Here is a 72,089-nt window from a genome sequence, read left to right on the forward strand (position 1 = left end):
AGTGTAGGCAAGAATGGAAAGATTTAAGACCACTTTGAAGAAAGGAAATCTGACTCCAGAAGATTTAGCAAAGGCAGAATGTGTCAACATTGATTTTACTCCATAGCCATCAAAAGTTGGGACATGCAGGAAGAGCGCACATGCTGTCGAAACTAAGACAAAAATACTGGATAGTAAATGCAAATTCTGCTGCCAGGAAAATCATCTCTCGTTGTATCATGTGTAGATGCAACAGAGGAAAGTTTGTTGAACAAAAGATGGCAGATCTGCCGAAGAGAGAGTCGTGCCAAACACAGCTCCATTCACAAATGTTGGAGTGGACTATTTTAGACCTATAAGTGTTAAAAGAGGACAAAGTCTCCTTAAAAGGGATTTTCTTTTTACTTGTTTGACCAATCGTGCAGTACATCTGGAGATTGCACATACACTTAATACAGACTCCTGTATTAATGCTGTGCGGAGGTTCATCTGTAGACGAGGCCCAGTTGGTGCAAATCAAGAGTTTGACTGAGCTGAGCCATGCTAAAATTCAAAATGCTTTTGTTCAGGATGGTGTCAAATGGAACTTTAACGTCCCAGCAGCCTCTCACCAAGGTGGTGTGTGGGAGCGTCTCATTCGTTACATAAAGAGTATTTTAGCCTCAGTTCTCAAAGAACAAGTTTTGGATGATGAAGGACTCCAAATAGTCTTCTGTGAAGTTGAAGCTCTATTGAACGACAGACCCATTACCAGTTTCAGATGACTCAAATGATCTTGAAGCACTGAAAGAATAACAGGAACAAACACCAAAAGTCATAGCACCCAAAAAATCCCACAAAGAATTCAGAATAATAAAGAGGAATTGAGCAACAGCAGCATTCACACAATAATAATAGAATGAACTGAACACAAAAATATATTGATGAACAGACGTTTGTTAGAAAAAAACCAAAAAAAATAAACTTTGTAATTTTTTGTTGCACATCTTTAGTCCTTTATTTATCCAGGTAAAAATCTCATTTCCAAGAGAGACCTGGCATCATGGCAACAAAAGTCACATCTCCTTCTTACCTTCAGAAGACTTTCATTAGCTGCACAGATCAAATTTGAAAATTACAATTTCCAGCTCTGGGTGAATATTCATGAAAGATATGAACCCTTTGCAAATGCTGCTTTAATATACCTGTTCCATGTAGTACGCTGCGCACACACGCAGTGAGACAGCGTGAAGGTGAGACCCGCCCCCCGGGAGTGAGGTGGCTTACGTGTAATGTCTGCTCAGTTACACAGTAAAACAAAGCTTGCTAGTGATCACGAATCCAGAGTCATTACTGAACGTCAAACATTTTTGTTTGTTTTTTTTCATGGAGAAATCAAGACAATGTAGTAGTAATAATAATAATAATAGCTCATCACCCTCTTTTTAAATCATCAACGAAAAGCTTATCTTCAGTCACCTCACCAGGAATCTACTGATCTCTGCGATGTCTGATCAACATGTGATCTACATTGGTGACTTCGGAGTGCATGGACAATTTAAATATGTGCATGGATACGCGTGTCTGTGGCCAAAGTGACCATGGTTTAACCTGTAGTGTTTCAATAACTGAGATCTTGTAGTCTCTTGTGCTGCAGACTCTTTACACTTCCATATTCATGTTACTGAATGTCACAGCCCGGTGGACCAGCATGAAGATGATCAGCAGCGTCATTGTTTTTCTCTCTCTCGCTCTCTGTCTCACCAGGACGGAAGTCATGGTGGTTCCTGCCCTTGACCCACACACCTATGGAGAGTGAACACCTGTGCCTCATTATCCCTGCCACTACTTAAGTTGAGGAAAAGAAGCTACTCATCACTGGATCCTTGTATGACTCGCACCAGTGTAGCCCCGGCTCTAAGATTAGTTCATAGCTCTTGTTGATTCTGTGCTTTCGTATTAACTTGTATATAGCTGTAGTGCTACTTTTACTCGGATTACAAAGGTCTATAGGGTAGTGCTTCTCCCACTGGCAGTTCATCATGTTGGTTTCATGATGCAGCCTCCTGCAGCGGTGGTGAACAACTTCCCCGCAGCTCTCCTCCCAGCTGGCCAGCTACCTGACACTGGTCAGCAGCCGTCGGCTAACTAGGGTTTTTCAAACTTTGGCTTGCCTAAAAGCGAGTCCTATTCAAGGCAGAAACTGTCTCACGACCAGAGGAGGGCAGTAACGGATTACAAGTAACGTGTGAAATCTTATGTCAGTCTGATCAGAATAAATGCATTTTTCAGAGATAAAACTTTGAAATTAGTCAGTCTGAGTGGAACACAACATGAGGGTTAAAAAGAGAGTGGGCAGCAGTTTTCTGGGTGAACAATACCTTGTTGATGTCAGAGGTCAGAGGAGAATGGCCGGAATACTTCGAGCTGATAAGGCAACAACAGTAACTCAGTAAACCAATCATTACAAATAACGTATGCAGCAGTTCATCTCTGCAAACAAAACACATCTGAGCTTGAAGCTGATTGGCTACAGCAGCAGAAAACCACACTGGTTGCCGCTAATGTCAGCTAAGCAGAGTAGCATGGAAATCAAATGGGGTGGCAAAATCAAAGCCATTATTTTACACATATGTAGGTGTTACATTCTGTAATATGCATTATATATTTATATATATTTACATATATATATATAAACTGCAACTTTCTTATTTTCTTTAACCCACATACTTAAACATCTATGTTACATAAAACATGTGAATTTTGATTTTATCTACTGTATAGCCTATATAATAAGTATTTAGTCCAATAAGTATAAAATCCAGAAAGCTACAAAACATGATTTGGTTCATTTACAAACACAATTCTAACCTCAGTTTCACACTCTGTTTTTATTAGAAATAATGCAATTCTTACGTGCTTAAATTTATACAAAATGCCAGAAATCTGCACTGTCATGAACACTTTTTTCACTAATATCTAAAAAACTATTAAAGATAAAAGGTGAGTGGATGGAATGACCGCTATATTAAATAGTTTAAAGGTAATGTTCAAAAAGTGCATGTCAGCTGAGAGTGTAATGAAAGAAACAAAACCTTAAATAAACACTGCATTCTTGATGGATGACTGACTTAGTACGAGCAATCATTGCCAGTACGATTGCTTATTAATGTTAATGTGTTGTATCATCTGTTAAAAGTTTCCTATTCATTTTCAGTTATAGGGTTATACAATTATAGGGTCTCGTCTCGACTTTGTCTCTCTTTGCAAATAAACAAGTTTACCTCAAGGTGAAGTGGAGAAAGTGAAACTTTTAATACTAATAGTAATCATCATCAGTCTTAGGACCATTATTATTACTATTATTGTTGTTGTAGTTACCATTTGATCATTGATTACATTTCCAAAACACCATGTGCCAAACGATTCTTAGAATTACAATTAAATTTTAAAAAGTTCTGGAAATGGCCTTAAGGCTCTTGTGTTTCCTGGGTGGCACACGTCTGCAACATTGTGTTGAAGTCTTGTGGTGTAACACGGGACCAGCACTTTATCCTCTGAAGAACAGTGTTCACAAGTTTGCCCAACTGGTCGATATGTGTGTGGCTTTTTTGGAATTGAAGACGGCATTTAACCCCATCTCTTGGGGTTGTTTTGTAGTATGAGGCATCATGTCTGTTGTTACAAACTGGGCATTAGTACAGTTGCAGTGACAGCTTGGTTCACATTGTTGGAATGATTCTGTTCATAGTTGTTGAACAGAACTTCTACGTACATACAGTGGTGTGAAAAAGTGTTTCAGATCATTAAACAAATTTAAATATTAGACAAAGATAACAAAAAGTAAACAAAAAATGCAGTTTCTCAATCAAAGTGTTTATTATTTATGTTAAGGTGCTTGGTGAGAACGGGGCCCAAATGCAGGACATTCCCATCCTGCAGGACTGTGCTCGTGGTCCAGGTGTGACAGGCAAACAACTCCAACACTCGACATTTACAAATACTTTGCTCCATGACACACTCCTCTCCAAGTTCCTAACAAGACAAGGTACAGAGATCAGATTGGTGAACTCAGAAACACACGCACAGACTATTTCCACTTAGAGACTTCACTTACTCGGTAACTCAACGATCCAGTGTTGACTGAAGCTCAGTTATGTAGTGGCCAATCTAGACGGAAGACAGGTGTGGCGGCTTCAACACGGGAAACACCTTCCGGCCTGATGACACCCATAAACTGGCACGCTGGAATACACACACACATACACACACACACACACTTAAAGGAGGAAGCAGGGGACTGGGAGGGGAGCCAAAACAAAACACACAGAAAAACATACATACAGGCAGGTCGACTGATGGAGACTGCCAGACCATCACAATTTAGCAGGGAAAATCCAAACCTACATCATATATAGAGAAAATACGGTAAAATTAGAGAGAGGGACTGAGAGAGAGAGAGAGAGAGAGAGAGTGAGAGAGAGAGAGAGAGAGAGAGAGAGAGAGAGAGAGAAATAAACCCCTTTTGCAGCACTTATGTCACAGTAAGACAGATATAAAAGCTACTAGACCAGTTCTAGGTTTGCAGCTAAGAAGGTCACACTTAACCTTCCTTAGTTCAAGATAGTTTTAGTTAACACAACTTTGTTCCAAATTACAAACCTAGGTTATTCTTTAAGCTTTACTTCTTGATTTAGGAATCAGATTTAATCTAAAACCTTCAGTTTCAGATTCTACTTATTTAAGAGAATCTAAAAGTCTAAGACCGATCTGTTCTGTGCAGGGCTGATAAAGCCAACGTAGTGATATGAGCTCTTTAAATTGTGCCCACTAATAATCCCTCTGAGAAGTTTGTGTCTTTCCTTGCATGAGAAATGAACGCTTATCAAAACATAATTTGGTGCATTGACCCTTTAACACAGAGTTCCTATAGAGAAATCTGGTTTGGCTCAAAACAAGAAAATAACATCAGCATATAACATAACTCAATAGTCAGGGAGGATAAATCACAGGTTCTGACTCCAGCTTGTCGGTCAGGTGAACAACCTGTTACCTGACTCGGCTCTCCTCCACACAGTCCTCGTTCATAAATATAAAAATTCCATTTCTCCTCGTTATGGTTGTTTCTGCTTTCAGATCGAAAATACAGATGAAGAGAAATGATGGAACTATCTGATCCAGTTGTGGCCCGTGGTCATTTGGGAACAATACATGTTGACAGGAAAAAAAGCAACCATAAAGTCTGTGTATTCATGACTGTAATGGCTATCAAAGAATATTTGGCATGACGTCTTCATTCAGAATTAATTCAAGTAGTATTTCCTCCCTGTCTATTAGTGCCCTCACGTTGCAGGCACTGGTGCAGCTGAAGCCAATACTCAACCAAGTACGAGAGGGACTAAAGCTCGGTTTAGATTAGGTGTGGGCACACCCTCACCAGACGTCACAACAGCTCTTACATTTGAACGATGTAAGTAAAGTTGTAAAAGAGGCTCACACTTGTTCTAAACATTTTTTTAAGTTATGGTATCTTATCTCCAAGCTCCTGGAGAGAACCCAGACAGCCACCAGGACTCTCCTGCTCTGAGGTGACTGCTGTTCACGGTGCACTGAAGACTCTCAGCTGTCTTTGGATGCTCCTGTTTCTTTCTCCGTATGCAGTTACTGCTCCTCTCTTTGCAAAGACAAAGACCAAATAACACGAGAGAAGAGTGAATCACTTTAGAACAAGACAAACACTCCTGGTTACTCTGAGGAAATGTCATTACATGATGAATATATTTACCATGTTAGTCAGGGAAACTCGTTTGTGGTGTGTCTCTTTTTGTTTCTCCTTTTCACCAGATTCTTAAAAACAAAAGGCAGAAAAGCAACAATAAAAATTAAAACCTCAAGAAGTTTTCTAACATTTTGGGACATCATTTCAGAGAAAACCTTGAACATTACTTATTACTTACCACTGTGTTGGTTCTTGCTGATGTCTGAGATGCAGCAGAGGATAATGTACACTTGGCACTGTCTGTATGGATCCTTAGTTCGTCTTGCACAGATTTACACTTGGCTCTACAATAGATGTTCCTCGTTCAACATCCAGTCCACAGCCCTGCCATATGTCCAACACAGTTCACAGAAGCAGTGCCAAAGTCTTAAAACTATTAAAGAGTCTTCAGAAAATAAGTTCTCTGAGAAAGGCTTCACAGTCTGAAGTGTTTCTTTGGTGGAGTGGGGCTCCTGCTGCTGCTCTCTTCCTCTGTAGCCTTTCTCTTCATGCTCTGTGCAAACCTCTTTAGAAACTGGCAGAGCACAGACATGATAACTCTGCCCCCTCAGCTGGAGTCCGTGATTCTCCCGCTGTTTGTCATCTCAGTGTTTTTTGTGTCATAAACAGCAGAGATGACTCTGGTGACGATGAGGATGTTGACATCCAGGGTGCAGACACAGTTCCTCTGGGCTGCCTTCAGCACATAAATATCCACCTTCTCTGGAAGTACTGGAGTCAGGATCTGAGAATGTAAGTGGGACCCTGCAGGCAGCACCATCATACCAGCTGGTGAGTCTGTAGAAGGAGATGGAGTGGTGTTCTCCCTCTGACTCTGCAGCACGGGGTTTAAAAGGTGTCGTCAGCTGCTCTGAGTGAAACTGTTCCCTGACTGCGACTGGAGGAAAATCCTTGCACCCCGTAACCAGGTCATGGTAAAGGGAGAGGAGCAGATTGTTCATAGAGTCCAAATGGCGGCTGTTTAATGGATGGTTCCTCATATTTGTTGATGACTATTTGACAAACACTGACTGGACTCACCAGCTCAGCTACGAGAAAGCAGAACGGTCATCTATGTTAATCATAACATAATCAGACAAATTATGGGCAGGCCGCGGCGTAGACAACGCACTTTGGGAGCGGGAGACCCGGGTTGAAATCTAGCCAGTGGCAGTATCTAATATCTTTCGCTATTCACTTTTTAATTACAAATTATCAATGAGCGCTTTAGCTTTTGATTTACAACTTATCCACATTTCTTTGCGGACACTCCTGCATGTCACATATAAATTCCACAAAGGTCATCTGTGGCTGTGCACCATTCGTGGTGCGTTGGCTCCCTCTACTGGTACGCACCTCATTCAAATGTCGCTGCACATTTAAAATTGCAGGGTGTCTTTACACTGTCATAGATCCTAGATAGATTTCTTCAGAGACCTGAAAGTCGCTGTGATTATTCACCATAGCCTGCTGATTCTTACAGTGAAAGAACGATGTCAACGTATAGCATCATCGGTTACTTTAATTGTGTTTGTGTTTTTTAAATGAAATCCTACAAAACAGGAGTGACACAAAACCTCTCACACACTAACACAAACTCTTTATACAGATACAGAGTTTTACATGTATAAATAAGGCAGACAAAAATGTATAAAACACAGGCTATCAACAGATTGTTGGTGGACACCATGTCACTTTATTTTGGTTTTATCTTGGGGTTTTTTGGTGTAGCCTCATTAAACAAAATGTTTATAGAAATGACCACTTGCTCAAAATCCACCGTCAGTGATAAAGAGTAGACATCAGAAGCAAAGTTCTGTCAACATCGTCACACCTGCCACCCTCAAGTGGAGGTGGCAGAGAGGAGGCACTTGGAGTTTCGGTCGAGAAAGTGTCCGTGTGACTGAGTCCTGTCCCAGCTCTGCTTCAAGGTCTGTCGGTCCAGCTTGTTGAGGGCCTGAGAGCAAAGACGGATATCCTGGACCAGCTCTGACAAACTGTCCAGGTCTTCACTCTCCCAGGGGCCAGAGACCTGACAACCTGCAGGTTAAGCAACAAAGAGACATTTTATTTCATATCCATAATTTCCATTTTCCCCCCTATAAATATTTGACATCCAAATGTAGCCTATTAGCTAGCATCCAGCAATGTTTTCTGCTCCATAAAATGGAAAATTAATTCACAACTAATCAGTTTTTTTAATCTTTAAACCACACTTCTATATTGTAATGTCTGTGTGTGTACTCATCATGTAACACCTCTGTGGATACATACTAAATGTTCAAACTTGGAAATGTGTCAAAAGGAAACAGACTCATAGCAAGAAACAAACTGTTGCCAAGTACAACTTTACACAGGTGATAAAAACATCAAAGAAATTCAAAATGTGATTTAGTGTGAAACAGTGACTCTAAGAATAGCTTTAGAAAAAAAAAAAGGAACTCCATGGAGTATCTCCAAGTTCAGACACATGCATACCTTCAAGTTTTCGAAGTGTCAGTGGTCGACGGGCCTCTCTGACAGACGCCAGGATGTTGTGAAGTCCCGCTGATGTAACAGACGGATTTCCTGACAGATTCAGACTCACCAGTGTGGGACACGACGAGAGGCACCTGTAAAATAATTATAAAAAGTCAAACATGCCAGTAAAGAGTGACAATTTAAACAAAGGCAAAGCCCTAACAACATAAGTAATAACTGAGCCGTAGAAATGACGCCCTCACACACAAACCTCGCCAAGGTAGCTACACTGCTGTCTGTCAGCCCATTTGCAGCCAGGCTCAGGTGGGTCAGAGAGCACTCGTCCTGCAAAAACACAAAAGTCTTAACCTGATCGCACAGTTATATCTTTAGACAATAAATGACATTGCATGATTTTTGCGTGCACACCTGTGACAGGACTTTGGCAAGGTGTTCCAGTGCCGGGTAATCAGCAGGCCCTCTGCAGACAACCGACAGGTCCACGTGTGTGAGGCAGTGGAGTCACCTGTGAGCGCGCTGGCTAGCAGCAGTTGATGCTGCTGAAGGAAACGAGCAGTGAGGCCGCAGGCCTGCAGAGACAGCTTGGCTAGCACAGGGCAGCAGGACAGCAGACAGGACAGAGACTCAGACACGCTGTCCCCCAGTGGGTTCATACTGAGGTCCAGCTCCTCCAGGCACTTTGAGTGGAAACGAGCAGAAAAAGCAAATGATCACGAGAGCCAATTCTCTTTGACAGATATCATTGATACGAATCGGGTTAGCTTGTTATTATGATCTAAGGGCCTTATTAAGACCAGAGGTAGTTCAATACAGGCTACAAGGTAAACCTGGAGCTGCCAATCAAGTCAAGTTCAAGTTCAAATTTTATTCGCCACATGCAGTGGCAGGTTGCCCTGCAGTGGAATGAACCCGCCCCCCAACCTTACACACACACAACACAGACATCACATGGGGATACAAGTCAGAGAACGGTTGCATTACAGAAAACCACTGAAATGTACACTACAATGGGAAAGTACAAGAGGAAAAAAAGAGACCTCCACTCATGCTGGGCTATAGGAGGACAGCATGAGAACAGGAAAGAAAAAAACTCCTCTGCACAGAAAGCACATAAATGTCCACAGTACAACATTATGGAGCACGTGACCAGCAACAGGGTTGGGTAGGGGATGAGGAGTAATCCTAGGCAACACACCCGCCTTGTGTTCCCAGGAGGAAACAAGCATCGAAGGCGTTGGAAGGGGAGGGGGGATGAGTGAGTGCTTATCAGTGTATGTGTGTGTGTCCATAGTTCAGCTGAGACAGTGTCCTTCGCCCTGCCAGGCTAAGTAAACAGTCATCCAGCCAACCCTGGTGGCCTTGCATAGAATGGGAAGAACAGTCTAAACACAGTTGTTATCAGGGTGTTGTTGTTCAGCTCCAGCCTTGAGACCGCAGCTGGCGCTGAAGGGGTATCCGCATGAAGTGATGGTGGTTTTTACTTTAGTGCGAACAACTCATATGAATTTCAAAGCTGTTCTTAACAGTCCAACACTGGTCTCTCAATCTCCCGTTGGAGAGCCGTGAGCTTCTCCATGATGTTATCAAACTTACGCTCCGTGATGTTGTCATTCTTGTGCTCAAAGAGCCGATTCTGAGAACTCACGACCGCAGTGAGCTTCTTCAAGATGTGATCCAATTTGCGCTCAGAGGTGTTATTCCAAACGATCCCCTCCAGATGTAATCAGTTTGCGCTCAGAGGTCTTATTCTGAGTATTCACGGCAGCCGTAAGCTTCTCCAAGATCTTATCCGTGCTGCGCTCAATGAGCCCATTTTGAGAAACTCACGCCTCGTCCCATCGTTTCAATCCCAGTGGGCAGCCTTGTGGGGGCTTGAACAGCCGATTCCGCTTTCTTAATTCTTCGATAAGTCAGGGCCAAGCCAGCTCCGATCAGCAAGAACCCTGTTATCATGGTTCCGAATAGGTAGATATCTTCAGCAGTCAGGCTCACCCGAGCCCAGACTTCTCGTTGAGAAAAGGGTGCCAATTGCATTCAGGGACCAGTTGATCAAATCCATAATTCCTCTTTTAGGTTTTAGAGAACAGACTGTGAGAGAGTGTTCCAGGGAAAAGTAATACAAAAAACCACGGGACTAGACAAGGACACAAGAGGCTAAGCATGGAAGCTAAGGGAGAGGAGAAAAGTGCGACCGCCTTCGTCAAGAGCAAAAGAAGCAATATTGGCGAGCTGAGGCCCTTGCTGGGAATGCAGGTGCACTCTGTCCCTTTAAAGCATTAACAGCCTTCTCCAGCCCGTCCCCTGTAATGCAGTTGGCGGAAATGTCCAGCAGCTGCAGACGAGGCATGGTGAGCGTTGTGGCAATCAGCTCAGGGAGAAGATCGTCAGACATACGGTTGCCAGAAATTCGCAGCTCGGTGAGGCTGGCCTGAAGTTTTAGGGCACGGAGAAGCGGGCCGAGGGAAGAGACGGCCAAACCCAGGCCACACACTGACACGGAGGAACCCCGGTCCTGAACCTCACATAGCCGGGAGACACGCTTGTTCTCATCTACAAGTAGGAAGAGACGGTACTTCATAACAGGATACAAAAATGCACATGTGTGCGTTTTATAATGCATTTCCTCTGTGTTGCTCACTCACTGCCAGACTTTGACAGGCCTTCTTGTATCGCTCAGGGAGAGGAGGGAGATCCCACGAGCAAACTTCAGCCAGAACCTGCAACACAAACCCATCAGTTATCCTGCACTGGTGCTGGAAAGTGACGCCAAGGATTCAATCCCAAAAACTGTGATTCCTTCAATGTCCCCTGGAAGCTGGCTCCAAAAGCAAGTCAGCATCCAGTCTGGTACAGAAATGGTTCTAATCTTTATAGTTTCTCAGATTGTTGTTTCTCAGGCAGCTTGTTAATATAGTCAGCCCTTTGCCTTCTTACCAGAATCATACAGTCTAAAACCTGCACGCCCCAAATGAAGTCATTGTGGAAGGACCTAGAACCTCCATTCCTTCTATCAGTGATTTCAAAAAGACCTCTGTGTCTATGAGAAAGTCTATTTTTTGAATTTGGGTCATACTGTGCATAAGAAAAGGAGTATGCTCACTGGCTGACATGCAAGCTGTTTCATAGTCAGAGCCTTCCTCTGGTCACTGTTTTTTTTTTTAAATCCAAGATAGCAACGGTGACAACATTTGTCTTAAAGACTCGTGATCAGACTTCATAAACCAATTATGGTAGTCTTCAGCATCTTTTAAATTGTCTGTGGTCCAAGTTTGGTCACTTCTGGCTCTCCTCAGTGTGACCTCACCTCTTCATTTGTGTGCAGGACAGCCAGCAGCTGGTCCTGCGGGGAGAGCAGGGCGCCTTCTTTCTGTTAGAGAGAGACGAGGCAGGAGGCCACATTTCTGGTAGTAACGCTGAGCTGCCTGCTCACACAGCCACGACACAGAGCAGGAGTTGGCCTCACTGGGATGCAGAGCAGTGGGAGGTGATTACACAGAAATAAAAACTGATGCCCTAAAATACCCAAAACAAAACACTATGCCAATCAGATTGAGTAGTACATGAAAATAAACCCCAAACTTAAAACTATTCACTGACCTTTGTGGATATTTAATGTTGTCACCTCTCAGTAGAAAGACAAACCAGAGTCTGTGGAGGGATCAGAAAGTCTCATTTACTTCCACATTCATCACTGTTCAAATTGAATCATAAATGAAAACACATCATCTTCAAGTTATATCCCCTAGAGACTGGGACACAATGAAGGCTGCTTCTAACAGCTTGGACGAGTTTACAGACACTGTCACCTCCTATATCCACTTCTGTGAGGACAGCATTGTGCCATCGCGCACCAGGGTGAGTTATAACAATGACAAACCCTGTTTTACTCCTAAACTCAAAAAGCTGTGGCTGGAAAAGAGAAAGGCGTTCAGAAGCGGAGACAGGGACTGCTACAGAGAGGCCAAGTACAGGTTCACTAAAGAAGTGGACATTGCTAAACATCAGCACTCTGAGAAGATGCAGCAGCAGATCTCAGAGAATGACTCCACTCCACTGATGACTTGCTCTTGGCCAACACCCTTAACGACTTTTACTGCCGTTTTGACGAGCCATCAAGCTGCCTTCACACCTCCAACGGCCCCAACAATAGAGACACTTTGGACACTCATTCCCCCACCTCTCCCCCCTCCATAGAGCCATCACCACCATCAAACACTTCACCTACAACACCTCCCTCCACACCCCACACCAAGGAGGATTTCACACCACCTTCTCCCACTACAACTCTTCATATTCATGAAGCAGATGTGAGGAAGAGTCTGAATGCTCGAAAAGCTCCTGGCCCAGACGGTGTGTCTCCTGCCACCCTCAGACACTGTGCAAATGAGCTGGCCCCAGTGTTTTCTGGCATTTTCAACTCCTCACTGCAGACTTGTCATGTGCCTGCCTGCTTCAAGTCCTCCACCATAATCCCTGTCCCCAAGAAACCAAGGATCACTGGACTAAATGACTACAGACCTGTGGCTCTGACATCTGTGGTCATGAAGTCATTTGAGCGCCTGGTTCTCTCCTACCTCAAGACCCTCACGGCCCCCCTCCTGGACCCCCTGCAGTTTGCATACAGAGCCAACACGTCTGTAGACGACGCTATCAACATGGCCTAAACTTCATCCTGCAGCATCTGGACTCCCCAGGAACCTACGCCAGGATCCTGTTTGTGGACTTCAGCTCTGCCTTCAACACCATCCTTACAGACCATCTCCAAGGCAAGCTTTCCCAGATGAATGTGCCTGATCCCATCTGCCGGTGGATCACTGACTTTCTGACGGACAGGAAGCAGCATGTGAGGCTGGGAAAGAATGTCTCGGACTCCCGGACCATCAGCACCGGCTCCCCTCAGGGCTGTGTTCTTTCTCCTCTGCTCTTCTCCCTGTACACTAACTGCTGCACCTCCACCCACCAGTCTGTCAACCTAATCAAGTTTGCAGATGACACCACCGTTATTGGACTCATCTCGGACGGGGATGAGTCTGCCTACAGGAGGGAGGTTGAACGTCTGGTGTCCTGGTGCAGCCACAACAACCTGGTGCTGAACACCCAGAAGACAGTGGAGATTATTGTGGACTTCAGGAAGCACACAGCCCCACTCCCCCCCATCATCCTGACTGACACCCTCATCACCTCTGTGGACTCATTCCACTTCCTGGGTACCACCATCACCCAGGACCTGAAGTGGGAGCCCACCATCACCTCCGTCATAAAGAAAGCCCAGCAGAGGATGTACTTCCTGAGGCAGCTGAAGAAATTCAACCTGCCAACACGGACGATGATGCAATTCTACACTGCAATCATCGAGTCCATCCTCACCTCCTCCATCACCGTGTGGTACGCTGGAGCCACTATCAGGGACAAACAGAGACTGCAGCGTGTTGTGCGCTCTGCTGAGAAGATGATTGGCTGCAGACTCCCATCTCTACAGGACCTGTACACCTCCAGGACACTGGGGCGTGCAGCTCGGATCACAGCTGACCCTTCTCACCCCGGACACAGTCTGTTTGACCTGCTCCCCTCAGGCAGGAGGCTCCGGTCCATTCGCACCAGAACCTCTCGCCATAAGAACAGTTTCTTCCCCTCTGCTGTTGGACTCATGAACAATAACCATATGACTGTTCCCACCACTAACACATGACCCTACACTGTGTTCACTGCATCATTCCATGTTTGGCACTGATCACCACCTGCACTCATGTATATATCTATCTACTTAGCACTTTTAATTCTTATTTTTATGTCTATTTAAGCGTTATATGACAGTATGTTTGCACTAAGTACCGCAGCAATTTCCTAATGTTGTAAACCTGCTCAACATTTGGCAATAACGTGTAGTGACACTGAATTATAGTTACTCTCTCACTGAGTCTGCGTTTCCCTGAATAATTAATGTTTAGTCTCACTCTGACTATCACCTTTTCACACTTGGAGTGACTTATTCACAATCACTGTGTTGTGTGTATTTCCTTAGGGTTACTCCATCCGTAACTAACAAACAGCAAAAGAGCATTCCACTTCTGGCCTGAGTGTGGATAAGGACAGGTGGGGGCACCAGCTGCCTGATAATGTTGATGACCCACTCTTTCTGTGAGCCAGCACTAAACAGCAGTGGCGTTTGCAGGGTTACTGAAGTTGGACTACCTGGTATATAATGTTGTGCTACGTGATTGCTAGCGACACAGCTATGTTAGCATAACATTAACACAGTGAAGCTGGAGGATGAACGCCAGTTTTTTTTCCACTCGATAAAAGTTAACGTGAGGGATTCTGGTGGTTAGGGACAAATGCAATCGCATAGCAGGATGCTATACACGGGGCAAACTTCAGTCAGGAGAAAAACTGAGATTATTCATCCACAATACAAGGTTAGTTATTAATATACTGCAACAACATGGGAATAGAGCAGCTGCGAGAGAATTCAACATTAATGAATCAATGTTACGGAAGTGGAGGAAGCGCAGTTTTTGGCTTTCCCCATATTTCAAAAGTGGTTCATCTCTTTGCTATGACTGTCGCCCGGCATAATTTGCAGATGATAATGGTTGTAGCCGCTGCGATGCTTTCGACCAAAACAGGCGCAGCTTGATGACATCATCAACATGCGCTATCGCGATAGAGCAGTATATATATTTTTTCCAAAACCTTTATTTAAACATCAGTACAATACAAAATGGAATTAAACAGTACCACAATAATGGTGTTGTACTTACAAAAGAATTGTATACCATAGACAAACAAATACAAGAACAGTATTCAGAACCAACAATATACATATGCTAGGGGGAAAGTAACTGATCAAGCCAAAGAATAAAGTGATTAAAAGATGTTGATTTTTTCACAAACACCAATAGTTTTTATAGCTTTTGGGTTAGTGGAGTTCTTAATTGAATTAAGATACTGTACAAGTTCAAAGGAGAATACATAAAAAGAGGGATGTCTTCCTAAATATTTGGACTTGTGAATATGAAATTTAGCCATTAAAATTAACAAGTTAATCATATATCTGTTATCAAAGTTGAATTGTCTTTGGTTTTTGTGTAGACCAAATAAAACATATTTCCAAAACAGTACAAATCCTTTAAATACATTTTCTGAGATAAAAACACATAAACTCTGCCAAAAATCTTGTACAAGGTTACAAAACCAAAAAAGATGTATAGTAGATTCCTTGGAAGTTTTACAAAAGCTTCAGCTTGTATCAATGTCTAAACTGAATTTGCTTTGAAGATAATAAATTCTGTGTATTAATTAATTTTGTTGGTAATTAAAAACTGATTAGGGAGTCTCCAAACTTCGTTCCACATAATACCATCTGACAGCCAGTTCCAGAAAAAAATTACATATGGTACTGTGGTTATACTACTCTGAAATAAAGCTCTGATCGATTTATTGTTGTTTTTAGATTGCTTGAATTAGATGGATATCCTGTGTATACGTTGCACTTCCCTTACTTGTGGTCAGGTCTCAGTCACCTTTTTTGTGTTTAGTTGTCCCTGATCTTCACATTTGCTGTTCAATTTAATAGTAATTTTGATAGGAGTAGATTATATGATTAAGGTAAAAAGAACCCATACACAAAGAACAAAAGAAGTCCAAGAAATTAAAGTCAGGCCTCTACCTTTGTGTGTTTTGCAGCATAAAAGTGGTCGTGTTGTTCATCTATTGTGTACTCCGCAAAGCCTTGACCTCAACCACTCTCACTTCCTTCTATTCAAGGTGGAGGAAGCCATGATGGTGCTGGAAGATGACCCCCCCTATGGAGGCAGCCTCCACCCCGAGCACCCCGCGAAACCTCTCAGCCTGGAACATCACAATCCCGTACATTGATTTCTACGATGACAACGTAAAGAGGGAGCGCATTCCAGTGTTTTGTATTGATGTAGAGCGCAATGACCGGAAGGCAGGTGAGGCTGTGCGGACCTTTTCCTTCAGTGTCACTTAGTGTCATCTGAGTGAAGTCACTCAACATTTCAGCTGGGATGTTTTTAGAGTCATCCGTGTCTTTTAATAGAATTGAACTCTGATTGAAAAAAGGATCTAAGGATAATTTTCTTATCAGAAAACCCCCATAAAAGCACACAATCTCAACCAACATATCTCATTAAAACATACTTGTAAATAATCTGTAATACTATTAGGTAACCAGTAACTAGTGTGACTAGCTGTTTTGGTTTGGGGTCATTAATTAAACCTTGTTGTTTTACTCTCTGCAGGCGGACATGAGACTGAGCACTGGTCTGTGTACAGGACATATCTGGAGTTCTATGTCCTCGAGTCAAAGCTCACCGAGTTTCATGGTAGGTTTTCTTCATAATGCTAATTTAGAGCACCTGTGCACTGCTCTGTTTTTCATTCAAGGCCATCAGGAAGGAATTTTCCCATGAAAATGACATCGTCGACTCCACAGAAGAATCCCAGATTATTACTTCCAAGTAAACTTATATTTTAGAAGCGAAGAACATTTAATGGCCCTGTTGCATTATTTGGGAACTTGGAAACTGCACGGCTGTTATGTTCCAGTTAAAGAGAGATACATATTTTTAACACTCGTCTCTGTGAAATCTTACACCACCTGCAGGCTCATTTCCCGATGCGCAGCTGCCCTCAAAGAGAATAATTGGTCCCAAGAATTACGAATTTCTGACATCGAAGAGGGAGGAATTTCAGGAATATCTTCAGGTAGATATCTGAGCTTCTCTTGGCCTTTTCTTCTGAATTGCACTAGGCAGGATACTCAGTCATGTGAAAAAGAAAGTTTTCAAAGGACTCCATGAAGTGCTGTGAAACATTGAGTGCAGCCTTACCGCTTCCATAGAAATGATGATAATTTCTTTATATAATCGTACTATGATGATTGTAGTGTATGTATATATTTATGTCTACATGTACCCAACCCTAATAATCATAAAGATAATATACAAAAATGTGCTTCCTATTGTTAGTTTTAATAACAAAACCTGACATTTAGCACTATTATGCATTTTCTGCAAAATATATATTGGAACCTGATGACTTTCTAGTATTAATTAAAAGAATATGCTCCTAATATAAGATGTTTGGAGTAAATATATTATAGTACAATTGATGAATAGAACCTGGGGGCATCAAGTGTAATTTTAAAATGAACCTCAAATAAAAAAAATTTAAAAAAAGTACAGAAAATGTTTACTTCAACTTATTGCTGCTAGAGGTGATTCTAAAAGTTGCTGAATCATGGTTTGTACTGTGAAAACTTCTTCAAATAACTAAATAATAAAAAGCTCTAAGACAAGTAGTCTTACGAAAATGACTTTGAGTGGAGGCGGTTGGTGAGAAGGTTACCAACAAATTAGCTTGAAATACGTACGCACACACACACACATTGTTGAAAAGTTTTTGGGTGTAGTTTTCTGTGCGTATGCGTTCATCAAGAATACTTCAAATTAGGTTTCAGAAAAAAAGAAACATTTAAAGTCGTCTTAATCAGTCTTAGTCAGTGGTTGAGTCACTTCTTGTAAAGAGAGAAAAATATCTTTGTCTTTGCTTCATTTGGTGATTCTAAGAGCAGCTTTTCAATACACAGAGGAAAAAACTGAATAAAACACAATTCAGTCTCTGCAGTTGCTGCCAAGGTCCTTAAACACTTCAAGGAATAAAATTTGAGTCTTAACTGTTGAACATTTATAGAGAAAAATGACAAAAGTCCTGGAGAGGATGGAACGGCAAGGAAAGATTTTTAAATGGTCCCCACCTGGAGGACCATCACTACAGAATCACAAAAGACAACACAAAAAGCAGTAAAAGTTTTCACTGTGATGGATTACTTACCTTGAAATAAGTCTGCAAGTTTTTTCAAGCCACACCAAGAGGCTGCTTTGAAAGCTTGGGAATTAATTTAAAAAGTTGCAATGTTCTGTGGAAAGTAGTAAGCACTAATCCAAACTTGGTTGGGAGGCTTTATAAGCAGAAAAACCCACATAAAGCCCTTGAAAATCCACAGTCTGCTTTGTTCTAAAAACGAGTAAAGCACTTGCATCTGCATACATTTGATCATACACAATAAATCTGCAGTCCTGTGACTGATTTTCAGCTACAGAACAAATGTGTGTTTTCATTATCTGTTAAATTTGCAGAAACTCCTGCAGCACCCAGAGCTGAGCAACAGCCAGCTACTGGCCGACTTCCTGTCTCCTCATAGCATGGAGTCTCAGTTCCTGGACAAGATGTTACCTGACGTGAACCTCGGTACAGTATGAGGCACATTCTCTCTGACCTCGCTGCAGAGAATGTGACAGACACTTTGTTTAAACCAATGTGCAAAATAGATGATGTTTAAACAGCAAGAGTTGCAACCAGCCTGTGGAAATGTTTGATCAGGCTGACCTCAATTCCTGTGAATCTCCCAAACCCAAACCCAGCCTACCTGAGCTCACTATCCTGAGTCCCACCTCAGAGAATGACAAAAAGGTTGGCAAGTGAGGCTTTATAGCTTTTTGAGTGTCTGCATTGTTTAAAAGAGTAGCCTGAGGAGAATCCTGAGGACTGGTAGAGTCCTCCCTAAAGCTCAGTTGCAATTAATTGTTCCTGTTACAACTGTCTGGTCAAAAGTCCACAAGCCAGCTGAGCTTTACAGATATACAGTGGGGAAATAATTAGATTATTAGAGCCTCTGCTCAATTGGTGAGTTTGCTCACTTACAAAGAAACAAATCAGTCTCTAATTATTATGGTAATTTCTTTTTAATGGAGAGAGACAGAAAATTGATCAAAAATCCAGAAAAAAACAGATTGCATAACAGTTATGAACGGATTTGCATGTCGTTGAGTGGAGAAAGTATTTGATCCCCTACAACCTAAACAGAATTTTGCCTCCCAGAGATTGGCTGCCTGCTCTTGTGGCACACAGATTAAAATCAATTGTCGAGACTTCTGATCTCAACTTATGTATATAAAGCACAAATGTCAACCGAATGGATTTCCATCACAATGGGCAAGACCAAAAAAAGGCTGTCAAAGGATGTCAAGGACAAGATTGTCAACCTGCTTAAGGCTGAAATGAGCTACAAGACCATCAGCAGGAAGCTTGGTGGAAGGAAGTGACAACTGCCGGTGTGACTGTTCAGAATAAAAATAAAAAGACCATCAATCACCCTCGGTCTGGAGCTCCATAAAGATCTTGCCTCATGATGTGAGGATGATCATGAGAGTGGTGGTAGATCAGTCCCAACCTACATGGGAGGAGCTTGTTAATGATCTGAAGGCAGTAGGGACCAGAGTCAACAAAAACAACATTGGTAACACACTACGCCGTAATGGATTGAAATCTTGTAGTTCTTGCAAGGTCCCCCTACTCAAGAAGTTACAAGCCTGTCTTAAGTTTGCCAGTGAACATTAAAATGATTCAGAAGAGTGTTGGGAGAAAGTGCTGTTGGAAGATGAAACCAAAATCAAGCTCTTTGGCATCAACTTAAACTGCTGTGTTTGGGGGAAGAGAAATGCTGAGTATGACCTAAAGCCTCCACCATATTCCCCACAGTCAAGCATGGAGTGTAAACATTATACTTTGGGGCTGTTTTCCTGCTAAGGGTACAGGATGACTTCACCGCACTGAGAGTCCAATGAACGTGGCCATGCTTGGACAAGAACCTGCTTCCCGCAACCTGAACACTGAAGATGGGTCGTCGTCATCTTCTAGCAACACAGTGACCCAAGACATTCCATCAAGGCGGCAAAAGAGCAGCTAAAGAAGAAGCACATTAGGGTCATGGAGTGGCTTAGCTGGTCTGTAAACTTCAGTCTTATAGAAAATCCATAGAGGGAGCTGAAGCATTGAGTTGCCAAGCAGCAGCCAATAAAGGTGAAGGATTTAGAATTTCTGTAAAGATGAGTGGGCCAAAGTCCCTCCTGAGATGTGTGCAAACATGGTGCCAACTACAAGCAACTCTTACCCCTGTACCTGCCAACAAGGGTTTCTCCACCAAGTACGAAGTTATTTATTGGTCTGATATTCTCTCTGTGAGCAAACTTACAAATTCAGCAGGGGATTAAATAATCCCCTAAATAAAGTTTTTAAAGCAAAGACAGTGATTTGTATCGACTATTGATGGAACTGTTTATGCTGATATTTTGTTTCCTCTAGTGTTTATTAGATTCCTGTCTTGAATTAAAAGGAAGTTTAATGGGATTAAAATCAGCCAATGGTGATTCTAGTATTACAGACACAATAGAATAAAACATCAGCACATGCGCTATTTTTGCAACAGTAATCAGATATATCAGCTAAACAATTAAAATTCCAGAAATCTGGAAGCAATCTGCAAAAACAAGCAAAAAACAAACAAACAAAACACATGGGAATTTCAGATTTCACACAGGTGGTTGGTTGTTTCACTCTGGAAATGGAATGAAGGTGAGTGTTAATAACCCTCTGGGGTCCAAACGCTGCACCTCCAAATCACATGACTGGTTTAAGCTGACATAGCAACAAGCTGCAGCCACGCTGAGTCTTTCAGCCTGTGTTGAAAGTCCAGACTTCAAAGTATACACCGGTTTTTAAATTTTAACTACAGGTCAGTAAATCCAGAGTTATGATTAAAAAATATATATAAGCTATGCTTTTTTCTAAATACTGTCGTCATGTTTTTTTGTTGTTGTTGTTGGTTTTTAAACGTTTTCTAAGGACAGCGCGAAAACAGTAAAGAAAAAAAAGCCGCCTCTCTCCTAACAAAAAGTGAGATTTGGATGTTTAGGAAGAGGGTAAAGTTTTGGGAATGACGGTAACGGCAGCGAGAAAGAGCGAGCGAGTGAGTGAGTTTTTAGATGTGGGAGATTTGCGACATTTAGCGTGGAGTGTGTAGTAGATCTGTTGTGTAGTCATTGTTTTGTTTTGTGTGTCAGCAAGGGCACTAATGAATATCACAAAAGCACATTGCAATGTAAACACTCTCAGCAAGTAGAAAACCAGCAGAGTGATACATCTCCTGCTGTCAGGCCTGCAGGTTTATCCCTGTGGTGTTCTCCTCTGTCATGTGGTGGAAAAACAGTTTTTTACTGGCACACATCATTTGTTTGTTCTCTCATTTTAGCTATAATAATATTTTGAAATGGTTGTATAAAATAAAAGGACACCAGGTGTATTGGCAGCATTTTTAGATAAATAGTTGTATGTTTACAAAATGTGTGCATAAGTTTTCAAAATGTACAATTTATATTTGCATTTCAAGTTATAAAAATAATTTACTCAACATGTGAAGAATTTGATTTTTTTTTCTAATAAAAAACAGTGAAACTTAAGTTAGACCTGTGTTTGTAAATGAACCGTCCCATGTGTAGCTTTCTGGATTGTATACTTATTGGGCTACATATTTATATATTATGCAGGCTATACAGTACATGAAATCAAAATTCACATTGTTTTATGTCACTGAAGTGTTTAATTATGTGGGCTACAGAAAATAATGAAGTTACAGACAATATTTATATGAAAAACCTGCATATGTGTTTGGGGGAAAAGGCTTTGATTTTGCCACCCCATTTGATTTCTTTGCCACCCTCATGCCACCCTGAGAACATTTCTCTAGATCTGCTCCCTGGAAGTGAATTTGATTTTGCTAAGAAACTTCTCCAGTTACTCTGAAGTCATGGCAAAGACAAAAAAAGGACAGACTATTAATAAAAAAATGTACACTCTTTACAGATTTCCAGTCCATAACTAACATAAAGAGGGAAACCACCCTTCACACTTATATTCACACCTGCAGCGAATTTAGAATCACCAAATCCCAACAAACATGTGTTTAGACCTGCAGAACAGGGACCGCTGCACTGTGCTGTGAATGTGTGTGTGAATGGGTGAATGACTGGATATGTAAAGCGCTTTGGGGTCCTTAGGGACCAGAAAAGCGCTATATAAATACAGGCCATTTACCATTTACCATTTACCAAAGTGGACCATCTGTAATCATTGTATTTTATTATAATTATACAGCACAGAAGAAGGATTGTTGCACCATGAAAATAGCCTATGCTGTGCTTACTTTACTTGTTTTTGTCAAAACTGGGCCACACGGCCATGACAGAATGACAAGTGCACAAAGAAGTTTCAAGGCACACAAATAGCCTTTACATCTAATCATGTATGATAATTATTTTAAATGACTGATTATTGATTATGCAGCACTATAGAATTGACTAGACTTGGGCACATTCCTTGATTTCTTATAGAAAGTCAGCATATTAGGATCTTGTGTATCATCAAGTTAAAGGTTACACCAGAGATTACTTTACTTTTATTTTCGATTCACTTCTGTCACTGATAAAAGTTTGAACTGGAATTCAGTGATTAAGAATGAATCAGCAGTGAGTTGTGTCGACACAGCAAAGTGTCTTGCCAGATTTGCATGTGACTGATATCGACTACTGGTTGTAATTTTAATGGTGGATTTGATTCACTCTTTTGTCAAGAAGATGTGTGTGCCATCCTCCTTAACTCTTTTTAAAGCCATTGTTGAAAATTTATGGCAGTTACATAAGAACACAATTAAAATCCATCTAATAACATTCATATATTTGAGGGTCTGAGGTGTAACCCGGAGTGGTCCTCAGCAGGAAAAGGGTGGAATGCCCACTCCTGGTCAGGAACAAGTCGAATGTCCTCGTCACCTCCAAAGCCCACCAGAGGAGCCTCTGCTTCACAACAGCAGCTGTTATTTTTAATTTTTAATATAATCGTTCTGTCCTGTTTCAAATTAAACATTTCTAAAGAGGCTCACTGTTTCACTGTATGGTTTATTCTTTATTCATGTAAATCCTTAAAATGCATTCATGTATATGAATATGTCTACTAGGCATATTAGCTTACTGAGAGCCTCATACGGAGATATTACACTCTGACTTCTCTTCACCCTATACTTTATTCTGCTCAATAAAATGTTAATATTGTCTTAAACAGTGATAATTTGATTTTTTATACTATAAAATAAAGCTATTATCTCAATATGAGTACATATTAGCATCATGAAGACAGCTGTGCTGTGCAACCGATTGAAGGCTGAAAATATAATGCTAGGTTGTTGTTGTCAGTGTGCCCTCACTCAATGATCTTGTTCCCTATTTAATGATGCGTTTGGCACCAAACTCAGGATGTTGATCCAACCGTCAGTAAAAGTGTTTTCACTTGCTCCCAGCAGAGGGCAGTGCAAGACAGTCAGAGTTTATGTGCCTCTTTCCTCTGTTCCCTTGACTATGATGCTTTAATGTATTTCTACATTAATCTACAGAAACATTTATCAGTGCAAAGCTGTTTAGAAGATACTTACAATAAGCTGTCTGTTCCAAAGAGCTTGGAAAGAAAGCGAGTGGACTTTTTTCATGAAGACATTTCACCTCTCATCCGAGAAGCTTTTTCAGTTCTAAAACGAGCTGAATAAGATTAAATTTTGAGGATGAACTGTCCTCCTGAGGTCTCGACATTCTCTCTGCCAGTCAGATGACTTGTTTCTATTGACAAATCCAGCACACCTCAGAGCTTCACTAGCGCATCCAAAGACTCTTTTATAGATATTTATATGTAGATATTTTATAGAGTCATTCAATTAGTAGTGAAGGGAAAGTCTATGCCAGTGTGCTGGAGAGGAGAGTCTATCCGTTAGTCGAACCTCAGATGCAGGAGGAACAATGCAGTTTTCGTCCTGGTCGTGGAACACTGGATCAGCTCTTTAGGGTGAGAATAGTTCAGCCATTCGGGAGGGGCTCAGAGTAGAGCCACTGCTCCTCCACATCGAAAGGAGCCAGTTGAGGTGGTTCAGGCATCTGACAAGGATGCCTCCTGGGTGAGATTTTCCGGGCATGTCCCACCGGGAAGAGGCCCCGGGCAGACCCAGGACACACTGGAGAGATTATATCTCTTGGCTGGCCTGGGAACACCTTGGTGTTCCCCCGGACAAGCTGGAGGAGGTGGCCGGGGAGAGGGAGGTCTGGGCTTCTCTGCATGGGCTGCTGCCCCCGTGACCCGGCCCCTGATAAGCAGAAGAAAATAGATGGATGGATGGACTTCCCTCTTTGTTTTTACAGACAGCAGATTTCACTGGAACTGATTGTTGATGACCTCAGCAGTAGGCGTCACGATCTGTGACAGATTGTTGCTTAAATGCACTGACATATGACTGATTTAGACTGAACAGTGAGGATGGAGGAGACAAATGGTGGTTTTCAGACACTTGTCTATGAAGACGATTTGCACAAGGAAGAGTATCCTCCGTACCATCAGTCTAACAGGATACAAGCTATAATAATTCAAATTTTTATTCATTGCACTCCCATAGTCAGGTTTCTGATTCTTTTGATTGAAGTAGGTTTTACAGAGTTAAGATATAATGACAGGACTTGATGATCTGAGACAACTACGTGTAAGGTTTACATGCTCTAACAGGATTTTTCTAATCATAAATAAAGAGTACAGAGCAGATGTTAAATAAACTGCTAGTAAACAGTAATATTAAGTCCTAAAATGATTGCATTTTATTCTTTTAAAGCTTCAACCAAGTTATATGTGTGTTACCTGCCTTTAAGTTGAAAATTGATCATTTTCTGCCTGTTTAGTGTCCATGTTCACTATGAGTCCTGGGAGACGCCACAGACTGGCTGCAGTGTGCCTGGCGCTTCTTGCTGCTGTTCTTCTGATACTGAATATTGGCCTGGGGATCCACTGTAAGTCATTATGAGTTACAGGAGTGCACAGAAATGTTTTCATTATTAAATCATTTCTTTTTTGCAAATGGTTATCAAACTTTGCCAATAGTGCAAAAACAAGCAAACAAACAAACAAAAAACTCTGAACTGTAAAAATAAAAATAAAGCTCTTTAGAAAAACTGAAAAAAGTCCTGATAATTTTCTGCCAGGAACACCTTCTGTTTTTTTAGTACAAAACAAAATTGGTTTTTATTCTTTTCCTTTTATTCTCATCAATTCAAAAACTGTACTAAAATATGTCAGCATCCATCTCTTCATAAAATGACTAAACAGCAAATCGATGAACAAAATAATTTACAATCTTTATAATTTGAGCTTTTTTATTTTCCTTGAAATGAGTTTGTCCTCATGTAAAGACATGGAAGTGACTTCAAAGTGTTGTCTTTAAACAGGATACCTGGCAAACATTAACAAAATATTTAACAACATTTAACAATATCCAGAATACATTTAAGCTAGAATCACTGCCTCGTGGTTCTTTGCATCAGCCAAATTGATAAGTTGTGGTTTAAATTCTTGTCTGTCGAATGATGTATATAGTCAGTTATGGCCAAATACCAAATGGCATTTATGTCATCAATGAAGCCGAGACTACATTTATCCTAGATTAACACTGTAGGACCTCTACCTTGCAATTTGAAGCAATAGAGATGAGTTTTTGACAGCTTCTGCTTTCGTCGTACACATCATTTCTGTAGATACTGTTTAATGACACAATCTGTTTTTCAGGGTGGTGATCCAAATCAGTGTGGAGCACAATGCACCATAGAGATGTACAACTCTCCTGTTGAACACCTCAAGACTGAAGGTACACCAGATATAGAAGGAGTAAAGTTTGAGTCAGTTTTCAACTGTTTAAAGTCTTTTCACATCTGTCAGCCAGGTTTGCCAGTTTGATTAGGACACAAGATTTTTATGGCATTTTGTCATATGATGTTGCGCTGTTTCTTAAATTTTTTTGTGAAAAAAAAGAATGGTTCACCCACTCCATTCTGAATCGGAGCATTAAACAGTTTAAATACTCTGACTCTGATACCTCTTCAAAGCCGTGTGAGGTCAGTCCTCAACAAATTCTCAGCACAAACAAAACTGGAACTTTTTAAAGCTGTTGCCTCTCATAATTGGTGACAGAGTGGAAGATGGAACAGATGACTTTCACCCCACTGCATCCAGACTGCAAATAAATTGCGCATGTGCAAAGGCACTGCTGGCATGTGATGCACAACAGCAGAAGAAAAGGACCTGTGAGGCTCAGTAACAGAGATTTTATTAGAAAACTACAGACATTTTGCACCAAAAAATATTATGTTTTTCCCAATGCATCATGATAACTTCATTTCAGTTTTTTTTCTTTTCATCAACAAATAAAGGAGGTCACATATAAGCTACTTTTTTTTTATTGCTCAAAACTTGTCTGAACACAGGCTGCACGTGTTGGTCCACTGTGATGTATGTGGCTGACGAAAACAAATTGTACAACCTAAAAATAACAGCAGTCCTGATCAAAAGTTTTAGACCATTTGAAAAATGGCAAAAAATCATATTTTGCATGGTTGGATCTTAACAAGGTTCCAAGTAGAGCTTCAACATGCAACAAGAAGAAATAGGAGTGAAGCAAAACATTTTTTGAGCATGCAATTTATTAAAGACAACGCTTAAACTGAAACAGGCTGTTTTACAGCTGATCAAAAGTTTAGGACCACACCTCCAAAAAACATGGGTAAACCCCCAAAACAGAAAGTTCCAAACTTGAACTCAATAATTAATTGGTCCGCTGTTCTTGTTGATCACTTCATGCAAGCGTTTCCATGAGGTGAGTGGGAACATTTCTCCAAGTGGTGAAGATGGCCACACGAAGGGTGTCTACTGTCTGGAACTGTTGTCCATTCTCAGTTGGATTTAGATCAGGGAAAGACGCAGGATGGTCCAAAAGAGTGATGTTATTCTCCTGGAAGAAGTCCCTTGTCCTACGGGCATTGTGTACTGTAGCGTTGTCCTGTTGAAAAACCCAGTCGTTACCACACAGATGAGGGCCCTCAGTCATGAGGAATGCTCTCTGCATCATCTGGTCATAGCCAGCAGCCTTTTGACACTCCTGCACCTCCTGAAGCTCCATTGTTCCACTGAAGGAAAAAGCATCTCCCCGACCATTGTGGCGCCCCCTCGTCTGTAGGGCGTAGAAAACATCTCAGGTGGGATCTGCTTGTCATGCCAGTAATGTTGGAAGCCATCAGCACCATCAAGGTTGCATTTTTTTACAGGAGAAAAAAAAAGGTTATATTTTTTTCTCATCAGAGAATTTTTTTTTAAACTCTTCACCACTAATGGCCTTAATTTGGGTTGAGGATTTTTTAGGTCTTCCACTTCACGTTTTTGTTCCATAACCCCCAGGATTATTTAGGAAATGACCGTCTTAACAGCATCCCACCTCAGCAGCGATAGCGCGCTGTGAGCGACCCTACTTATGCAGTTCAACAAGCCGACCATGTTCAAAAAGGAAATTTTTTTTTTTTGCTTTTGCCATCAGAACATCCTGACAGTCTGACTACCTGACAGAAAATGACAATGAATCCACAGTTTTGCACAGATTTGGCCTTTTAAAGGCATGTGGTCCTAAACATTTGATCAGCTGTAAAACAGCCTGTCCCAGTTTAAGTTTGTGAAATGTAAGTTAAATGTTTTGTCTCATTCCCATTTCTGCTTGTTGCATGTTGTTGGAACCTTGTTAAGATCCAACCATGCAAAAGATGATTTTTTGCCATTTTTCAAGTGGTCTTAAACTTTTGATCGGGACCGTATTTAATAATCGATTACTTTCTTCTGAATGGATTAAGAATGCTTTATGTCCGCATTGCAATTTATCACAATTGTAAATCATTATACGATTAACTGTGTCAGCTCTATTAGATGTAAGATTGTATATTTGCTTTTGAAATGGGCAGTTTGCTTTATTGTGCTTTGTATTTGCTTTCAGACTGCAAGGAAAGAACGCTAATGTACACCGAGCATCTGAAGAACAACATGCAAGTGCTCAAACACACTGGATCCAAAACCTGTTCCAGTTCCTCAGACACCATCAGAGACTGTTTTGAAAGCCTTCTACTATCAATCTGGATAAAAAGAAACTTTGCCAACCACTGCAAGTATCAAGTGTTTTAAATTTTGTTTGAATGTTTATTATGTACTTATTTGTTTTTGGTTGTATTAAGTTTGATATTAATTAGATCAGTGCCGTTTTAGTCATTAATTTGATTATTAAATATTAACTGTTTAGGGCAGCACGGTGGCACGGTGGTTAGCACTGTTGCTGCACAGCAAGAAGGTCCTGAGTTCAATTCCACCATCAGGCCGGGGTCTTTCCGTGTGGAGTTTGCATGATTAATTGATTAATCCAAATTGCATAGGTGTAAATGTGAGTGCGAATGGTTGCCTGTCCCTGTGTGTTAGCCCTGTGACAGACTGGCGTCCTGTCCAGGGTGTACCCCGCCTCTCGCCCCATGAAAGCTGGGATAGGCTCCAGCGCGACCCTGAAAAAGGATAAGTGGAAGCGGATGGATGGATGTTAACTGTTTAATTTAATCATTGTCTCTACTGGTTTTTATTAATGTTTCTAGCAAATTATGACAAATTTTAAAACAATTTTATTCTATTCTAATTTTTCTATTAGCCCTATTATGTTTATTACCTCATTTGTTGGACCTTAATCTTTTTAGACGACATTCTGGCTGCAACAGCTGCCAATAATTTCATGTAAATATGAACTTTTGAATAAAAAGGCATGTCTTGTATTATACAGCTCTTCTGTGCTTTGTCAATAGGAGACGGTAAACAAGCTTATTAAAATGTATTTTAACTGGTTTACTTTATAATAGTTTTTTATTTCAGTGTAATAATTGTACAAAAACCAAAGTTCACTGTGAATTTTACATTTATCAACAAGTATACCGTTATGTATTCTGCATTATCACTATATTTTCCACAGTGAAATTCTGGCAACCACAGCTGCCAGAATTTTACCGTAATATTCAACTTTTTAGGTATGATACCGTATTATTTTATACAGTTTCACTATATTTAGCAAAGTAAGACTGTAATCAGGTTAACGAAATGTCTGTTGTTTTCACATGAATTTATGTTTAAATTCAGTCATTTACTGTAAAAAAATAATTATTATTTACTGTGAAATTTAAGGTTACTAAAATAGGATACCGTTTTGTGTTCCACATTTACAATTTATTTTTCATGGTGAAATTCTGGCAACCACAGCTGCCAGTAATTTACCGTAAATTCTACAATATTTTTTTTACAGTGTACAATTAGAAGTGCTTGTTGTGATGAAAACTTTTCATCAGCAGCAAAGGCATAAGGATCACTTAAATGGATCACTTAAACTCCGGTTGATGGTGCACATCTTTTTCTCTGCTGTGCTAAAGATGCTCTCAGCTGTTTAACTTTAGGGATGGAGAAAAGTTTGACATATTTCACGACCATTAAATATTAGCGAGGCCTCTGAGAATGAGGTCAAGCAAAAACCCCTGCTTGTGCTCATTGAATTATCAACTCAGTATCATTTATATGTACAGCATACACATACATGCACATACATGCATACATACACATACACATCTCTATATACACATACAAATGTAATGCAATATGCAATGCACAAAGCAAAACAACAATTAGTACAGCTAACAGGGTGTAACCTCTACGGTGGCTGAGATAGGCTCTAATCCTCTAACCCTGAATTGGTTAGATCAGGGGTGTCAAACTCAAATACACAGTGGGCCAAAATTCAAAACTGGAACAAAGTCGCGGGCTAACGTTAATATTTATTGAAATATATTTATTCCTCCAGATATAAGAATGAATCTTTTCTTATGGACTCAAACACATTTTGCTGAAAAACTGAATATGGAACAAGCAAAGCTTAATACTAAACAATATATATATTAGCTGTATAATACCAGTAGGCCAGCTCTAATAGTAATTTGGTATGGCTTCGCGGGCCAAATGTAATTAGGCTGCGGGCCAAATTTGGCCCGCGGGCCAGAGTTTGACACCTATGGGTTAGATAGAATACATTGGATTGATACATAAACATTTGCATTTTAAGCTTTTTTTATGTTTTCATGTTTTTTTAATCCCACACTTAGTCTATACTCGACATACAGACATACAAAAACTTCTTCTCTCTCTTTGAACACTGCGATACTTTGAACACTACACTAAATAACAGTATTTAGTGTAGTGTGTAATGTAAATGCATACATACAAACATATATAATTCTTTTCAAAGACATAAAAGCCACAAAGCACTGTACAAAGTTCTGTTAAGTTAACACAATTTATTTTAAGAGAACCATGTTATTTAAACATAAATAACAAAAAATGTCAGCAGGAATCCTGATTAAACGAATGCACACTGTGAAACGTGTGTAAATCAGCAGTTGTGTTTGTAGAAAATGGTCACTTAACAGTTACTCCTGAAGGATAAATTACATGAATAAGATAAAAGGTGAATAATGACGATAATGACTGTGTGAAAAGAAATGCAGTGTAACTTGTTGTTTGCTTCAGGTACTGGAACGATGGAGAGCCGAATGATGAAAACAATGAGGACTGTGCAGCGTTGTATCCCAAAGCAAACTTCTACAAGAGCTGGAACGATCTTCCATGTGAGACCAAAATAAAATGGATTTGTGAAAAAGCACCAAAATCACTGAGCTAAGATTAATGAAATAATGCATCACAATCCTACATAAGCACATGTTGCTATCACACAAATCTCTGTAAGCATTTAATAAACTTTTTTAGCAAAGTAGCAAATCTTACAGCTAAGATGAAAAAGGATTATCCAACACATTTCTAGAAAGTAAACCGCTGTTTTTTCCTTGTGAGTACGCTGTATTTATCTACAGCAATGCTACAGTAAAATGTTCATTTATATTATACACAGACTTACAGTGTTTTACATTATTAACACAATGTTATATGATGAACATGTTAATAAACACTTACAGCTGGTAACAATTAAATCTACAGCTTTAATATCATGTTTCTGTTAGCAGCCTGTGTACAAAGGAAAAGATGGTAAATACAGATGCAAAGTCATTGATTATACTTCAATCAGTATTTTTACTGTAGAAAATATTTTGAAAGCATGAACTAATGTATGAAATGCTCTCGTCACTAAAATATATGTGAATCTTTGAAAGTTCAAACTAATCTTTATTTAAACTTCTTCATTTCCTTGAATGAAGTCTCCATTTCAGTCATTAACTCTCATCACAGGGATGCTTTTTGGCAAATTTTCAGCACCAGTAGACGCTCATTTGAATATTCTTGTAGTTAAGAAGCTAAGCTTTCCATCTCTAGGTAGGTCCATGGCCAGTTCAGCACAAGACATCGGGAGACGCTAAATTGTAAATGAATGGTGATATTGACTAGAACACACCCACAAGCACCAATTTGGATTTTTAATCAAATAATGTGCACAAAACATTGTGAAATTTTGCTCTTTGGACTTTGAGGTGCACTTTTGTGGCATTTATGATGTCGCCTTTGTTAAGATAAAAAAAAAGCATGAATATGGTGACGGCTGAAAAATGGGTCACAGGATAGAGGATTAATGTTAACGTTTGTTAGGCTGTGAAAAAAAATAATATGTGGACAGAAACTTCACGAGCTGTCTGTCACATGCCTTGTTATAGGAAACTCGGCGTTTAATTTGGAGATGGTACAGGGGTCACATCAAATAATACTACAACTTGGTTTTGTGGGACACCAACCTAAAATTGCCATAGGTCACAGGCCCTATCAGATCAGTCATGCAGGACATGCTAGGAGAAGTTACCGACTGACTGCTGTAGCAGGGTCTATGCTCAGAGGTACTTCTAATCAGGCACCAATCAAGCATCTGATTGTCAGCACATGGGGTACCAAAAGCTTAAAGCAAGGGTCAATAGCAAAATATGTTGTTTGGCATTGACAAATCAGGTGTTTTTATTGGGCACAACCCACGCAATCAAGTCTGCTGACTGGCTGTAGCTCTGGAGGTACCGCAAGTCATCTATTGATCAGAAGGTTGGTGGTTTGATCCCTAACTGCCCCAGTCTGCATGCCAAATATCCTTGGGCAACATACTAACCCCGAATTGCTCTGCGATGCATCAACTGGAGTTTGAATGTTTGTGATAGAAAGCACTTAAAACATAGAAGAAAGTACCTGTGTGAATGCGGCGTGTATATAAAGCACTTTGAGTGCTGCGCATGAGTAGAAATGTGCTATATAAGAATCAGTTCCAGCCTTATCAAACAACTGTAATATATTTCAAGGTTATAAAATCGTGTTTTATAAACCATTGTGTTACTTGTGATGAAATATTACAGTGCTTTTTGTTTAAAAAGTGTGCCTCAACACTTTTCATTTATTTGCTGACTGCTATTCTGATGGTAGCCGTTGGAGTTCTTGGGATTAACTCCGTCTATGACAGTCCATGTGACAAAAAACAAGTTCAGTTTCCCTTTTCTGTAGAATTTCACAATGTGTGATCACCAAGAAAACGAACACTGAGCAACAACATTTTACAGGTTTGAAAATACTCTATAATTTTGGTTTGATCATAGTCATGGAAACATGGTAATGTGGTGATTTTTGATTAGTTTAGTTTGGTATTAAATATTTAACATTGTAAACACACAGATGTGATGTGATTGAAGCTGAAGAGGAGGCCAAGAAGGTGCGCATGTGAATAAAAACCATGAACAATGAAAGGCGGGCACTGAGCAGCTGAAGACCATCAATGATGGAATATTACAATTCTTGCAAGATTCATTCACACAGTCAGCATAGTGAGTGCATGATCACTGCAGCCTCCAGTGCTTTTGGCACTGGGGTTAGGGTTGGGTTAGGTGTTAGGATTATGGGTTTAAGGTCAGCATCTGTATCAGACTACTGTGAAATGATCACATTTTGATTACTCTTAACAAAAATTTTATGTCAGTAATTGCTGAGTTTTCAGTGCCTCTTAATATCTTTTTTACCAGAGTTATCAGACTCCTAAAAGGCAGTAAATCTCAAAATAGGTAGAATAGTGTTGAAAACAAAAAATGTACACATATTATGTTCCTGTTTATAATTAGAGTGCAATCTGGAAACTCAGATTACACTACCTACAGATATTTTGTTTTTATTATACAACTTGTAATATTTGCTTAATCTAAGAAGTAAAATGAATAATATTAATATTTACCATATTTTTGAAAAATATTCTACGTGTTTTATTTTGCATTTTGCATCACCAATTGTCTTTCGAAATATGAAGTTTTATTACCATGTGCTCAAATATCTGGCTATTTTATTTTATTTTAAATGGGGCGTGGCTCAAGAGTTGGAGGTTTGTCTTGTTATCAGAAGGTTGCCGGTTTGAGCCCCGGCTCTGACAGTCTCGGTCGTTGTGTCCTTGGGCAAGATACTTCACCCGTTACCTGGTGGTGGTCAGAGGGCCCGGTGGCGCCAGTGTCTGGTAGCCTCACCTCTGTCAGTGCGCCCCAGGGCTGCTGTGGTTACAATGTAGCTTACCATCACCAGTGTGTGAATGTGTGGATGACTGAATGTAGTGTAAAGCGCTTTGGGGTCCTTAGGGACTAAGTAAAGCACTATACAAATACAGGCCATTTACCAATTAGCTGCCATTTAGAAAAATTTTGCATATATGCATCCCAAATTAAAGAAATGATTCGTTGCACGTGCTAAGAGCAGGCAATGGCATTTTCAGGTCTTTATCTATCATGCTTTTTGGGATATACATAATAAGTCATTGCCTCATCTGGTTATTGGTTTTACTCAAACTTTTTCTCTGAGGTAAAAATGGGTGGAAAGAAGCAATGTTCAAAAATATATCTTAATCAAATATTTCATTGATGAAACTGAAACTTCACAGCACTCATTATGTGTGTTCAGATGTTGCACCAGAAAAATTGTTTGCAAATCTTTTATCATAATAAACTAATCAAAATGATATATTATGAATCACTGCATTGTTACTCAGCATAGCCTTTGTTCATGTTTCAACATTTTTTAGAGCGATCAGCATATTCATATCCTCCTTATAAGATAAGATAAGATAAGATAAGATAAGATAAGATAAGATAACCTTTATTAGTCCCACACGTGGGAAATTTGTTTTGTCACAGCAGGAAGTGGACAGTGCAAAAGTTATGAAGCAAAAATTAGAATACAATAAGAATAAATACAGTACACAACTGTACAGAATAGAATAAAATAAAATACTATATACAGTAGAATAAAATAGAATAAAATATACAATAAGATAAAAATAGAATACAAATGCTATATACAACTGAGTAAAAATACAACGATGCCAGAAAAGATTATTGCACTTAGTGTTATTGCACATGTGTGGATGTGTGTGTTTGATCAGTTGAAGTCTTTGTTGTGGAGTCTGACAGCAGTGGGGAGGAAAGACCTGCGAAATCTCTCCGTCCCACACCGTGGGTGCCGCAGCCTGCCACTGAAGGAGCTGCTCAGTGCTGTCACAGTCTCCTGCATGGGGTGGGAGATGTTGTCCAACAGGGATGACAGCTTAGCCACCATTCTCCTGTCACTCACCACCTCCACTGGGTCCAGAGGGCATCCTAGAACAGAGCTGGCCCTTCGGATCAGCCTGTTCAGTCTCTTCCTGTCCCCAGCAGAGATGCTGCCCCCCAGCAGACCACACCGTAAAAGATGGCTGAGGCCACCACAGAGTCATAGAAGGTCTTCAGGAGTGGGCCCTCCACTCCAAACGACCTGAGTCTCCGCAGCAGGTACAGCCTGCTCTGCCCTTTCCTGTAGAGGGCGTCTGAGTTATGAGTCCAGTCCAGTTTGTTGTTCAGATGAACACCAAGGTACCTGTAGCTGTCCACAGCCTCAATGTCCATACCTTGGATGTTCAGTGGTTGCAGTGGAGGATGTTTGTGCCTGCGGAAGTCTACCACCAGCTCCTTGGTTTTACTGGCGTTGATCTGGAGGTAGTTCAGCTGGCACCAGTCCACAAAGTCTTGAGTCAGTCCTCTGTACTCCTTGTCGTCCCCATCAGTGATGAGGCCGACTATTGCAGAGTCATCAGAGAACTTCTGCAGGAAGCACTGGGTGGAGTTGTGGGAGAAGTCTGCAGTGTAGATGGTGAAGAGGAACGGAGCCAGAACCGTTCCCTGTGGGGCCCCCGTACTGCAGACGACCCTGTCCGACACACAGCCCTGAGTCCTCACATACTGTGGTCGGTCGGTGAGGTAGTCCAGAATCCAGGTAGTGAGGTGATGGTCCACTCCAGAGTTCTCCAGCTTGTCCTTCAGAACCGAGGGAAGAATGGTGTTGAAGGCACTGGAGAAATCAAAGAACATGATTCTCACAGTGCTCCCAGCGGTCTCCAGGTGAGCGAGGGAACGATGTAGGAGGTGAATGACGGCATCATCTGCTCCAATGCCAGGCTGGTAGGCAAACTGAAATGGGTCCAATGATGAGCTCACCAGGTGCCGAAGCTGAGCCAGGACCAGCCACTCCAGGGTCTTCATCAGGTGGGATGTCAGAGCCACCGGCCTGTAGCTGTTGAGGTCCTTGGGGCGTGAAGTCTTTGGCACTGGTACAACACAGGAGGTTTTCCAGGGCTGTGGGACTCTTCCCAGCCTCAGGCTCAGGTTGAAGAGGTGCTCCATCACCCCACACAGTTGGTCCGCGCAGGACCTGACGACCCTTGAGCTGATGCCATCTTGGCCCGCTGCCTTCTTGACTTTAATCCTCCTCAGTTCCCTCCTAACCTGGGTGGTTGAGAGAGACAGGCTGGAGCCTTGTGATGAGGAAACTAATGGTTAAATCTAGATGTATGAAACATTTGTCTCCCCTTTAGTCACTTCTCTTTTTCACAACTTAACTGGAAGTGAACAGGCCAGCAGGACCAGGCTGTGTTGAAATAGGGTAGCAGTCTGTCAGGTTCCTGCTCAAACCACCAGCACATGGCAGATTTCGACCGAACACTGAGAATGGATGCGGGGAGAGAACAACATAGTGATTTCCATAGTGGAATTGAGACAGTCACATGTGAAGAAGATCTTCATGATGAAGATCATCCTCCTTACTTTCAGTCTATCAGGAACCAAGGTATAAAAAGGTTAATGTACTTTTATAGCCAGTTTTCTGATTATTCAAATGATTGTTTTATTTAAATGTTTGAAACATCACTCATAGAACAAGTAAGAATAATTTGATAGATCATATATAAATCTAACTTAGTCACATTAAGTTACATTACGTCTTTATAAAACAAGCCACAAGTTATTGTTTGTATAGTTTCATGCTGTTCTAACAATTAAGTTGTAACAATCACTTAATTTCCTCTTTGTTTAGTGTCCATGTTCCGTGTGAGGTCTGTGAGACATTACAGACTGACTGCAGTGAGTCTGTTACTTCTTGCTGCTGTTCTCCTGATACTTAATATTGGCCTGGGAGTTCACTGTAAGTCGGATAGAATATGTCTAGTGCACAAAATCATTTTCACTGTGAAATAATGAGCTCTTTTTGGAGTTTACCAGCCATTGTCTTAGAACACAATGCACCACAATGTGTACGCGGCTATTGTCTAAAATTGTCTGAAATACTTGCAGACAACAAACTCACAGATACTTACTTCACACTTGATGATACTGAACGCATCAGTAAAGAGCTCATCGACCTCCAGGATACTTACAAGACTGCAGTAGAAAGAATGAAAAGTACCAAGAAGAGGCTGAACAGTAATATAAGCCATCAGAAACTAACCAGCTGGGAGCTTGAACACCAGACAAAAAGAAGAAATGACTATAAAAGTCAGATAGAAAAAATCACAAAGGAAATTGAAACCATGAGATCATACTTACCAATGCTTAGTAAGGCCTGTTTTACTATTTTTATATCTCATAAAATTGTAAGAGTAGTGATTATACTGTTTAATAATGGTGGTATTTTCTTTTGGAAACAGGCGATGGCTGCAAACACTGTCCTGCAGGATGGATTTTAATGAACTCTGTATGTTACTACTTCCCCTTGAAATCAAATTAATTCAAAACATGGAAGGAATCCAGAGATTTCTGTCAGCTGCAGGGAGGAGATCTTATAATCATAGACAGCCGAGACGAAGAGGTTTGTTAATATTTCTGTGCAGCAGTTTTCATGCAGATATTTGTCTATTTATTGATTTATTTAATTGTTAGAACTTGACAGTAAATTATCTGATGAATCATAAAGATGCCCCGCTGCAGACCGGCGACCTATTCAGTGACCGGCCCACCTTTGAACATTACATGAGTTATATAGACCACTCCATGATACACGACTACTCAGATTATTATGAAGATGCCTCTGGGATGATGCCTCAGTCAAATCCAAAATCCCCAAAGGCTTTCTGGATCGGACTGAGTGATGTCCAAGAGGAAGGGACTTGGAAATGGTGGGATGGAACATTTCTTACTGAGGGGTAAGAGTGAAATATGTTGCACACTGTGAATCTTGGGTAAATCAGCGGTGTGTTGTATATTTAGAAAATGGTGTCTTATTAACACGATTCTTGTCATTAAGAATTAACATGAATGTCAATAAAAGATGAGCAGTGTGGGTTGAATAAAAGCAAATACCATCCCTGCAGAGTAACCTGCCATTTGCTTCAGGTACTGGAACGATGGAGAGCCAAATGATGTCAGCAATGAGGACTGTGCAGCGTTGTATCCCAAAGCAAACTTCTTCAAGAGCTGGAACGATGTTAGATGTGACACCCAAATGAAATGGATTTGTGAAAAAGCACCAAAATCCATGAGCTAAAATATCTGTAATACAATTTTACATATGTGCATGCTACTATAACACAAATATCTGTATATAATACAGTACAACACCTATACAAAATATAGGTGGTATATAAAATAAACAGTTGTTTATAATATGTTTTTTCTTTATAATAATAATAATAATGATGATGTATTGCATTTATATAACGCTTTTCGAGACCCTCAAAGCGCTTTACAAATCCACTATTCAACTGTGTATACACTCAAAATCAGAATATCTTTATTCTCATTGTAACAAGTATTAAAAAAATGAAGTGCAGTGCCTGTGGTGTCAAGAGAAGAAAGTTTAAATATAATTACCAAAGAAGTATAAAAAAAAAGTAGAACAGTCATTCAGTAATAATAAATAGAACGCTACTTCACATAAACACTATTGCACAGAATGTCACAGGATGTCATCCATTGCACAGTATTTGTCAAGTTAAAAAAGCATTAAATGTGTAACCTTTAAAAAGTGTTTGAATAAATGCAAACGTGTTAGACTAATTTCGGGGAGGGGGTGGGGGTGTTCAAATAAAAAAAAATGCATGATTGGGAACAAAAGCTGTGCGACTTTCATCACTGTGACCAACTTCATCAACATCATCTCATATAAAATTTTATTATCCAATGGAAAATATTAGATAACCCCAGCTTATATACAGTATATTGTTTATTTATAATATACACCGATTTACAGTTTTTACCTGAACACTTGAACCTACCTCCAGTTACAGCTTTTGACAATTACATTCATCAACAGTTATATCTGATTACTGTACAAACTGCAGTTTTATCAGCTAAACAATTAAAATTCCAGAAATCACGAAGCAATCTGAAAAAACTATCAAAAAAACAGGAGTACACATTTGCAGAAGTAAAGAAAATCTGAACATTTGTAATAACTTGAATTTTTGATCATCTTAAACTAATTTCTGAGTGGACTAGTAAAGTGCATTTTGAACAATATGGTGAAATCCAGTAAACCAGTACTCATAAAATAGATTTACAAAGAAATAATCGCAGTATTACTAAACAGTATGGTGACATTTTTATTTTAATGTCAACCACATGTGTACAGTAAGCATTACAAATATGGGCACTGGCTCAAACTTCTTGTCAGGAAGCATCAGGATAACTGATGTGTGAAAGAAAATTCAAGCAAGACCCTGTGAAAAAAATAAATATGGATGGTTGGGGTCGCTGGAATTTGTAGGCAGCACAGAAAACTTCTATGAACTGAATTTGATTTTGCTAAGAAACCTGTCCAGTTTTCATGGGCAAAGACAAAAAAAGGGAAAGACTATAAAGAAATCAATGTGATTCTGTAAATCAATGTACACCCTTCACAGGTTTCCAGTCCATAAGAGGAGTGACATAAAGAGGAAAAAACCCTTCACACTCATATTCACACCTACAGCCAATTTAAAATCACCAAACCCAACAAACATGTATTTAGACCTGCAGAACCAGAACCAGAGTACCTGCAGAACAGGGACCGCTGCACTGTGCTGTACCCAAAGTGGATCATCTTTAATCATTGTATTTTATTATAATTATACAGCACAGAAGAAGGATCCTTGCACCATGAAAATGGCCTATGCTGTGCTTACTTTACTTGATTTTGTCAAAACTGGGCCACACAGCCATGACAGAACGACAGGTGCAGATATAAATGATAATCAAAGATAATAAAAGGTTGATCAAAGAAACTCAAACTCACAATGTAACTGTCAGCGGTGCATGAAGAGTTGGTGGATGCACTGTTAGGTGCACAATTTTAACATTAACAGAATGTACTAACCAGTGCTGAACGTGGGCTTCATTTCTTTTGGACGACTGAGGATATTTACTACATCTTATGTTTAGAAAGTGCACTATGTCACTATAAACTTCCTGTTTCCATGAATTCATCCCATTTTCTGTATGTCACACTTAAAATCTTTCAAGTGCAGCTGACTGTTAAATCTTAAAAAGAGCAAAGCACAAAAGAGTTTCAAGGCACACAAATAGCCTTTAAATCTAATCATGTATGATAATTATTTTAAATGACTGATTATTGATTATGCAGCATTATAGAATTGACTAGACTTGGGCACATTCCTTGATTTCTTATAGAAAGTCAGCATATTAGGATCTTGTGTATCATCAAATTAAAGGTTACACCAGAGATTACTTTACTTTTATTTTCGATTCACTTCTGTCACTGATAAAAGTTTGAACTGGAATTCAGTGATTAAGAATGAATCAGCAGTGAGTTGTGTCGACACAGCAAAGTGTCTTGCCAGATTTGCATGTGACTGATATCGACTACTGGTTGTAATTTTAATGGTGGATTTGATTCACTCTTTTATCAAGAAGATGTGTGTGCCATCCTCCTTAACTCTTTTTAAAGCCATTGTTGAAAATTTATGGCAGTTACATAAGAACACAATTAAAATCCATCTAATAACATTCATATATTTGAGGGTCTGAGGTGTAACCCGGAGTGGTCCTCAGCAGGAAAAGGGTGGAATGCCCACTCCTGGTCAGGAACAAGTCGAATGTCCTCGTCACCTCCAAAGCCCACCAGAGGAGCCTCTGCTTCACAACAGCAGCTGTTATTTTTAATTTTTAATATAATCGTTCTGTCCTGTTTCAAATTAAACATTTTATACGGAGATATTACACTCTGACTTCTCTTCACCCTATACTTTATTCTGCTCAATAAAATGTTAATATTGTCTTAAACAGTGATGATTTTATTTTTTATACTATAAAATAAAGCTATTATCTCTATAAATACATATTAGCATCATGAAGACAGCTGTGCTGTGCAACCGATTGAAGGCTGAAAATATAATGCTAGGTTGTTGTTGTCAGTGTGCCCTCACTCAATGATCTTGTTCCCTATTTAATGATGCGTTTGGCACCAAACTCAGGATGTTGATCCAACCGTCAGTAAAAGTGTTTTCCCTTGCTCCCAGCAGAGGGCAGTGCAAGACAGTCAGAGTTTATGTGCCTCTTTCCTCTGTTCCCTTGACTATGATGCTTTAATGTATTTCTACATTAATCTACAGAAACATTTATCAGTGCAAAGCTGTTTAGAAGATACTTACAATAAGCTGTCTGTTCCAAAGAGCTTGGAAAGAAAGCGAGTGGACTTTTTTCATGAAGACATTTCACCTCTCATCCGAGAAGCTTTTTCAGTTCTAAAACGAGCTGAATAAGATTAAATTTTGAGGATGAACTGTCCTCCTGAGGTCTCGACATTCTCTCTGCCAGTCAGATGACTTGTTTCTATTGACAAATCCAGCACACCTCAGAGCTTCACTAGCACATCCAAAGACTCTTTTATAGATATTTATATGTAGATATTTTATAGAGTCATTCAATTAGTAGTGAAGGGAAAGTCTATGCCAGTGTGCTGGAGAGGAGAGTCTATCCGTTAGTCGAACCTCGGATGCAGGAGGAACAATGCAGTTTTCGTCCTGGTCGTGGAACACTGGATCAGCTCTTTAGGGTGAGAATAGTTCAGCCATTCGGGAGGGGCTCAGAGTAGAGCCACTGCTCCTCCACATCGAAAGGAGCCAGTTGAGGTGGTTCAGGCATCTGACAAGGATGCCTCCTGGGTGAGATTTTCCGGGCATGTCCCACCGGGAAGAGGCCCCGGGCAGACCCAGGACACACTGGAGAGATTATATCTCTTGGCTGGCCTGGGAACACCTTGGTGTTCCCCCGGACAAGCTGGAGGAGGTGGCCGGGGAGAGGGAGGTCTGGGCTTCTCTGCATGGGCTGCTGCCCCCGTGACCCGGCCCCTGATAAGCAGAAGAAAATAGATGGATGGATGGACTTCCCTCTTTGTTTTTACAGACAGCAGATTTCACTGGAACTGATTGTTGATGACCTCAGCAGTAGGCGTCACGATCTGTGACAGATTGTTGCTTAAATGCACTGACATATGACTGATTTAGACTGAACAGTGAGGATGGAGGAGACAAATGGTGGTTTTCAGACACTTGTCTATGAAGACGATTTGCACAAGGAAGAGTATCCTCCGTACCATCAGTCTAACAGGATACAAGCTATAATAATTCAAATTTTTATTCATTGCACTCCCATAGTCAGGTTTCTGATTCTTTTGATTGAAGTAGGTTTTACAGAGTTAAGATATAATGACAGGACTTGATGATCTGAGACAACTACGTGTAAGGTTTACATGCTCTAACAGGATTTTTCTAATCATAAATAAAGAGTACAGAGCAGATGTTAAATAAACTGCTAGTAAACAGTAATATTAAGTCCTAAAATGATTGCATTTTATTCTTTTAAAGCTTCAACCAAGTTATATGTGTGTTACCTGCCTTTAAGTTGAAAATTGATAATGTTCTGCCTGTTTAGTGTCCATGTTCACTATGAGTCCTGGGAGACGCCACAGACTGGCTGCAGTGTGCCTGGCGCTTCTTGCTGCTGTTCTTCTGATACTGAATATTGGCCTGAGGATCCACTGTAAGTCATTATGAGTTACAGGAGTGCACAGAAATGTTTTCATTATTAAATCATTTCTTTTTTGCAAATGGTTATCAAACTTTGCCAATAGTGCAAAAACAAGCAAACAAACAAACAAAAAACTCTAAACTGTAAAAATAAAAATAAAGCTCTTTAGAAAAACTGAAAAAAGTCCTGATAATTTTCTGCCAGGAACACCTTCTGTTTTTTTAGTACAAAACAAAATTGGTTTTTATTCTTTTCCTTTTATTCTCATCAATTCAAAAACTGAACTAAAATATGTCAGCATCCATCTCTTCATAAAATGACTAAACAGCAAATCAATGAACAAAATAATTTACAATCTTTAAAATTTGAGCTTTTTTATTTTCCTTGAAATGAGTTTGTCCTCATGTAAAGACATGGAAACAGGATACCTGGCAAACATTAACAAAAATGGAAGCACATTTAACAATATCCAGAATACATTTAAGCTAGAATCACTGCCTCGTGGTTCTTTGCATCAGCCAAATTGATAAGTTGTGGTTTAAATTCTTGTCTGTCGAATCATGTATATAGTCACTTATGGCCAAATACCAAATGGCATTTATGTCATCAATGAAGCCGAGACTACATTTATCCTAGATTAACATTGCAGGACCTCTACCTTGCAATATGAAGCGACTGAGATGAGAGATGCTGACATTTAAGCGGTGCTCAATGAAAATAAATTAAAATTAAAATTAAAATTAAAATTAAAATTAAAATAAAAAATAAAAATAATAAATTAAAATAAAATAAATATAACTGAACGGATCTAAAGGTGTTCCCGTAATTTGGGTTTATTAGAATAAAACAGATCGATGATCACAGCCCGCTCAGCACAAGGCTGACAGGACTTTTTGAATGAATGAATGAATAAATTAAACAGAATAAAACATAAAATCAAAAAAGACAGATTACTATGCCAAACTTCCAGATAGACTGCATTTACTGGATTTGTTTTGTCTGCTCTTGCCTTTCAAAGACAATGAGTACAATTAGAAGTGCTTGTTCTGATGCAAACTTTTCATCAGCAGCAAAGGCATAAGGATCACTTAAATGGATCACTTAAACTCCGGTTGATGGTGCACATCTTTTTCTCTGCTGTGCTAAAGATGCTCTCAGCTGTTTAACTTTAGGGATGGAGAAAAGTTTGACATATTTCACGACCATTAAATATTAGCGAGGTCTCTGAGAATGAGGTCAAGCATAAATCCCTGCTTGTGCTCATGGACCCTAAATTTCAACAAATAAGACGACAAACTGCTGAGTGACACAAGAGTCTAGGGGAAGGGCAAGCATGAAGTGAGATGCTGTGTGTGTGTACACATGTGCTCACACATGTTGGTACCTCTCTCCCTGTAGCAAAGTCCTGAATAAAGTCTGAATGTTCAGTCATTCAAGATCCATATGAGCTGTAAAGAAAATAACCTCAGCTTTTTCTTGGATGTTCAAAGTTTTTCAGTTCATACAGGAACATCAGCACTCTGGGTGAATGTATCGCTGTTTACTTCCCCCGTCTCATTCAGCCTGGTCAGGATGTGTTCAGAGGAAAAAAGAGGAACAGAAAGAATTTTTAAAAAGTTAGGGGTTTTTTGTTGCTCTTTTACTTTTAAGCCAAAAATAAAATGAATAAAGCTACAAGGTTTAATATTGAGAAAATTGAGGTGGAAAATGACTTTAGCATTATATAATTCAAGTAACATACATTGAACATACCATCAAAAAGTAAAATAAATCATAGCATTAAACTCACCTTGTTAAGTTGATCAGGCTTTTGCTTCATCCCCTGAGACCAGCTGCACTGAATCATCACCAGCTTTTGTCCTCATCTTTGTCGCTCAGTGAGGTCTTTCCTTTCTTGGCCATTCCTCTGCCAGCTGCCTTTGCACTGGAAAACCAAAGTGTGTGATCACAGGTGAAGTAAAGGATATTTTGCCAGTGCAGAGTTTAGAGTGCTCCATTTGGTGACAGCTGTTGGACAACATTTCTAAGGATGTTGAAAAAGACAAATATTTCTGTTTACTATTAAGCAAAAGCATTACATAAATCACCTTTTCAACAAAAGTTAGAGCGAAGGCACAGTTACAGGGAAAATGTGTCTGTCTGTGACTAAACATTTCTATGTGCTACAACATGGACATAATGATTAAATGTACTGAGGCGAGTAATTTGCTGTCAGCCTGCTTATTGATTCATTGTACTGCTGCTACAATGATTTGTACAAATCTTGGAAATTTACAATAACATTTCTAAATAAAACTGATGATGTACAATGTTGTCAAACCACCTGATTTATAATATTGTTACTTAAGGATAAGAAAAGTAACAGTCTTCAACACTTGCAGATAACAAACTCACAGATTCTCACCTCTCGCTCGATGATACCGAACGCATCAGCAAAGAGCTGGTCGACCTCCAGGACACTTACAAGACTGCAGTGGAAACCAGGAAGGATGCCAGGAAGCAGCTGGACAGCGAGATGAGCCGTCAGACACAAACCAACTGGGAGCTTGAACACCAGACGAAACGAAGCAATGACTATAAAAGTCAGATTGAAAAAGTTACAAAGGAAATTGAAACCATGAAAACACGCTTATCAATGCTTAGTAAGGCCTGTTTCATTATTTCTGTATATGATAAAATTGTAAAAGCATAATGATTTGTTTCATCATTTTCTATAATGATGGCATTTTCTTTTGGAAACAGGCGATGGCTGCAAACACTGTCCTGCAGGATGGATTTTAATGAACTCTGTATGTTACTACTTCCCCTTGAAATCAAATGAATTCAAAACATGGAAGGAATCCAGAGATTTCTGTCAGCTGCAGGGAGGAGATCTTATAATCATAGACAGCCAAGATGAAGAGGTTTGTTAGTATTTCTGTGGAGCGGTGTTCATGCAGATTTCTGAAAATGTATCTTTGGTTTTCTTTCTTTTTTTGTTAGAACTCAACAGTTAATTACTTGATAAATCATCAAGCTGCCCCGAGACAAACTCGTGACCTGGTCTGGGAGTCTCACCTTCCTCACCGTGTGAGACCTTGGATGCCTCACAGAGACCCTGAGTTTCTAGATTGGATAAGCAGAAGAATAAATCATCAAGATACGCCTCATCCCCCAATGGGCTTCTGGATCGGACTGAGAGACGTCCATGAGGAAGGGACTTGGAAATGGTGGGATGGAACATTACTTGCTGAAGGGTAAGTGTCACGGCTGCCGAGGCGAGTGTATCGGTGTACTGAGGTGCACAAGATTGAAAACAATTTGTTCTGAAAAAATGCAGATGAAGAGTTGTTTGTTGACAGTATAGATGGTTTGTTTTTAAACCTCTTACCACTCACAGAGTCCCTGGTGACGGTCTAGCTATGTCAGATGCCAGTCATTTAAGAGACTAATCATGTTTTGGAATTTAAATTGTGCTAACTCACTTTGTTCAACACAGCCCAGAGTAACATTAAAAATAAAACATATTGGAACTAATTTTGTTGGACGCAAGAAAAACTGGAGCATCTTTGTAGGGAGCCGAACTAGGGCTTGCAAGTTTTGCAGTGACTTTGCAGTGACTTTGCTATCTGCACAGAGCGTTTCTGGTGTGGCTTATGTAAAAGAGAATTGCAACAATACAGCGTGTTTCTCTGCTCCCTTTCACACAGTAAGTATGTCTGTTGTAGACTGTGCTTTATAAATGTCTCATTGATTATTCAAACAGTGTTTGAAAACTTTGTCATCGCCGGCGTGCTTTGTACCTCAGGCTCATCAGAGACAATCGTATCCAGGTAAAATAATTTTCTTTAATCTACACACTTTTAGGAATTACTTAGCTAATTTCATGGATAATTTCAGTGACTGAATTATTGCCGGTCATTCGTACATTTACTTTATTATATAAAATATATAAATTAAATCTATTTGAAACTTATAGAATCTAATCTTTTGGTTTCTTTTTTTTCATAGCATTTTATCAAACTGTTGTCTGCTACAGAGTTAAAAGTATTGTACTAGTAGTAATATAGCATCCACCATCTCCTGCTTGCATATTTCTGAAAACATTTTAGTGGTGTGGCAGCCATGGGTTGAACCAGCCCTGCAAACCCTGTGGATGGACGATGCAGTGGACAGTGGGAGGAAGCATCCTAAAGCTCTCTTTGCAGACCAGCCTGTGTGATTCTCCACTCGCCGACCAGAAAAGACAAACGGCAGGTCTCAGTTGCAGCACCTCATCCATCCATGTCTGATCTTGCATCGGCAGATTCAGCAACACAGCCAGAGACTTCCTGTAATCTATTACAGTTGTTAAAAAAACGGTCCAGGAACAGGTCACTCAGGTTAATCTTGTATAAACAACTGTAAATATTGTTTTTCCTTCTTTAAATATTGTTGGCTTATTAGAAATATTCTTGTTTAATTGTTGTTCTCCAAAAAGTTGATTCTGTTCATCTGGACGTAGCGTTTTGTGGGAGAAACGTTTCATCACTCATCCAAGTAACTTCTTCGGTCTCAGCTGACTGCAGGTTCCCCCAATCTCATAAACAGTACATTTGCATAATGACTGAAACTGGCCCACTGAATTGTTGTTGTTATTTACTTTATTGCCATATTGGGGTGACCGTGGCTCAAGAGTTGGGAGGTTGCCTTGTAATCGGAAGGTTGCCGATTCGAGCCCCGGCTTGAACAGTCTCGGTCGTTGTGTCCTTGGGCAAAACACTTCACCCGTTGCCTACTGGTGGTGGTCAGAGGGCCCGGTGCCACCAGTGTCGGCAGCCTCGTCTCTGTCAGTGCGCCCCAGGGTGGCTGTGACTACAATGTAGCTTACCATCACCAGTGTGTGAGTGTGTGTGAATGGTTGGATGACTGGATGTGTAAAGCGCTATACAAATACAGGCCATTTACCATCAAATAAATATCCATGTAGAATTGTTCAAAGTGACCATTATGTTCATAGATGTTAAAAATACCTGAAAATAAGATGAGTTCAGTGACAGTTAGTGTTTGTTGTAATCAATTTATTAATAACAAAACACTTTTAAACTAATGCAACACATATAACAATGTCACAAAATATTCAAATAAATACATTTCTTAATGCATAACCAGATCAAGTGGAGCTGATTCTTGAACAGCCTCAAGTCAGAGCTGGATTGACCTTCTGTCACCAGGTACTGATGAGCCCGCTGTGGAAAAACATCACTGATGATGTTCATGAATCCCCAGCTGACTCTGGTAACCTTAATACAGCACAGAAAAAATGTCACAATAATCATTTTATGTTGTGATTATTGTGATAATAACAGCAACAGATGCATCTATGTCATTATCTTTGAGCTTTTACACTTAACATAATTATAAAAACATGAGTATAAAAGGTATTGAAACTCTGATGCCATCTTGGAATACTGCACTTTGTTCATGTCATTACAACATTTCTCTCTTTCTAATCATACATCTAGATGTTATGTCAACACACATTTAATCTACATTATAAGAGTGCCTTTGTGATAAATGTGTCTTTCATTCTTAAATTAACTGGTTAAATATTTAATCTAACTAAACCCTAAAGATGGAGTCAGAAGACAACAGTCACCTGAAGGGGCTGAAAATTGTAAAGACCCTACAGAACAATCAGTAAATGTGAGTAAATCTGTGATTCTGCGAGTAACACACTGGGTTCAGTTTGGAGGTTGAACTCTCACTCACCAGGCCAACAGCCGTCTGTGCCACAGTTAAACTCATGCAGTGCTAATTTAAAAACTCACAAATATTTTGGACAATTTATATTTTTCTATCACAGTAAATACAAGTCTTCAAGTAAACACACAGAGCAGTAGTGGATCTTTTTTTAAAATATTATTTTTCTTTATTTTGATTAGCCACCAACCATATTGTTTATATTTGTAGTTTTTGAAGTATGGAGCACCACAAAAACTACAAATAAAAAAAAAACAATCCAGCTAACCAATTTTGTGCTCTCTACTATCAGAACCCACCAAATTGTATCTCAGCCCAGCCCGACGGGCCGATGGGCTGGGCTGAGATGGATTTTGGTAGCCCGACTGGAGAAATCGCTAGCCCCGGGACGTCGGGCTAGCGATTTTGCGAGCCCTGGTCAACCCCTCACTTGAATTTTTGAATTTCAGTTTAAGGCAATTAAATTCAATCCAAAAACTCAATCCCAACAATCAAGTGATCCCCTGTGAGCAACAGTGGACAGGAAAAACTCCCTTTTAACAGGAAGAAACCTGTGACAGAACCAGGCTCAGGGAGGGGCAGTCTTCTGTCATGACTGGTTGGGAGATGAGGGCAAAATAAAATTGAACATAAAGGAGAGCACAGATTGTGGACCGTGGCTGGAAAACATTATTACTGTTTTCAAGAGGCACCCGGTCCACATCCACAACTACAGTAGGGCTGGAATGGATAATAGGGATAATCCCACAGAGGACGGACATTCACTTCAGCAGAAAATATTTGCGACGGCCCAGCAAGCTACATCAACAACAACGGCTGCTGTGACAAGACCTAGACCTACTTTAAGTGCGAGTTTGGCGCCAGCACCCCACCAACCACTAGTCTGAGACTCGTCAGTAGGTGGTTCTGTGACAGGAGTATTTAGTTCATTCAACTCCCTTTCAAGGTTGTCCATCCTAGTACTAATCATTCTATTTTGCTCCTGGAGAAGCTCTGCACGCTGAACTAATCTCTCATTCTCTCTTTGCAACTGCTGCTGAGGCTCAAGGCCACTAGTCTCAATATAATGTATGGTTTCCCTGAGAGTCCTGTTCTCTTTCTGTAATAGACGCAACTGACCTTTAACCTTGGCCAGCTCCTCAGTGAGAAACGCTATCTGTCGCGTAAAATGTAATTCCTCTGTATTATCTCTGTCCTTAGGTGAATTATTTAATGTTTCCTCCGACATTTCTTTAATAGTATAAAAGCACAGTGTCAAAAGAAAAAAACTTTGTATGAATTGTATGAAAGTATTATCTTTGTCAAAGACAACTCGCTGTTTCTGAAGACGCACCAAACTGTGTTATAGCACCTCTATTTATGGACTCGTGTGGCAGAGATGGTGACGTCACTGCCACGTCGAAACTGTGACGGTGCCTTCTTTGATCTTCTCCTTTGAGAAGATCAAAGAAGCGCTCCGTATCATTCCGCGCATGCTCAGATCATGCGTATTGAAATGAACGGGATGTTTATTTATTCATTTTTATTTTTATTCATTCATATTACGGCAATATTTTTTTCATGGTTTTTATGGTCACTGTAGTATTAATTTCTTAAAGTTCTCTCTTTCGCTTATATTTAATATAACCACACTACGGATGGACAAGCGACTGCTTTTATGCGTTGTCGTTAGCAACAGCGACGGTAAAACCATACGCTGGGGCAAGAGGGGGAGATTACCCACAAACTGAACAGGACAAGATTTACTACAGTAGCTGAAGAATCCGCTGGAAAAGGCACAAGATAAATGACAGGTTTCACGTCTCACCAATGACTGTATAAAAGATGGACGACCAGTGATAGTCGAGGGGCTCCCAAGATGGCGCACTGAACAGTCACGTATTGTTGAGCTCTGCGAACCTGGCCTTTTTTAAAATATATATTACACACAGTGAACAGAGACTTTATTTACGCCTACACAATAGTCATCCTTTACTTCTAGTTTTGGTATCTATTTGTGAACCAAAATGAGCAAACCCGAGAAGAGAAAGACCGAATCTAAGAAGTTCCAAGCTAACAGCGGCTCCGTTAGCAAACTTGCTAATGTTAGCCAAGCTGCTCAGTCTTCTCTCGCTACTGAGAAGCCCGCCGACACTAAAAATACTCTCATCGACTCCATGCACGACTATTTGGAGGCAGTTTCCGAACCGCTTCAGTATTCACGGATGGAAGAAGAGTTTCCCCCTCTCCCTATCACTCCATGTGCCTCTCCCGCTGGTAAACTAAGAAAAGTCGCGGATACGGAGACATCTACGGTTCTCTCCCAGCTGTCATCACTTACCATGTTGATTAACTCGAGGTCGGACACTCTTGAAAAAATGGTGAGTGACAACTCCATAGTCATCTCCGAGATGAAAAAAGCTGTCCAAGAGAACACTGAACACATCACAGCTGTTAAGGAGTCATTTGATGTTGTCTGTGCTGAGTTAAATGATATGAAGAGCAGAGTTGTCAGCGTTGAAGCACAGCTCGAAAAATATAAACCAATAGCTGAAGCACAGGAAAAGCGCATCTCTCACCTGGAGAGCTATTCACGCCGTTGGAATCTGAAGCTCTACGGTCTGACCGAGAGGGACAAGCAGGACGTGCGGCAGGAGGTGATTAAAGTCTGTAGATCGGTCCTACCGGAGATGCAAGATAAATTCCCCGACGTTGTTGACACCGTCCACCGCATCGGTCCCAAGAAATCCAACAACAACCAACCCAGGGGAATCATCATTCAGTTTACATCCAGGATCCACCGCGATGCTGTCTGGCGCGCTGCTAAGAAGTCCACCTACCTGAAAGGTAACAACTTAAAGCTGGCTGAGGATCTGTCCCCTGACGACCGCGCCCGAAGAAACAGACTCTGGCCCGCAAAGAAAACAACCTGGCGTTCTTCGTAGGAGGTCGTGCATTCGTGGAGGGAAAAGAGATTTTTCCACCCCTATAATTTGATCCAAGGTATTTTGAGGTGAAAACTGAAGTATCTTAAGATTAACTTGGTTTCACTGCCGTTCTTTTTTCTTTCTTTTTGTTTGTTTGTTTTTGTTGTTGGACTCATAAAATGATCAGAGTTAAACTGATGCAGTTTATTTGTTATAAGTTTATTGGTCTTGAGTTTGGCTGCAATATTTTTGTTGAAAATTGTTAGAGTGAATTGTTAAATGTTTGTCATTTTTATTCTTACCATTTGTACTTTAACTGTGTGTTGAAAGGAATTCTTTTGTTCTCCCCTCCCCAGATTCTCGAGGTTCTGAGTGGGGGGCTGTAGTGTTTTATCACAGGCAAACATCCTTGTGAAGGTCTGATGTGGTAAAACTTCCTGCCCTTTGTATGGCTTCACTGTGTTATCTAGGGTGAACCATAGATTGGGTGTGGGGAGGTTACCCTCTTTGTGACCTAGGATGTTGTTCCTGCTTTATGACCCTTTTGGTCAGCAGCTCACACACACACAAGGTATTCCTTGTTCACATGTATACCTATAAGATGTCATATGTTAATGAACCTATGCATATTCATGTAACCTCAATAAAAGAGCAGTGTTACGGGGGAACGGACGAGAGCAACTGGGGTCAAGCGAAGGAACGGCGCCTGTCCAGTTCTCTCCCGTGCACGTGAAACATAAAGAATGTTGCCTACTCGTGTCTTGCTTGCTGTGTAATCACATTGCCTCCAACGTTCCAGCGAATAGGTTCAAGCTACAAACCTATCAAAAATATTATGAGCAAGCTGAATAAGCTTCTTTTTAGTTTTTTATTCTGTTTTGAATAATTAGTTATTTAAATGGAGCAAGTAAATTTCTAATAAGCTCCCTTTCAATGCTCATATGTGAAGCGTTTATTTATTTTTATCTTTTTTTACCACATTGGTTTTATTGTTTTAGACTATTGTATTCTTCTTATTATTCAAGTTCACAATTTCCTTACTCAGGGGTTGCAGTTCTCATCTTATATAGGACTCTCTTAAGTGACCAGGTTCCCAATTCAACTGTTCTTCATTTACTTGGTCTAAGCTTTTTCTTATTTGTCACTTTTAATTTTTGTTACTATCCTTATGTCTCTGTCTGTTATTTCTTTAAATGCAAGAGGTTTAAGAAACAATGTTAAACGCAAGGCTATTTTTTTGTTTTGCAAGCAGTTCAACTCAGATTTGTTTTATACAAGAGTCTCATTCAACAGAACAAGAAAAAACATTTTGGAGATCGCAATGGGGAGATGATCTGTGGATGTCCCATGGTACAGAGCGTGCTACTGGTGTTTGCATACGTAAAGGAAGATTTAATGGTAAAATCTTGAATTCTGACATAGATAAAGATGGTCATTACATTTTTCTAATAGTTGAGGCTGCTCAGTCTATCTATATTTTAGTCAATGTGTATGGTTTTAACTGTCAGAGGGAGAATAAACTATATTTTGATAGGTTGGAGGAGCGCCTACTGCGCTGGTTATCTAAATATCCCAATTCTTTTATTATTTTTGGTGGAGACTTTAATACAGTATTTAACAGCTATTTGGACAGATTGTCTTCTAGAAGTTCAGACTCTAACTCATTCATAAGACTCTTTGCACAAAGATTCAACTTAATCGATTCTTGGAGGGATTCTCATTCATCTCAGATAGCTTATACATGGTGTAATAAGACTCAAACCAGACACTCACGTATCGATTTTTGGCTTATCTCAAAAGATTTAGAAAAAGTTAAAACAGATATTTATCCTACACCACTCTGAGACCACAAAATGGTTAGTTTATCAATCCCGTTGTCATCCTCCCTAATCACTAAAACCTCTTACTGGAAGCTAAATAGTACCATTCTTGAGCATAAAGAAGTGATTTGTGAAGTTCAGAGATTCATTAAACTTTATTGGAATAAAGCTCTCACAGATAATACATTTTGTAGCAACAAGCTTGTCTAACTTTTTTTAATTCTTTAGACAAAATTACTCAGCTGAATGAGGAGGATAGTCAGCTCTGCGACAGATCAATTTCTTTGATCGAGGTTGCAGATGCTATAAAACATCTAAAGATTAACAAATCACCTGGAACTGACGGCCTTACTGCCGAGTTTTACAAACAGTTCGCTGACAGTTTAGCCCCATTTCTTTTAGAAGTTTTTAAGGAAAGTATGGATAGAGGTGCACTCCCTCCCACTTTATGTCAAGGTTTGATCACCCTCATTCCAAAACCAGGAAAGGATCCTTTGCTCTTAGACAATTGGCGACCAATCTCTTTACTGAATAATGATTATAAGATATTGGCACAAATTCTGGCTAATAGAATGAAACCTGTATTAGATAAAGTTATTGATGAGAGTCAGTCTGGTTTCATGCAGAATCGTCATATCTCAAACAACATAAGATTAATTTTAGATATAATAGATTACCCAGAACTTGTACAGGATGATAGTCTTATTCTTTTTTTAGACTTTTACAAGGCGTTCGACTCCTTAGAGCATGAGTTTATTTTTACTGCTTTAAATAAATTTGGGTTTGGTCAGTCCTTCTGTAATGCCGTTCGGACACTGTATTCCAATAGTAACAGCTCCATAAAGCTTGCCACTGGTACTTCCCCAAGATTCTCTCTAAAGCGTGGAGTGAGGCAGGGTTGCCCCCTATCCGTATATTTATTCCTTCTTTCTGTGCAACTCCTTAATTCACACATTAAACTCAGTTCTTTAAAAGGCCTGGTCATTGCTGACAGAGAAATACTCATAAGTCAGCTGGCAGATGATACAGCTCTCTTCCTCAGAGACGCCTCGTAAGTGTCAGTGGCCATTAACAATATACAGCCATTCTCTAAAGCCTCCGGACTTTCACTCAACCTGCATAAATGTGAACTTCTACCAGTTAAAAGTTGTTTAGCAACTTCAATTCATGGAATACCTGTAAGAAACTCTGTAAGATACCTTGGAATTCAAATTATAAAAAATGAGCAATCCAGATGTTCCACAAACTTCGCTCCTATTATAGATAAATCCCAAAAAATCTTTAATCATTGGCTACAGCGAGACCTGTCGTTGAAGGGTAGAGTTCTGCTATCGAAGGCTGAAGGTATCTCCCGTCTAACCTATGCTGCCCAGTCACTACATGTTGATAATACAACCTGTAAGTCAATTAACAAATTATTATACAATTTTTTATGGAAAAATAAAACTCACTACTTGCGTAAATCAGTAGCTTTAAATTCATATGATAAAGGAGGTATAAATTTTATTGATTTCGGTGCTCTTAACAACACCTTTAAAATAAACTGGATTAAAAAGTATTTAAAAAATCCCACCTCTATCTGGAACTTTATCTCACATCATGTCTTCTCTAATTTAGGCGGCCTTAACTTCCTACTGCTCTGCAATTATAGTATTCCAAAAATACCACTGAAACTTTCTCACTTTCATCAACAAATTCTTTTGGCATGGGCACTGATTTACAAACACAATTTCTCTCCACAAAACTGTTTTATTTGGAATAACTGCAATATTATTTATAAAAATAAAATGCTTTTTTTAAATAACTGGTTTAATAATGGAATAATCTTGGTTAGTCAGTTATATAGAGAAGATGGACTCCTATATAATTACTCTGAATTTCTCAGGAGATACAATGTACCGATAACGCCTAAAGAATTCTCAATAGTGTTCGATGCCATCCCATCTGGTCTGTCCATGTTACTCAGATGCTCCCTCAGTCCTCCACTACAGGTCACTCCCCCGGATGTACTACATTCCTGTCTTGGCAATGTTTGCTTTTCCTCTCATAAGTCTATAAATACCAGAATAAGATCTCTCTTTCAGGATGCAGTGGTCTCTGTTCCATCAGCCATATTTTATTGGGCCAATTTTGTAACAGATATTGAATGGAAAAAGTTTGGACGTTACCACAAAGGTTTTTCTTAACGAACAAAATTAAAGAGATTTCCTTTAAGTTGATTCATAAGTTTTACCCCACCAAACAATATTTGTCCAAATTTGTGGCTGAAATAAATGTAAATTGTACCTTCTGTCAAGAGCAACCTGAAACAGTTTCTCATTTGTTTTGGTCATGTAAATTTACATGTAAATTCTGGAAGGACTTCCACAAGTTTATTACTGACTCTGTTCTCCCTAATTTTCAACTATACTATAAGGATGTTATCTTTGGCTATTATAATTTTAAAGACAAGGACAATGATGCTTTCTTCTTTATAAATTTGGTTTTATTTTTGGCAAAATTTCACATAGACAAAAGCAAAGTCCTCGGCAGAAAGCCTGAACTTCTTGTATTAAAAATGGAGCTTGCACAATATATAAGGACGATCTCCTCATCAAAAAACACTAAGGCTCTCAAGACTGTTAACATCTGTAACCGTTTGAAACTGCTAACTTGATTTTGGCTCTTGCAAACTTTTGTGTTCCCCTTTATTTTATTTTTTGTACTCACTTTTATTTCACTGTTCCTGTCACTCTCTTTGTTCCTCATTATAATACCACATTGTTATACTTTATGTAATTCCTGTTTTACTTGACTGTATGTGTAAAATGTGATAAATAAAGTTTATTAAATTTAAAAAAAATTAAAAAAAAGATGGACGACGCGACACCGCCTCCTCCCATTGTGCAAAACCCGATCGGTACCCCGCATGCGCAAATCTTACGTCACTTCCTCTCTTTACCAACATTGCGACGTTCACTATATTTGAATGATACGGTTAGCTCCTAGCATTTCTCAACAGCTCTGCCTCCTTTTCGACTACCGGGACATTTAAACAATGGATAATCCGTATATAAACAAATTCATGCTTTTCTCCTCAGAGAGCGTTCCCCGATTAAACAACAGCGCCGTAAAATAAGAAGAATGCCGCCTAATTACAGAGTTAGTAATACAGACTTTGTATCATGTCACGTGAAGATTCATCAGACAGATGAAGTGTTTACTGACAATTTGCAGTGATAGCGGACATCATCATCACTATTCCAATCAATCCTCTCCACACAGACAAGCATAAACACACTCGACTATCACTAAATCAAATTTAACACACGTTTGTAATGACGCTAATTCATTTACAACAGGGTTCATTCGCTCGGTCAGCAGGTGGCAGTATCCTCGTACACTGGGGCGTAAACTGCCATTAAACGAAGAGAAGAAGAAGAAAACCCCTGCACATGCGCGGTACGGATTGGGTGCTCTTGGGGCAATTTGGAGCCAGTTTTTTTTTGTTTTTTTTTTTCAAATGAACTTTATTTAGAACAATAACAATGGCAATCTCAAAGAGACAGGTGACATATTGAATCATCCAGAACAGAATCGCACCTCCTTTTTCTTTTCTCCCAATCAGAGGAATACACATTGCCACCGTGCAGTTGGTACACCACAATGAAATCGACAATGACTGAAAGTAAACATACATACATATATACATACATATGCAAACACACAATTATACACACACGTCTACATAATAATAATATTTAAAAAAAAAATTAATAACCAATACAAAAATTAAATAAATAACAATAAAAAAAGGAAAAAAAAGAAAAACAAGGAACAAAAATAAAGGAGACAAGGGGGATCATAAAATCTCTAAAAGTGAGGTTCCATAAACAAGACACAAAACTTAAATAAGGGGCTAAGAAAAATCAAACTCTTCTAAAAATCTATGCAATTTGATTGCTTGGGGCTTATTTATTCGCTTAAGAGATTTAGGGAACAGGGAGAGTTTGTTTTTAAGAGCAGACCATGAAGGGGGGGGGATTTAGCATATCGGCATTTATGAATGTAATACTTTGTTATAATAATGAGATTGTTAACTAAAAACTCACTATTTTTGTCCTTAAGGATTACTCCAATTTGAATATTTTGAAAAGACCAAAATCAATATTTCCATACTGGGACAATATTAGGACATGGAGGGATTTCCATAAGTTCTGGATTGTCACACACCCATAAAACATGTGCTCTGTTGTTTCCGAAGTTGTTTTACAAATATAACAGTTGTCTAACACAAATTTAAATCTGTCTCTCATAAATTCATTGGAGGGGTAAATATTTTTGTAGTTCTAAAATGGACTTCTTTAAATTTGGGGGGAATTGGAAATTTTAAATATTTGGTTCTGATCAACGAGATCTCAGATTTGTTATAATCTTTAAAGATGAGTGAATGTTTTGTCCTACCTGGATATAAGATGTTAACCAAATACCTCCTCAAAACTGATTATTGCATTTTTCATTAACCAAGTCAAGACCATCTAATTTAATTTTATGTAAATTTGGAGTCGGTATATTTGAAAAATTATTCTTTATCGTATTGACAAGGACTATTGGGATATTCTGTGAAACCTTTTTGTAGAGCTCGAACGAGCAACTCGTATCATATTTCTCATTAAACCTGTTTAATTCAGGTATATCTCCATTTTCATCCATTATATGTGTCACAGACCAAATTTGTTTTGTCATCCATTCTTCCACAAACATAGATTTCCCCCGATTCAATATCACCCTATTATTCCACAATGGAACGTTGTGGGGACTAAAGTTATGTTTAAACATTAATTTCCAATTTAACAAAACTTGTTGATGAAATTTGGAGAGTTTTATGGGCAGTTTAGAAATTTCAAAATCACATACTAAAAGGAATTGGATCCCCCCAACTTTGTTGAAAATAAGAGATGGTATCAAGAACCAGATGTCATTATCATTTTTTAAGAAGGATCGGAGCCAATTAATCTTTAAGATGCCATTCATTATTTCAAAATCGATTGCTTTCAAACCCCCCTCTTCATAGTCTTTTATCAAGTCCCTGTTACTGATATAATGAGGTTTATTTTTCCATATGAAATTAAAATTCAGCTTATTGATGTCTTTTATAATTCTTGGTGGGATGGCTAGGGAATAAGCTGGATAGATTAATCTGGACAAAGATTCAACCTTGGTCAACATTATCCTGCCGAACAAAGTTAAATCTCTCTGTAGCCAATGGTTTAGAGTTTTTTTGCATTTGTCAATTGTATTCTGAATATTCTTTTCTTCGCTATCAGCCATGCATTTAGTTAGCCAAATTCCAAGATATTTGACTTCATTTTTGACAGGTATATTGTGGATACTCATGAGTTCACATTTGTCCAGGTTCAGGCGTAGTCCAGAAGCATCAGAAAAGATCTTTATTGTATCTAAGGCCAATGGAATTTGTTCTTTATTTTTTAGAAAGATTGTTGTATCATCAGCAAGTTGACTTATTATTAATTTGTGGTTATTTATGTCTAATCCTTTGATGTTTGAATTTATGACAGTAATAGCAAGTAGTTCAGTGGCTACAATGAATAAAAGAGGTGAGATGCTACAGCCCTGCCTGATACCTCTCTCCACCCTGAACCTGGGACATGTGCCTTCTGAAAGAGAAACACAACTATTAATATCAGTGTATAACATAGTGATCATATCCAGAAATGCATCTCCAAACCCAAAATGTTTAAATGTCTTAATAATAAAAGTGTGTTCGATAGAATCAAATGCTTTATGGAAGTCCAAGAACAACATAAAACCATCATCCTTAATTAGGCAATTGTAATCGATAAGATCCAAAACCAAGCGGATATTATTTTGGATCAACCGTCCTTTGAGAAATCCTGATTGTGTTGGGCTAATTATTTCAGAAATGCCTATTTTTAGTCTTGTTGCTAAAACTTTTGTAGTCTGTATTTAAGAGTGTTATAGGTCTTAGATTACTTAGTTTTTTCTTATCCTTCCCCGGTTTTGGAATTAATTTTATAACTCCTTATTTCATTGTTGCCACAAGCTCCTTTTGATTTATACATTCATTTAACGCACTGAATAATAGTAATTTTAGATCTTCCCAAAAGTGTTTATAGAAATTAGTCGTTATTCCATCTGGTCCCGGTGAGCAATCAGATGCCATGCTGTTAATAGCAAAATCAAATTCTTCTATTGTTAGGTCTTCATCACAAATTTCTCTAAAATTATCATCAATTACTGGAATCCAATTACTGATTTTGTCAAAGAAGGAGGTGACGTTTTGTTCTGAGTATGAAGACTTATAAAGGTTACTGTAAAAAGTAAATACTTCACTTGAAATGCGTTTAGGGTCAGTACATTCCTCTCTGTTGATTATTAGGTTACATATTGAATTATATTCTTGTCTACGTTTTTCTAGATTGCAAAAATAGGCAGTGTTCTTTTCACCCTCTTCTATCCACTTGGCTTTGGATCGCAAATAAGCGCCCTTGGCTCTATAAAGGTACATTTCATCCAATTTAGATTGTAAGCTGTTAATTTTTCCTTTTTCTTCCTCAGTCCAATTCAATTTGCCATAAAGATTCATAAGTTCTTTAACCACATTTGATTCCTCTTCTTTCCTTTGTCTGTTTAACTTTCTACCAAATGCGATTGAGGTTTTTCTGATTCTAAATTTAAGATATTCCCATTTGAGTATCGGTGTATTGATGGCTTCATCGTTCTGGATATCTAAGATTAATTTTTTAATAGAATTACAATACTCCTCATTTCTCAGTATCTGAGAGTTAAATTTCCAATAATTCTTAAATGTGTTGTTTTGGTCTTTGCTTTGTAGTCTTAGAATAATGGCGCAATGGTCACTTAAGGGACCGTTAGAGATGACCGTTTCCTTAACATATTGTAAAATTGAGTTGGATACAAACCAATAATCAATACGTGACCTGCTTTGACCATTGGGTTTGTGCCAGGTGAATTGTTTTACATCTTTGTTTAACAATCTCCATACATCTATTAATTTAGTATCATTAGCAAAATTTTCAAATATTGGGTTTCTATGTTCACTTGAAAATTTTGAAGGCCATCTATCCAACCATTCATCGGGAGTCACATTGAAATCACCTCCAACAATTATATAATCAGTGGGGAATTTGGTATTAAGTTCCTTTATATTAAGTTCCTTTATAATACCTTTATAATACCTTTTGTTGTGACCAAAATTTCACATCAGATTCCTCAGAATGAGTTTCCTGGAGAAAAATACAATTTGCCTGTTGCCCCTTGCAGAACAGAAAAACAGCTTTGCGCTTAATTGAGTCTTTAAGTCCCCTTGTGTTAAAGGAAAAAAAAGAAATGTTAGTTTTCACTTGGAACATGGAACACATGAACAGCTTTAATGAGGAAGTTTAGGAGGTGGAGTAGGAAAGTCTTGAGGTAAAAGTCCCATCATCCGAAATGTTCCACTGTATATTCCTTTCGCAGTCAGATGTCAGCCCGTACCTGGAGTCTCTTCCCTGATGCGTTTGCCTTCTATGAAACCAAAAGGGCCTCTGAAGCCCGCAGCCTTGCCTTCCTTCCGAGCCTGGTCGATTTTTGGCCACAATGCCTGTCTGGATCTCCAGTCCTCCGGGGTCAGGTCTTCAGCAAAGTGGATGCCTTCTTCTTTGCACACGGGAGAAGCCTTTGTTCGCCTCCAGATGTCATCTCTCACGGCACGTCTCACAAACAGAATAATGATTTGTCGATGCTTATTCTCCGCCGCTCTTCCCACTCTGTGGACAACATCAACCGCTTCTTCCATCTTCATCTGTAGGTCCGGAGCAATCCTTCCTAGAAGTTCCACCACTTCTCCTCTGATATTTTCATTTATTTCCTCTGATATTTTCATTTATTTTCTCCCTTTTCCCTTTGATACGGAGACACCATCTTCTTTTGTATCTTTCCTGGCTCAATACGCGATCTTTAGTGTCGTCATTATCTTTTTTGAGTGATTCAATCTCTTTTTCCAGGTGTTTTATTTTCTTTTTGCATGCTTGCAGCTCCTCTGAATTAAACTGCACCGATTTAGCAATGGAAGCCAGCATGGCGCTATGTTGTTTAATTTGTTTGCTAACTTCATCCATGCGGTCATCAACACGTTTTCCAAGACTTTCAATAGCTTTCAGTATAGTGTCAGTGGATGTGTTGGAGTCGTTATCATTAGCCGTACCTTTTGCTTTTTTCTCCATATGTGGTTTCTCGGGAGTATTATCAGGGGTTGTTAACAGTCTGTCCCTCTTGTTGCTGCTGGAATTAGCCGTTTCCATCCGGGCTGAGTAGTCATGCTCGCTGTTTCTCTGAGTTGTGAAAGGGAGGTTTTTCACTGCCGGAGGTTTCGTGTTGTTGCTTTTCTTCATGTTCGGGCTGAAACGTCGTCAATATAACTCAAAGGAGTGGATTAAATAACTTCAAGATGAAAACATCGGGACTTTAGTGAGGAGTTCAGACGGATGCGACTGCTCAGTCCGCCATCTTCCGGTTATAAATACTCAGATACCCCCCACAGGATCCAGGCTTTTACATAAAGATATTATATTCAGTCCTGTAGAAAGTTATATATTTAAAAATATATGATCCTCTCTGTTTACTCTGGTATGAATAACTCTTAATCACTTTATGGTAAATAACACACTATCTGCAAAAAACTGTGAAAGAACTCCAGATCACAAGTTTGTAGTTAAACATACAAGTGACGACCTTTGACCTTCATCAGGTTTTATTTAATTGTGTTAGAGAAAATCTCATATGCTCTTCATGCAGCTGAGTACATCAAGTGTTTAAATCGGAAGCTGTGCAGGTCTGAGATCAGCAGCTTTGTGAAACAAGAGACTGAAAACATGCTGTTGTTTGCATATGTTTAATATTCAGCTCTGCACAGGACGTTTTGAGCCCATACACGGAGGCAAAGAGGGGGTGAGACGTGAAACCTGTCATTTATCTTGTGCCTTTTCCAGCGGATTCTTCAGCTACTGTAGTAAATCTTGTCCTGTTCAGTTTGTGGGTAATCTCCCCCTCTTGCCCCAGCGTATGGTTTTACCGTCGCTGTTGCTAACGACAACGCATAAAAGCAGTCGCTTGTCCATCCGTAGTGTGGTTATATTAAATATAAGCGAAAGAGAGAACTTTAAGAAATTAATACTACAGTGACCATAAAAACCATGAAAAAAATATTGCCGTAATATGAATGAATAAAAATGAATAAATAAATATCCCGTTCATTTCAATACGCATGATCTGAGCATGCGCGGAATGATACGGAGCGCTTCTTTGATCTTCTCAAAGGAGAAGATCAAAGAAGGCACCGTCACAGTTTCGACGTGGCAGTGACGTCACCATCTCTGCCACACGAGTCCATAAATAGAGGTGCTATAACACAGTTTGGTGCGTCTTCAGAAACAGCGAGTTGTCTTTGACAAAGATAATACTTTCATACAATTCATACAAAGTTTTTTTCTTTTGACACTGTGCTTTTATACTATTAAAGAAATGTCGGAGGAAACATTAAATAATTCACCTAAGGACAGAGATAATACAGAGGAATTACATTTTACGCGACAGATAGCGTTTCTCACTGAGGAGCTGGCCAAGGCTACAAGTAAGTCGCGTGAATTACAGAAAGAGCACAGGACTCTCAGGGAAACTATACATGATCTTGAGACTAGTGGCTTGGAGTCTCAGCAGCAGTTGCAAAGAGAGAATGAGAGATTAGTTCAGCGTGTAGCATTTCTCCGGCAGCAAAATAGAATGAATAATACTAGGATGGCCAACCTTGAAAGGGAGTTGAATGAACGAAAGACTCGTGTCACAGAACCACCTACTGACGAGTCTCAGACTAGTGGTTGGTGGCGTGCTGGTGCCAAACTCGCACTTAAAGTAGGTCTAGGTCTTGTCACAGCAGCCGTTGTTGTTCCCGTAGCTTGCTGGGCCGTCGCAAATATTTTGAAGTGAATGTCCGTCCTCTGTGGGATTATCCTTATTATCCATTCCAGCTCTACTGTAGTTGTGGTTGTGGACCGGGTGCCTTTTGAAAACAGTAATGTTTTCCAGCCACGGTCCGCCAATCTGTCATAATATACTGTGCTCTCATTTAGGTTCAATTTGATTTTGCCCTCACCTCCCAACCAGTCATGGCAGAAGACTGCCCCTCCCTGAGCCTGGTTCTGTCACAGGTTTCTTCCTGTTAAAAGGGAGTTTTTCCTGTCCACTGTTGCTCACAGGGGATCACTTGATTGTTGGGATTGAATTTTTGGATTGAATTTAATTGCCTTAAACTGAAATTCAAAAATTCAAGTGAGGGGTTGACCAGGACTCGCAAAATCGCTAGCCCGACGTCCCGGGGCTAGCGATTTCTCCAGTCGGGCTACCAAAATCCATCTCAGCCCAGCCCATCGGGCTGGGCTGAGATACAATTTGGTGGGTTCTGGTAGTAGAGAGCACAAAATTGGTTAGCTGGATTGTTTGTTTGTTTTATTTGTAGTTTTTGTGGTGCTCCATACTTCAAAAACTACAAATATAAACAATGTGGTTGGTGGCTAATCAAAATAAAGAAAAATAATATTTTAAAAAAAGATCCACTACTGCTCTGTGTGTTTACTTGAAGACTTGTATTTATTGTGATAGAAAAATATAAATTGTCATTCATTGTCAATTCATGAACATCATCAGTGATGTTTCTCCACTTTTTGGAGAACAACAATTAAACAAGAATATTTCTAATAAGCCAACAATATTTAAAGAAGGAAAAACAATATTTACAGTTGTTTATACAAGATTAACCTGAGCGACCTGTTCCTGTACCATTTTTTTAACAACTGTAATAGATTACAGGAAGTCTCTGGCTGTGTTGCTGAATCTGCCGATGCAAGATCAGACATGGATGGATGAGGTGCTGCAACTGAGACCTGCCGTTTGTCTTTTCTGGTCGGCGAGTGGAGAATCACACAGGCTGGTCTGCAAAGAGAGCTTTAGGATGCTTCCTCCCACTGTCCACTGCATCGTCCATCCACAGGGTTTGCAGGGCTGGCTCAACCCATGGCTGCCACACCAATAAGATGTTTTCAGAAATATGCAAGCAGGAGATGGTGGATGCTATATTACTACTACAGTCTACAACAGACATACTTACTGTGTGAAAGGGAGCAGAGAAACACGCTGTATTGTTGCAATTCTCTTTTGCATAAGCCACACCAGAAACGCTCTGTGCAGATAGCAAAGTCACTGCAAAGCCACTGCAAAACTTGTAAGCCCTAGTTCGGCTCCCTACAAAGATGCTCCAGTTTTTCTTGCGTCCAACAAAATTAGTTCTAATATGTTTTATTTTTAATGTTACTCTGGGCTGTGTTGAACAAAGTGAGTTAGCACAATTTAAATTCCAAAAAAGTATTAGTCTCCTAAATGACTGGCATCTGACATAGCTAGACCGTCACCCGGGCCACAGTGAGCATGTGAGCAACTATTTGCCTGCGCTACTGTGCATGTATGAAGTGGACCGACTTGTGATCAGGCACACATGAGGCCGACCGGCTGAGAATACTGAAATCAAAGGAAATCAAACTCTTCTGTCTGGTGAAATGTTATACTTACCAAATCATGCTCCCTGGCCTCATATCCTTTGCAGGTAGAACTGGACCCAGTTGTAAAAACCAATGATTTCCGTTTCTGATTTTGTCTGGCCAACAAAGAGTCCAGGCTGGTGATGATCAATTTAAGAACAGAAACACACACTTCTTACCAAAGAAATGAATATTATTTTACAGTGTTGCTGAATCACATGGATGAATTTAACACCTGAACACAGTTACAGCGTGATGACTGGCAGGAGGAGATCTCACCCTGTGTTTCTCTGCCTGTGGTAGAGGTGGAACCAGATCAAGTGGCGCTCATTCTTGAACAGCCTCAAGTCAGAGCTGCCTCCTCTCATCAGGTGAAACGGACTTCAGTGAGAACACCTGAGCAGCAGGAGCCCCACTGCAGACTGTACCTGCGAGACACGATTCTTCAGGTCAACATCAGCTGCAGCACACTCACTGTGACGCTTACCCTTCCGCAGCTCTGATTTGGGACACGATCCCGGATTGAAGAACAGGCCGTGTGGTTTGGATGCTTCACCTCAGCACACTGAGCACAACTGGCACACACACAGGCACATGTTACACCTCAGTGCAGTCAGTCCATGTTTTTATCTAAACAGCCGTCTGTGCCACAGTGAAACTCATGCCAAGCTAATTTAGTAACTCTCAAATATTTTGGACAATTTATATTCTTCTTTATATTTTTGTAGTAGGGAGCACTACAAAAACTATAAATAAACCAAAGATATCGGCACAGACCAAAATTACTTTGCTGATTGAGAAAATAATACATTTTGACACACTACTGTGTGGATCATCCCATTTTCTCTTTTCACACTGATTAAACCAAGTTGGCACTTGTTCCATAAACACAGTGCACATCCATATGTTCACAACCTTCAGCTTTTGATCAGTTTCACTTATGGAAGAGTTTTCATTTTTTTTAAATAATAAATGCTTACAATGCTAAACAATTCTTTAAGCTCCAGATCCCAAACTAAACTTTTTTTTATCATCACAATTTTTTCATTTTTGTTAGCGTATTTGCGGCTTACCAGGGCTAAGCAACTTTGAACGACTTTAGAAGCTGTCTTACTTCACTGTTTGTCTTAAAGGTTTAGGAGCTGTGTCTCTATTTCACTAAGGCCTGCAATGCTTCAAATAAAGTACATTAATTAACTACAACTACATTTTTTAAACCACTGAAGAATGCAGAGAACTGACTAAAGCTCAATAATATTGAGCTCTTAGTGTGTTTTGTCTACTCAGTTTGGTGTCTGCTTCTTTACTTGGTCCACGATTATCTCTGCACCATCTTTCTCCCGTTGTATCTCTCCTCATGCCGCACCTTGATGTGTCCTGTCCTCGGATGTATTCTTCCGGCTGCCTCCTGGTTTCCACCTCGAGTTTTATTATCCAAATTTAATGGTCTTGATGGTCACTGTAGTGGCTATATTCATTTCTTGAAGGTTCTCTCTTTCGCTTATATTTAATATAACCACACGACCTGACAAGCGCCTATTTTTATGCGTTGTCAACAACGATGTAAAACCATCGCGTGTCCGCTTGTTTATTTTCCACATAAGCCTTTCAGAATAAAGCTCAAGATCCTGTTGAGACTTTTCAAAATAAACCGAATCACGTGAAAGATTATGCAGCGTGTTTAGGGATGAGAAACAAAAAAGAGCAGTCAGGTGCTAAAAAAATAAACCTTAGACTCAAACGTTAGAACAGGCTTTCTTTGCTAATTAACAACGTCACAAAAACCTGTTTTATTGTGAATACATATGTGTGATGAGACATCTGTATCCACTTCCAGGTTTTGGTGGTTACTTGTATTAGCGAGTGGATTATTTAGAGCAAATTTAGAGCAATATTTGTCACCGTGCTCAGTTACTCACTGAGACTATATATGGACCTCAGCAACCTCAGGTTCTATCGTTCATTCTTCCAGGTCATTTGGGATTATTTGAATTTTATTTGCTTTACACACACATCCACACACTACACACAATACAGACAAACTGATGATATTTTTGACTTTGTTTTTGAAATACAATTATTTTCTTCAGTGAGGTGTCCATATTTTGTCTTTGCCTTTCAGCCAGGGGTGTGAAATTAATGTTGGATGATGCATGTGATGACAGTCACACATAATTAAGGGCAAACACTGAACTTGAACGCGTGAAATCATCATGAAATTTAAATTTTGTGGCAATAAAGACATTTATTATTTGTATAGTAGTTTAAAATATGAACAGCTCCCTCATTTAATGTGATTAAAGGATGAAAATAAACAATGCGCTTGTTAAGACATTTACCAGTAAAGAAAGAGAGGGATTGGTTAATTCATAAAGTTACAGATTCAGGGGTCTTCACACAGGACTTGGCCAACAATTGAATGACTCTATAAAATATATTGAGTCTTTGGATGTGCTAGTGAAGCTCTGAGGTGTGCTGGATTTGTCAATAGAAACAAGTCATCTGACTGGCAGAGAGAATGTCGAGACCTCAGGAGGACATTTCATCCTCAAAATTTAATCTTATTCAGCTCGTTTTAGAACTGAAGAAGCTTCTCGGATGAGAGGTGAAATGTTTTCATGAAAAAAGGCCACTCGCTTTCTTTCCAAGCTCTTTGGAACAGACAGCTTATTGTAAGTAGCTTCCAAACAGTTTTGCACTGATAAATGTTTCTGTAGATTAATGTAGAAATACATTTGTGGCTGTTCCCACAAACCCCGCTAATTCTAGAGACTTATTCATCATGAATGAAAACAAGACAGTCAGCGATCGATCGATTACTTGCGCAAGGGAGGCCTCATCTGTGTCCAGCACGAAAATGACCCCAAATCCGGCCTCCTCTCGCTGCCTTTTATTGAGAGACAGTTCACACAAAACACAGCAAAGCAACACCCACATGGTTCTAAGGCATTTGTATGTATATGTGTGAACCTTTATATGTAAGTAGGAATGTGTGTGTGTGTGTGTGTGTGTGTGTGTGTGTGTGTGTGTGAGAGAGACCTCCTGCTGACCAAAGGGTCGTAAAAGCAGGAAGCTTACAACACAAGAAACAGATCTTTCAGATAGGATGTATCTACAATAAAACCTCCCCCAACACAGAGTGGTTAGAGGTGCTCAGGATCAAAGGAATGGCTTTGATAATACTGCTTGAACTAAGACTGTACAAATTTAAGAAACACAATGGCAACATTCAACAATTAGACCTAACAGTTAGGATCAACCTCAGGGTCAGGATGCTACATCAGTAAATGCACAATCAGTGACAGTGATATTGATGATAACAACAGCAACAATAGAAACAGTAATAAGAGACTATTATATACATATAGGGACTTTAGGTCCCTTTTCATTTAACCCTTTGGGGTGTACTGTGTCTAATTTGGCAATCCAGACTCTCTCAGCCTTTCTCCTCTGCTGAGCTGTCCATCTGGGATTTGCCTGTATCATTGTGGCCCTGACAGATTCCCAGCCATGTGATAGGAAGTGTTTCACCAGATAGGTGTGTGTGTTCTTTTTCCTTTACACATTTTACATACACATTATATCTGTGCTGGGTGAATTTGGTCAGAAGTGTGTTACTTGTCTCATGTCTAAGGAGCTTGGAAAGAAAAGCGTCTGGACTTCTTTAAGACTTCTTTAACTTAAAGAAGTCCAGACGCTTTTCTTTCCAAGCTCCTTAGACTACGATGACCTGGATAACTGAGAACCTTCACAGACTTACTTGTCTCACCAACATACTGGATACCACATTTACTGGAGGTAATCAAATAAACACAATTATTAGAGCGTAGAGTAACTTTACACTGTGAGAGGAACACACTGGCATTTGAAAAGCTGCGCAACCATTTTTGGTGCTGAAAAAAATTGCCCCTGGTCTCTCAGTTCAGGCTCAGAGAGAGGTGAAACTTTCGCCTTGATGAAGAAATCCCTCAGGTTTCTGTAATAGTGTAATGGATTTTTGACACATTTTGAATGGGCCGCAGTTTCCCATTCAGCCATGAGTATGTTGGCATATGCAGGGGCAAATTTCTTTTTACAAATAAAAGGGACGGCCATGGGCAAGAAGTCCATTAATCTTCATTTAGTTTTTCCCTGGAAGTGAATTCATACTGTTAGATGTTACTGTTAGAAGTTAGATGTGGATTTATTCTACCTAGCTCTTCTTGATTCTTCATTATCACCGTGGCATTGTTGGCCTATAGAGTCTATAAGAGTTGCAGAGATTATTAAGGCACTTGGAAATGGTGGGATGGAACATTTGTCACTGAAGGGTAAAAGTTTAATATGTTACACATGTGAAACTTTTATAAGTCAACGGTGAGGTGTATTTGTAGGAAATGGTCGTTTACTAACATTGCATTCTCCTCCAGAATAAGAAATGAAAATAGTAATAAAAGGAGAATAATGTGGACTAACTCAAAGCAAATGAGTGAAAGGAGTCGAATAATATCGGTAATGAGGGCTGTGCAGCAGTGGATCCCAGAGCAAACTTCTTCAAGACCTGGAACAATGTGAGATGTGATGGCCAAATAAAACAGATTTATTAAAAAGCACCAAAATATAGGAGGTATCATTTCTGTAATGAGGCATTCTTAAACAGATAGTAGTATTTACAACAGTAAAGTGAAAGCAAATGAGTGATAGATAGTAGTATTTACAGTAAACAGTAAATACTACTATCACAGAAATCTCTTTAAGCATTTAAAGTATTAACACTTTCAATAATATAACTGTTTTGTGAATTGTCAGTATATATTTTGAATTACATTCAAGTTCAAAAGAAACTTGAATGTAACTCCTTGTCAAACCTAAAGTCATTTCTCTTAATTTGCACAATCAGAACAACAAAACATAACAAAATCAACCAGAAGCTCAAGTGGCTGTTTAGAAGGATCAGCTTCTTCCTGAGGTCCTCCTCACCTCCAAAAAACCCACCAGAGGAGCCTCTGCTTCACAACCAGCAGCTGTTATTTTTCATTTTCAATGTAATCATTTTATCCTGTTTAAAATTACACATTTTTAAAGAAGATCAGTGTTTCACTGTATGGTTGATTCTTTATTCATGTAAGTCCTTAAATGCATTCATGTATATGAATATGTCTAGTAGGCATATTGGCTTACTGACAGCCTCATATGGAGTTATTACACTGACTTCTCTTCATCCTATACTTTATTCTGCTCAGTACAATGTTAATATTGTTTTAAACAGTGATAATTCTATTGTTTTATACTGTAAAATAAAGCTATTGTCACTATATGAATATATATTAGCATCATGAAGTCAGCTGTGCTTTGCAACCAGATGTAAGCTGAAAATGTAATGCTAGGTTATTGTCAGAGTGCCCTCACTCCATGATCTTGTTCCCTATTTAATGGTGCAAGACAGTCAGAGTTTATGTGCCTCTTTCCTCTGTTCCCTTGACTATGATGCTTTAATGTATTTCTACATTTTATCTACAGAAACATTTATCAGTGCAAAGCTGTTTAGAAGATACTTACAATAAGCTGTCTGTTCCAAAGAGCTTGGAAAGAAAGCGAGTGGCCTTTTTTCATGAAAACATTTCACCTCTCATCCGAGAAGCTTCTTCAGTTCTAAAACGAGCTGAATAAGATTAAATTTTGAGGATGAAATGTCCTCCTGAGGTCTCGACATTCTCTCTGCCAGTCAGATGACTTGTTTCTATTGACAAATCCAGCACACCTCAGAGCTTCACTAGCACATCCAAAGACTCAATATATTTTATAGAGTCATTCAATTGTTGGCCAAGTCCTGTGTGAAGACCCCTGAATCTGTAGCTTTATGAATTAACCAATCGCTCTCTTTCTTTACTGGTAAATGTCTTAACAAGCGCATTGTTTATTTTCATCCTTTAATCACATTAAATGAGGGAGCTGTTCATATTTTAAACTACTATACAAATAATAAATGTCTTTATTGCCACAAAATTTAAATTTCATGATGATTTCACGCGTTCAAGTTCAGTGTTTGCCCTTAATTATGTGTGACTGTCATCACATGCATCATCCAACATTAATTTCACACCCCTGGCTGAAAGGCAAAGACAAAATATGGACACCTCACTGAAGAAAATAATTGTATTTCAAAAACAAAGTCAAAAATATCATCAGTTTGTCTGTATTGTGTGTAGTGTGTGGATGTGTGTGTAAAGCAAATAAAATTCAAATAATCCCAAATGACCTGGAAGAATGAACGATAGAACCTGAGGTTGCTGAGGTCCATATATAGTCTCAGTGAGTAACTGAGCACGGTGACAAATATTGCTCTAAATTTGCTCTAAATAATCCACTCGCTAATACAAGTAACCACCAAAACCTGGAAGTGGATATAGATGTGACCATCAAGACCATTAAATTTGGATAATAAAACTCGAGGTGGAAACCAGGAGGCAGCCGGAAGAATACATCCGAGGACAGGACACATCAAGGTGCGGCATGAGGAGAGATACAACGGGAGAAAGATGGTGCAGAGATAATCATGGACCAAGTAAAGAAGCAGACACCAAACTGAGTAGACAAAACACACTAAGAGCTCAATATTATTGAGCTTTAGTCAGTTCTCTGCATTCTTCAGTGGTTTAAAAAATGTAGTTGTAGTTAATTAATGTACTTTATTTGAAGCATTGCAGGCCTTAGTGAAATAGAGACACAGCTCCTAAACCTTTAAGACAAACAGTGAAGTAAGACAGCTTCTAAAGTCGTTCAAAGTTGCTTAGCCCTGGTAAGCCGCAAATACGCTAACAAAAATGAAAAAATTGTGATGATAAAAAAAAGTTTAGTTTGGGATCTGGAGCTTAAAGAATTGTTTGGCATTGTAAGCATTTATTATTTAAAAAAATGAAAACTCTTCCATAAGTGAAACTGATCAAAAGCTGAAGGTTGTGAACATATGGATGTGCACTGTGTTTATGGAACAAGTGCCAACTTGGTTTAATCAGTGTGAAAAGAGAAAATGGGATGATCCACACAGTAGTGTGTCAAAATGTATTATTTTCTCAATCAGCAAAGTAATTTTGGTCTGTGCTGATATCTTTGGTTTATTTATAGTTTTTGTAGTGCTCCCTACTACAAAAATATAAAGAAGAATATAAATTGTCCAAAATATTTGAGAGTTACTAAATTAGCTTGGCATGAGTTTCACTGTGGCACAGACGGCTGTCAGCAAACATCATGTGTACAGATTCATCTTTAATATTTCTTGATTTTGATTTGTGGACTACCAGCCCAAAAAGAAGGCAGATTTTTGTTGTAATCATCCCATCCTTTATTTATCCCCTATCTTATTACAGAAAATGATAGCTTTTATATGCGTGTGTAACTTTATAATTGTGTATGTGTTAGCCTGATGTGCACACACTGCCTGAGCCCTGCTTTTCCCTCAGAGAACCTGTACGCCGTGTCCCGTACGCCAGAAAGCTGCTCTACCAGGAGCTGCAGTCCGTGAACATCATCCCTCGACTCGAGCTGTCGCGCTACAGCGAGTGAGCAGGACAAGGACAGAGATGTGTTGGGTGGAGACGAGGGTAAGGGGGGGTGAATTTGTGAGAGAGTGAAAGGGACGGTTTTGTAAAGTCACACACTTCACCGGGAACTGTTTTCTCAGATAATCAATCAGTTGTTTAGATAAAAACATGTCTTTAAAAACAGGTCTTTTTGAAATCACTGAT

At 39.5% G+C, this 72,089-nt stretch overlaps 1 protein-coding gene, 4 long non-coding RNA genes and 1 pseudogene across 5 annotated transcripts in view; 3 read left to right on the forward strand and 3 right to left on the reverse strand.

Moving 5' to 3' along the window:
• Positions 1-4,098: 4,098 nt before the first annotated feature.
• LOC109195920 (uncharacterized) lies at positions 4,099-6,833 on the reverse strand. Its single transcript, XR_002057361.2, has 4 exons — positions 5,916-6,833; positions 5,744-5,805; positions 4,303-5,632; positions 4,099-4,203 (listed from the first exon to the last, which is right to left on the reverse strand). It is a non-coding gene; the product is annotated as an uncharacterized LOC109195920 (long non-coding RNA).
• A 395-nt stretch (positions 6,834-7,228) lies between these two features.
• On the reverse strand, positions 7,229-19,942 carry LOC109195819 (tonsoku-like protein; annotated as a pseudogene).
• Positions 19,943-24,238: 4,296 nt separating this feature from the next.
• On the forward strand, positions 24,239-28,244 carry LOC112841717 (uncharacterized). The gene is made up of 3 exons (XR_003215286.1): positions 24,239-24,933; positions 25,706-25,784; positions 27,951-28,244. It is a non-coding gene; the product is annotated as an uncharacterized LOC112841717 (long non-coding RNA).
• A 13,953-nt stretch (positions 28,245-42,197) lies between these two features.
• Positions 42,198-46,426, forward strand: LOC109195837 (asialoglycoprotein receptor 2-like). The gene is made up of 6 exons (XM_025901051.1): positions 42,198-42,321; positions 44,691-44,951; positions 45,052-45,212; positions 45,292-45,545; positions 46,055-46,121; positions 46,300-46,426. Exons 1-5 carry the CDS (start codon positions 42,219-42,221, stop codon positions 46,059-46,061), a joined length of 786 nt encoding a protein of 261 aa, XP_025756836.1. The 5' UTR covers positions 42,198-42,218; the 3' UTR covers positions 46,062-46,121; positions 46,300-46,426.
• On the reverse strand, positions 42,201-44,841 carry LOC109195848 (uncharacterized). Its single transcript, XR_002057327.2, has 4 exons — positions 44,714-44,841; positions 44,099-44,233; positions 43,774-43,872; positions 42,201-42,319 (listed from the first exon to the last, which is right to left on the reverse strand). It is a non-coding gene; the product is annotated as an uncharacterized LOC109195848 (long non-coding RNA).
• Positions 46,427-70,756: 24,330 nt separating the features above from the next.
• The window catches only part of LOC109195839 (uncharacterized), a 3,259-nt gene continuing 1,926 nt past the window's right edge, over positions 70,757-72,089 (forward strand). The window contains exons 1-2 of the long non-coding RNA XR_002057313.2: positions 70,757-70,850; positions 71,805-71,945. This is a non-coding gene — a long non-coding RNA (uncharacterized LOC109195839). The remainder of the gene's footprint in view (positions 70,851-71,804; positions 71,946-72,089) is intronic.

The sequence above is a fragment of the Oreochromis niloticus genome, linkage group LG19 (assembly GCF_001858045.2).
Source record: "Oreochromis niloticus isolate F11D_XX linkage group LG19, O_niloticus_UMD_NMBU, whole genome shotgun sequence".
Taxonomy (NCBI): Eukaryota; Metazoa; Chordata; class Actinopteri; order Cichliformes; family Cichlidae; genus Oreochromis; species Oreochromis niloticus.

Bases quoted from the DNA above. Each gene is read 5' to 3' on its own strand.
- LOC109195837 (XM_025901051.1), top strand. From the start codon at position 42,219: ATGTTCACTATGAGTCCTGGGAGACGCCACAGACTGGCTGCAGTGTGC. The intron at 42,322-44,690 runs GTAAGTCATTAT...CAACACTTGCAG, and splicing joins TATTGGCCTGAGGATCCACT to ATAACAAACTCACAGATTCT. The intron at 44,952-45,051 runs GTAAGGCCTGTT...TTTTGGAAACAG, and splicing joins AACACGCTTATCAATGCTTA to GCGATGGCTGCAAACACTGT.